The sequence below is a fragment of the Marmota flaviventris genome, chromosome 3 (assembly GCF_047511675.1).
Source record: "Marmota flaviventris isolate mMarFla1 chromosome 3, mMarFla1.hap1, whole genome shotgun sequence".
NCBI classification, from domain to species: Eukaryota; Metazoa; Chordata; class Mammalia; order Rodentia; family Sciuridae; genus Marmota; species Marmota flaviventris.
Window position 1 is genome coordinate 63,433,689 of NC_092500.1, and position 60,948 is coordinate 63,494,636.

Sequence of the window (60,948 nt, forward strand, 5' to 3'; positions counted from 1 at the left end):
ATTTGAATATAAACTGTAGAACACACACACACACACACACACACACACACCATGCAAATGTGTTGAAATATTAACAATTGCCCCATCCTGATGAAAGAGAAATGGGTTGTAGTTGTGGATACTATTCTTGCAACTTTTCTGTAGCCTTGATATTTCTCATACTAAAAGGCTGAGAGGAAAACAAGAATGTCCTAATAGTAAAGGTTATGGAGTTTTCTTCCCTGGATGATCATTATAAACAAACCTGCCACATCATTTTTTGGTTGAAATGAAATCCCACCCAGAATGATCTAGCTCCAAATTAGGAACTTTAGATCAGAGGGGTGGGTGGGACGAAAAGAATTCCTTTGTCTTTGATTTACAACCAAAATTGTCAGCAAGTAAAAATGCCTGGAAAGAAACCACAACCTTGGCTCATGTTAGTATGGTTATAAAAAGTACATATTGTTATTGTCATTTTGTGGGACTAACACAAATTAATAAATCAGGGCCCTAGGCCTGAACACTAACAAGCACTGGGGAAGACATGCAGAGGCCGGAGGCAGAGAAAACTGACGTCTGGCAAACAGAGGTACCAAGTATATGTGCGGGAGTTACAGATACAGAGGGGTGAAAAGGCAACCAGAATTTATTGAGCTGCAAGCCGTGTGCATATGTTATCTCATCTAACCCCTATAACAACTGTTGGTCCACTCATCACTGGTAAGGAGATACCTAAGGCAGGCTAGCCTTATAAACAAAAAAGGTTCATCTAACTCATAGTTTGGTGGATAAAAGTCCAAATAACAGAGCTAGCTCTGGTGAAAGCCTTCTTTTTGGCAGAGCTCCAAGGCCATGCAGGGAATCACATGGGCAAGAGATAGGGAGCATGTGTCTGTCCCTTCTGGTCCTTCTCCCTCTTAGAAAGCTACCAGTGTTCAACCATGGGAGCTATACCCTGATGAGATTATCTAATCTTAATCACCTCCCAAAGCCTCCACCTCTGAACACTGTAGTCAGATTACCTTTCCACTCTTTTAGGACCTCACAATGGAGATAAAATTTCAGTACAGGAACTCTTTGGGGACATACACAAATCCTATCTAAGCCATAGCAACAACCCAATCAGAAAAGTATTTGTTATCATTATTATTACTGTTATTATTATTATTATAAGCATCATTATTCCCTTGTATAGATTAAGAGATTCAATAATTTTCTCAGTAAAAAATAAGAGTCAGAATGTGAACTTGGATCTTTGAGACTTCAAGGTCCATTCTACTGCAGTGCCTGCCTCCACAAAGGATAAGGAGGTCTAAGGGAGAGGCTGTTAAAGAAGTATTTGAACCAGTTCTTACCTTGTGCCCAGGTCACTCCCTTACCTGGGAGCGTCTTCCCTTTCCTCCCAAATAAATATCATTAGTCCAAAGCTAGAAGTAGGGAGATCATTACATCTGAAAGTTCTATTGAAAACTATTTCCTACTAAAATCCTAATCCAACCTAATACCAAAGTCTCCAATCATTTTAGAGGCCAAGAAAGGAGATTCCAAAGCATCCATATAGCCATTCCTACTGTTCCCAGACATGATTTTAAGTCTCACTATAATCTGTTTTCTCAGAACTTCATCCCATCTCCTTTTGCTTGATTTTTAGTGGAAATAAAGGGTAACTGATCTGTAGAAGCCAAATGTAAGTAACCCTCCCAAGACTTCATCCATCCATTCCAAATCTTTTCTACTCACTATCTCATTATTGAGAAGAAAAACAAAATCTTCAGTGCAGGTTAGGAAGTGCTAGAGGAGAAAATGAAACCTTGATTTTCATTGGCTAAACAAAGATGGAGGGATGGGAACAGACATTTTAAAAATTGGTAGCCCCATGGCAGAAAAAAATGGTTGCAATTTCCCTGACAACCTAAATACCTCCAGATTTGGCCTTCCCAAACCTCAGCAGTCACCCAAGAATTCCAGATGCTGTCGGCACACACCGTTAGGAAACATCTGTCACAAAGAACAACCCCAACTGGGACGAAGGAGAGTAGGAAGGCAGACAGTGCCAGTTTAATGAGGATGGTTTAACAAAACATCTTTTAAGCTTCGTAATTCACTTGGCCATTTGCTCCTCAGACTCGGCTGCCAATCAGAATCAGACTAGGGGAATGTTTACCAGAGAATGACAAGCTCCTCCTTATCCTTAACCCAGAAGAACACAGAACCAGAAAAATGCCCACTGGCAATCACACTAAAATATGATTGACCCCATTTCAAAACTAAACATTCAGTGATGCTGGGAAGAGGACTTGAGCTACAAGAGGTTGATCATTCTGGTTTGGTTGTTCTTGACAATCAGAGCTCTGATTTAGTAAAATGTCAAAAATGAGTATTAGTGTTCGCCAGTGTGGCCCATGTCTGTCCAGCTCTGAGCTCCAATACCTAAAGCATTACTGGCATTTGTTAATCACTCATGAAAGTAAACACAAAGACCAATGGACATCAGGTATCAACACCGACCTCGCAGCCTTTCCATATTGGGTTTTCCTCATTAAAAAAAAAAAAAGTTACTAATGAATATGAGATAATGAATAATAGGTACTCTCTGTACATGCCATCAATACAGAAAGGTCCACAGAAAAAATACAGAATCACTTTTCCATTTAAATTTCAAAAAGAAAAAAAAATCCCAGATATGTCTGAGGACAAGGAAATGGACCCAGTAGACTCTAAGGATACTGATTTTATTCAAAGACATTGCTTGAAATTTTGAATTAAAATTAAGGAATCCCAACTACAATTATTGGTCTCAGATATTTGGGGATCACTGTCTCAGCCCTGAATCCAGCCAGTCCAGCAACATGAAGTCACCCAGACCCTTAGCACCTGGTTTTCGCTGGGAATCAATTCAGTAGGTCCCTGCAGTTTGTAGATACTGTATATCCAGGGTCAACATTCTACTGTGGTCCTTTATCTACCCTCCTGATCTGTAAAATTGATAACTCTAAACAATGAGATTCTCTCAGATCTCACTCAAATTCTCCCTAGCAGCCTTCGGAGTACTGCCCTTCCTGGAAGCAGCCTTCAGCCCTAAATCACACTCACCCTGATTGCTGCATTGCAGCAGATAACTGAAGTGTGAGTGCCCTCTACCCTCCTTCTGGAAAATGACACTTTCCTCAAGGCTTAAGAAGCAACACACATACACACACACACAGACACACACACACACACACACACACACACACACAACCTTCTCCCAACCAGATCTGCAAATTTCTATCTGTTAAATCCAAACTTCAAAAATTGTATTTCCAGTGTCATCCCCCATTGGTGTCCAACAACTGAATTGACAAAACAACACACACAGAGTTTTAGTTCTTTCATTGCTTTATTTAATTTGAAAAAAAAAAAAAAGTCACTTAATGCTTTGGCATTAGGCCACACAATATAATACTCAAACTGCAACAACTAAATTTAGGTCTATACTTTAAAAAAAGAGAAGTGGTGTTGATACTTGTAATCCCAGCAGCTCAGGAGACTGAGTTAGGAGGTTCTCAAGTTCAGCCAGCCTCAGCTATTTAGTGAGGCCCTAAGGAACCTAGTGAGTGAGACCCTATTTAAAAATTTACTTTTTTTAAAAGGCTGGGGATGTGGCTCAGTGGTAAAGCACCCCTGGGTTAAATCTCCAACATCAAAAAAAAAGAAAGAGAGACAGAGAGAAAGAGAGCGAGAGGTAGGAAGAGAGAGAGGGAGGAAGGGAGAGAGGGAGGGAGGGAGAGAGAGAGGAAGGAAGGAAGGAAGGAAGGAAAAGAAAAAAAGGAGTGGTCCATAATCAGCTGTATATTGTTTAAAAAAGGATTTTACTTATTTTGGAAGGATGGAGAAGTATTCAAGAACTGCCTTTCTTTTGTTAGCTCACAGAGAAGAGAATTTTCTATATTTGCTACTATTTGTCCCATCTACAAATAATTTCACCAAAGAATTTTGTTTCGTTTGAGTCAAAAAAGAACTTGAATGATCCCTGATGGTTTAGCGTTTCCCTCAAATGGATAGTTTCTAAGTGATAAAGGCTGGATTCACACTATTACAAATCGGATTTCACATGCCTGAGGTACTAGGTTTGATCCCTAGTACCACCAAAAATAATAATTTCAACTAAGTATAAGTAAATACAAAGGCAAATTCCAAATTATAAAATTCAGACATTAAATATGATTCTTTTTGCAAAGGAATTAATCAAATCAACATCTTTTTCCCTCCTAAATCATTAACACCACCAAATTATCATACACTTATTTACATAAGGTACAAGATAAATGGTGGCAAATAGAGAATTCCCCTCACTGGGACCTCACAATTAAGGGCATTTCATGAATACTTCCCACCTTCCAAAAATAAGTTATATATTACATATATATATATATATATATATATATATATATATACACACACACACATACACACATATAACTTATGTGTATATATATATATATATATATAATATACATATACATACACACACACACACACATACATACATACCATGACTGGAAAGGGTAATCCTAAATTAGAAATGAACAGTAAGGTAATAATTACATGAGCAATAAGACATTTCAAGATTCCAGAAGACATCACAGTTGATAGAAGATAAAGCGGTAATGGCTTCATTTTCCAATGTTGGCCAGATTAGGGAGAATCTTTCATGCACCTCAGGTCAGTCTGAGAAAGCTGCATGGAAGAGATAGAAATTATCCCATACGGGCATTTTATCTGTTTCCCTGGAAAGTCCAGAGATATGAAGCTTGGGCTATGATCCAATCTACTGAACCTCACTTAGGCCTCCCTTCTCTCCATACCTCCCACCAAATCCAAAGAAAACATACTCCATACTCACTTTAAACCAGTAAAGCCAGTTTGCCCAACATAGAGATCCAGTTAAATACATGCTATAGATACTAATGCTGTTTCTAAAATATAATAATTCTCAGTCTTGCTCTGTGCAGAATAGGAAAAGATTCTGAAAGAGATCATTTCAGTAGTAATAAATGCATTACCTCTCCCTGGGGGAAAGAGAAGTAAAGCTCACATAGCCTCCCTGAAAGGATGGAAAGAAAGCTGAAGTAACCAAATCAGCTCATGCTAAAGAAAATAAATATCCAAGCTTATCTCCCAGGAGTCTTCTGAGAATGACCCCCAAACTGACTGCTCACCAGGCATGTTTCCCCACCTATGAACTCTCCCTGCACTTCATTCTGTTCAAATGTTCCTTGGGAGAATACTTTATCTCCCTATCTAAGATAAAAACTCCTCATGGCAAAAACTGTTTCTCGTTCTCTCACTGAGGCTAGAAATCGTAATCCTACAAATAAATATTACTAGCTGTAATCAAGCCTCCAACTCGGAAGTTATGGCAGCCCCCAAACTGTCTGCTCATTTAAAATGCCAAGAAGAAACACAGCCATCTCTTCTAACTCACGTACGCACCTACAACCCCCTGCACCACACCTCTCAAATCCCACTCTAGTCTGCAGAGGTTGAATTTCAAGGTGGTGAAAATCAAGTCCAATGTAGGCCACAAACCTCAGACCAAATGTACATTAAAATGATGGAAACAAAATCTATCCAGATGTGTATCAAAATCCATCCTGCTAAAACAGAACATTTTTGCTTCCTTCCCTCCATGTTTATGGAATCCCTGATCCATACAGACACTACACTGGTATCATTGCACCATTATTTGAGTAAACAATGGGAAAGCCAAAAGCTATGTATATTCTATCTCATCTAGTGTCATTCTGGAATGACTGTAAATAATCTGGCTTTTTTTTTTTTTTTTTTTTTTTTGGCCAGGGCGGGGGCGGTGGGGGAGGCATACCAGGGATTGAACCCAGAGGTACTTAACCACTGAGCCAAGTCCCCATCTTTTTTTTTTTCTTGTTTGAGACAGGGTCTTGCTAAGTTACCCAGGCCTCACTAAATTGCTGAGGCTGGCTTTGAACTTGGGACCCTGCCCCAGCCTCCCAAGCCACTGGGATTACGAACATGTGCCACTATACCCAGATAACCTAGTTTTTCTGAGTCCCTCTGAGATCATTTCAGAGAAATGACAGTCAAATCTAAGTATCCTCATTCATGATTTGACACATTCACAGGTTTCATTTCAGTCAGAATCCAATTTTGGAACTCCTTAGTATTACAATCACATCCAAACAAGATGATCAACTTGATTAATCAGAAAAGCCTGGGCTTCTGCTTCTGGAGCTCTTCAAAAACTGTCAGGAAGAATCAGAATTGTAGTTCCAAACAAGATTCAGAAAGAGGAAAAGAAAAGGTGTAAAAGATGAAAGGATTAGATGAAAGATGTCAACAATGGAAATTGGTTTCTTCTCTCCTTTTTCCTCCATGATGCTCTACTCCTCCTTTCTCAACTCAGTATTTTATCTATCCAGAACTCCTCATAAAATTCCTCGGGAGAAAACAGTAGTAGGAAACCCAATGTGCCTGTCCATCTTACTTTCCAAACTAAAACTGTAACATAGGAGGGCCTTTGTCTACAACAAACTCTGATCCACACTCATTTTGTTTGAAGAAGCCATATTAAAAAGCCTGGGTTCTATTTCTTCCCCTAAATCTTTTGTTTCCTTATAAGTACGGATTATGAAAATCCATCTAGCAGCTGTCTGTTCTGTGGTGAGAGCCCATGGTCCCTTCTTCCACATATCTCCTCTCAACATCCATGGTAATGCACTACACACAGGTAGTTTAAGAAATGCCATCTCTCTTTCTATCTTCCTTCATGTCCTTAGTCTGTCATTCTGTACCCCCATGTAAGTGGTTGGCTGTCTCTTTCCTTACCCCCACTCACCAGCCTTCGATTTGTTCCTCTCATAGCCCTACTTCACTGTTCCACACCTCTACCATCTCCCTTGGAAAGTGAATATATCTTGTTTTGTTATAGGAAAAACACTGAATCATTATGGATCAAATGAAGGTTGTATCATGCCTCAAAACCCTGAGTTCTCACCCAAATATAGATCAGAATGACTTCTCCAACCAAGACCCAACTGCTTCCTCACTAGCATATGCACCAGAATCTACAACAAAGGGCCTCTAGCACCATGCTTTTTAGTGGATTCTCCCTAGTCTCATTCCCTGATTCGTTCTAATCTTCATCCAGTCTCCCTTGTGATTTCTTTAATAATAAAAAAAAAGTCACAAGGATAAACAAAAAGAATAGAATCAAAAAAATCCTTTATATTAACTTGAAATATACATTTTAAAAGGAAATTGTGATTTCAACATAGTTTTGCTTAAATTAAGGTTAAAAGAATCTGTCTTCACATCCCATGTTAACCAATGGGAGAGAAGTGTCCCAAGGGCTGCTGGAGAGGGAGAGAAAGTCAACTAGAATTAAACATTTACCACATACAGTCAATACAGCAGGTATCATTCAGGGATAGGTGTTGTCTGAGATTATGGGGTTGGGGTGTGCTCCAAAGAATACGTGTGTGGGCTGGAGAATGATTTATGACTATGAAGTCCTTAGAAATTGAAGAGTTTCAAGCATGTCTTGTAGTAGCAGCTAACAGCCTCTTGGAGACCCAGGATTTCAGTTCGATTTCAGACTTCTCCTCCAAGCCTTTACCAATCAATAAATATGCCAATCATGTACATAAAATTGATAGATTCCAAATACAGAGAATAGGGTCATCAAGTTTCAAGGTTTTCTTAGCACTGGTTCATTTGCAAGATTCTTGGGACTCGAGACAAGCCATTATACAAAGTATTAAAGACCACCGGGTAGCCACACCCAGTGGAACTTGGCAATCTTTTCTCCTATCACCCTACTTGACCTAGAATCCCTAGCACTGCTCTTTAAAATTACATAAGAAAGGCAAGAAGACTATCTTCAGCAGCTGTGAAAATATATATCCACTTGAGCCCTGAGAAAAAAGACCCTAAATGTCCTCTCTCATTATTGTGGACCACCTTATAAAACTGGAGCTAATATTCTACAAAGAATACATCAGCGTTCTTGCTAAGATTATGAGACACAAATAGTTTCAGAATCTGAAGTGAGAAAGAATGGCAAAGGGCTGGAATTGTGGCTCAGCCGTAGAGCACTCGCCTAGCACGGGTGGGACCCAGGTTCGATCCTCAGCACCACATAAATAAAAAGGCATTATGTTGTGTCCATCTACACCTAAAAAATAAATATTAAAAAAAAAGAATGGCAAAACATGAAGGAGGCGGCAGACCCAGGTGGGAAAATCATTCATTCAAAGGTCATGTCTTGGGCCCTGCAGAAAAGACAAAATGATTAAAGCAAGCTCTGTACCAGGCTGAAAAGGAAAGTCCAGGAATGAGGGCATGACAAAGAGGGAAGAAGGATGCAGGAGGCGAAGGGCTAAGGAATAACCTCCCATAACTCACATTTTCTAGGAAAAGTTCTTCTAAGGAAGAAGACAAAAACCAAGGATGTTCAGCAAGACTTCTTGGGGAAAAAAAGAGCATGGATCAGCATTTTTCCAGTTGGGAGTGAAATGGAGCATAGGCCTCCAACTCACACTGACCCCAGCAAGCCCACCCACCCACCCCAAGCCCACAAGACCTTCACACCCCCACTGCAAAGTCCTGCCCAGGCACCATGGAATACTCTGCCCAAACCCCACAGGGGTTCCATTATCAGCACCACCCCAGTCTTCTTTATCTCTGGATATCTCAGTTATCTTACCAACTCCATAACCACAAGAAACCATTCACTTGCCTCTGGTCTTTTTCTGTGTCAGAGGAGAAAGAGCCAAAGAGAAAAATGCAAGGGTGGGGATTGCTTGGGAAGAGAGAGTGCCTCTGAGAGAGAAGGGAATGTGTGAAGGATATAGAACAGCCCAGAATCCAGGAGGAAAAATGGAAAGGAGCAGTGGGAGAGAGATTTGGGCCTAGTTTGGGTAAGGAGTGGACTGGGGGTTTACATGGATTTTGATTGGAGTCTGAGCAGCAGGAAGTGGATTTAGACATAAGCAGGTGTTCCAATGGAGTCTCTGATTGGCTAGAGGAAAGAGAGGAGGGCATGGAGTCTTGCCTGTGGCAATTTGCCAGCCAGTACCAAATGCAAATTTAAAAACTCTACTTGGGGGCCCTTTATAAACAAGGATAGAAGTACCCAATCTCCTAACTCCTCCTAAAATGCTCCTTACTGGGTTCCTTTGCCGCCACCATCCATTCCTGCTCCCTCACCCATGTTTCCCATCACTCCAGAGATAAAGTCAAAAGGGAACTGATTTAGAACTTCACCATAAGGGATTTCCAAAATAGTCAATCAGCATTCACAGCATATATTTACAAAATATTTATTGAGCATTGTGGTGGAGGAAGTACAGATTCAAAAAAAAAAAAAAAAAAGATACAAACCCTGCTTACAGGGCATCCTGCTTTCTAGAATGGAAATTTTTCACAAAGGCTTCCTAGACCCTGAGACACATGGCCATAGGAAGGCATTTCCTCCTTCCATGAATGTTGATCTTCAAACAAAGGTGGACAAGGTGGGGCCTACTTAGAGATTGACTGCTGAACAGACAAGAGATCAGCTCAAGGGAAAGAGGCACCATTGCCTTTACTTGCTGATGCTACTAGTCCTTTAATCCCTAAATTCAGGGGAGGGAAGACCGGAGTGGAAATGGGACAGAAAGGAGAAAGAGTTGGGGCAAGATGCTGGAAATGTAGTCTATACTAATTATACTAAGACAGAGTATTAAAATTAGAGCAGAAAGAATGGCTCCCGGTCTCAGAAAGACTCAACCAAGAAAATCCTAAAAATTCCACTGTCCCTATCCTAACACTCTTCTGCTAGACATGAACTTTAAGGGCATTAATTGAGCACCTCCATGGTGCAGTGCACTGTGCTAGGCATTGGACAAGTGGCCCCGGTTTAGACTACAGAGCCAGAACTCCCAGAGGCAAAGGAGACAGGCAGGCATTGGAAGGATGGCTGTAAGGACAGAACGGTAGGGGAGGGCATCAGGGTGTTTGATTTATGTCTGTTCCAACAGTCCTGGGCTGTCTTCCCCTGCCTCAAGCTGGGATTTTCCCAGATGTGCACTGCTTGAGGGGAAGGAGGGCGGGCACAGGGGGAGGGTCTCCATGTCCTTGCATCTGGGCCTAAGAGCAATCCCTTCCCCTTTCTCCCTGTGCTGTTCACTGCCTGCTGGGTAGAGGGTGGGAGGCTGGGGGAAATGCCAGGGCCCCCAGATAATCACCAGGTAATGAAAAGAACTGGCCCAGGGCTGGGGGGGAATGCAGAAGAGACAGAGTTTGTGCCATAAATCTCTTGGGGAGAAAGGGGTATGAAATGGGGGGACCTGACAGTTGGAGCCCGTCCAGGTGATTTCACATGAAGTATCTGATCCTTGAGGGGTAGGAGGGGGACAATGAGAGGCAGGCAAAGGTGGTGTAAGCCAGAACCAGGAGGAGAGACTAAAAGAGAGAGAGATAAGAAAAGCAGAAAAGAGAGATGGAAGGGAGGGTAAGAAACGGGGGAGGCAGCAAAAGCAGATAGATGGGAGGAGGTGCGGATGGGGAGACTAAAAGGCACACACAGTAAAACTCGTAAAGATGTGATGGTAGGAGAGACCCTAAGAGACTGAAGGAGGAAGGAGGGGGGAGGGAGAAGGGCTGATGGCAGGAAAAACTAAAACCAAAAAAAAAATATATATATATATATATATATATATATATATATATATATATATTTGGCATTAAAGAGACAGACAGACAGACCTGCCCGCCAGAGATGAAGGTGACAGAGGCAAAGAAGGAACAAAGAAAACAGGGATGCAGTGAAGAGGGGGAGGGAGCGAGACAAAGAGAGAGAAGGAGGCAAGTGTAAAGCGGGAGGAGGGAGCGAGGCCAGGGAGGGGGATATATATTTTCTTTATGATCCTCTTCAATCTCACTGGCTCGCTGCTGAGCCGGTTCCCCTCTCAGGTGCAGCTCGGTGGTGGATGTGCCCAGAAAGCTGATGGAGCGAAGCTGCTGCCATAGCTGCCCCCAGGCTCACTCCCAGCACCAACCTGGGGGGATCTCAGAGACCTCTGCATGGATATGACAACCCGACCTGCCTCCCTCTCCCCAAATGCTGCAATCAAGAAAGACCTGAAGCCCAGCCCTAAATTTTTTAGAGCAGATGCAGCTTGGCACAAGCAGGGCAAGGGCCATGGGGAAAAAGGGAAAGAGAAACAGGCAGGCAAGCAAGGAGGCAAGTTTGGGGAAATAGGTTAGTGACAGACTTTGGTTAGAGATCTCTGGGAGGAAACTTTGGAGAGACGACTGGGAAAGGAGTTACATTTAAGAGCCAAATAAACAGCATGCAAAGTATAAGCAAAATGATATACTAGTGACTGTCAATTACTTTGGGGTCAACAATTTACACACCTTCTGGGAAGTCATGATCAATGTCTTCAAGCAACTCTCCACTAAAAGGCCCCCACAAATATACATGCAAAGCCCACAAAAAGAGAAAGTCATGCACAGAATAGAGAGCCTGAGGCCAGCGTATGTGCATGAATCTAAATCTTAAGGGATCAGTGGTTTCTGAAGACCTAAGATTTATCACAGCAATGCGGACCTTGCCTTTTTCCCTAGGTTTTCTTGAGGTTGAAGAGGTATCTGAGCTCTGCAAAGACCAGCTCCCAGTTCCTCTCAGTATCAGGGAAGACCCTAAGAACATTTACTCAGGCAATCTAAAGAGGTACTGCCACCCCTCTTCCTTGCTAGCCATATTTGAGATTCAAGAGACCAGATATTGAGTTACAGCCAGAGCCCACTGAATCTCCTTTGCAGCAGGAAGAACTTTATCACATTTGCTTTGGAGCCCCAGAGCTAATCAGAGGCTGCAGGACAACAACTAAGGTCGCCTGCCTCTTCCTACAACCATCCCAAAGGGGTATGCATGGAAGGCCAGAATTAGAGGGACTTCACAAACCAGGGAAAACGAGGACCCAATCCCCAGAGTCCCTGGCAACAGCTGTAAGCCAACATGTTGGAATAAAATCATAGTTGAGCAGCCCAGGCTCCAGACAGGCTGAAGAACTGCCCTCCATGCACCCACCCAGACAGTTCTAGGTCTGTTCCTTAGCTGAGTCTCTAAAGCTGGCAGCCAGGAAGCTCTGCAATACCAGAGGGGACCGCTAGGGAGTGCCCACCATCAGCCAAGCTCCGAAGAGGCAGGAGCCGGCTACGCCAAGGAGACCGGAAGGCAATCGATCAGAGTCGCCCTGGCAACCGGGCTGAGCCTGAGACAGACAGCACGTCGATAATGAAATCATCGTTAAATGACTTCAAGCCCTAATTAATAATCCAGGCCAACCGAGGCCATGCCTGACTGGGGTCGGGGGAGGGGATGTCATTGTTGGGGGAGCATTGGAAGCTTCTGGACAATTAATCAATTAATCCACTCACTCAATAATTGGCTCCTTTGTCCTCTGCCATGCCCCCTCCCCCACCTCATCCACCTCTGACTGTGGAGGGGCTAAGAAGAAATGTGGGGCTAGCAGTGTCCAAGAGCCACACTGCCTCCCTCCCCGCTTCTTTTTATCCTGAACTAACTGCAAAAAACCCTCCCTACTGAGGACTTGCCTGTGGTTCCATAAGGCCCACCAAAGGGTGAAGATTCCAGAAGCTGGAGTCCTAACTGTTCTGACACTACACCATCCCCTTCTACTTCTTATCCCACCTCCTCCCACCTCATTCTCCCCACCCCCAACACACACACACACACACACACACACACACACACACACACATGAAACGCATTGCTTATCCACAGCCCACCCTGATTGAGGAAAGAGCACTGAAAAATGAGTCATGTGAGGCAGGTAAATCTCAGCCACCACTAGATCTATGAACTCGGGCAGGTTATGTGCCCTCTTCAAGGTCTTAGTTCCCTCTTCTGAAACCAGAAGTGTCCAACTGATTTTCAAGTTTCCTTCCTATTCCATCCACCTATTATTCTAATAATGGTACCTGGATCATCTCCCACTCTTCTACTGCTTCCTGACCTCTGGAAGGTAAGAGGGAGAGAGGAAGGAGTACCCCATCTTGTGTATCAAGTGTCCCATTACCAAAGAACTCACCTTGAGACCTGGAGAAGGGGAGATGGCAGAAGAGAGGATGGAGAGAAGCCTCCCTAGCCCATCCCCCCCCTGCCCAGTCCTGGCCCCTGCCACCCACCTTGCTTATTGCTCTCCACAACCCCCAGCAGGAAATGAAAAAGGTACAGGAAATTGCACTTTAAATCCCCCAGCTCCTGGCTCCCTCCACCAAGCCAAGGAGCAGGGGGCAGGCTAACTTCACAGACAGGCTTTCTCTGTTTGCAATTAGTAAAACGCTTAGGAAAAGGGGGTCCGCCCTCCAAAACAGCTAAGCATGTTATAAAGAAGAAGAGGAGGAGGAAGAAGGGGAGGGGGGGCATGTTGGGTTTGTATAGTAGGAATCAGGATCTTGGGAAGATAAAGAAAGCCAATGAGGCACCTGAACTGGATAGTTAGGTGACCACCTCCTTTCTGGGCGAGCTGGCGAGCTGATTTATAGCGCCACCTGTAGATGAGAGAAATGGTGTGCAGCCAAAGCCTGGGATGGGGAGGGAGGGTGGGGAATGAACTCCCCACAGAGAGAAGGAGAGAAGAAAAACCCACCAGTCCATCCCACCCCCATGGACACTTAGGAGGTTAATAAAGTTCAGAATGTTCAGGGCTTACTTATAATTAAAGCCAGGAGCTGGGTCATTACATTTCTTCTCTAACTTCAACCCTTTACCTTCCCCCTCTTCCACATACACACATCTTTTACAAAAGACACTGACCAGATCCTGGTCTTTTAGATAATGCCTCCACTTAAGAGATGGGCTTAATTTCAGCAAAAGAAATTTAGAGTCGACTTTAGAAAGGATTTCCTTAGAGTTAGGACTGGCAAATACAAATGAAAAGAGAAATGTGAGAGAGTCTCCATCAACACACACACACACACACACACACACACCAAACAGGAAAAGGAAAGTCCTCTCTCCTGATTGCTATTCTTTTCTTAGGGGACTGACTCACCCATGATGGAATAAAACACAGTCTCTCTAAATGCAACAAAAGTTACTCCCCTTAACCCTTAGCTCCAGGAGGTAAATGATCTTTTCCCTCCCAAGATTATAGCAAACCCTGCAGAAGGATTACAGAGCATGTTGGTAAGAGCCCCACATGCAGACACCCAGCTTGCTGTCTTCTCCCCCATCCTCTGCCTCTCATGTTTTATCCCAAGCTCTCTGTATTTCTCGGAGTCCATTCTACAGTCTCACCCTGTGAATCCAGTCCTGCAGAGAGGGAAAGAGTCCAAAAGTGGGATGAGAGAAGGGAGACATACAAGATAAGAACCCAAAGAAAGGGGCAGGGAAACACATAAGTTAATTGAATGTAAATAGATCCTTCAGGTGCTGAAGGGACATATAGAAAGGGTCATGGAAACAGAGAGGGAAAGTAACAAGCAAGATTATAGAGGAGTAACTGATAGACTTAGAGGCTGGAGAGGGTATGAGGGGCTTGGAAGGGTGGCTGGGGTTCCCAGCAGGTATGAAGAGAATAATCTAGGAAGATATCAAAGATGAGGATGATTTTAAATGCCTAGTACATTTAAATTTCTAAATCTTTACAGCTGTACACAAGTTTTAAAATATTTTTATTTTATTTATTTATTTTTATGTGGCACTGAGGATCGAACCCAGTGTCTCACACGTGCTAGGCTAGAGCTCTACTGCTGAGCCACAACCCCAGCCTCCCCCCTACACAATTATTTTGAGTAAATCTCACTTTGTTCTCAATAGCTAGCCACAGAAGCAGGTACTAGTATTGTCATTTTATAGATAATGATACTAAGACAAGAAGTCAAGTAATTTGCCTCAGGTCACAAAGCTGGTAAGTAGGAATCAAGTTGCTGCATTCTGGTTCCATCTGCTGAGAATTCTGCTCTGAGAAGCAGCCAGGTTTTGGAACCTAGCTGCAGAAAGAGAGGGATTAACCCCCTCCCCAGGAAGGTAACCTGCCTCCTGGTACACTTTTCAGCATGTTCTGCCCAGGAGACCTCTGTCAGGCTGGTTAACTTATCTAGGCATGTGTGAAATGGAGAAGCAGTATCTTGCCTTTTGAAAGTGGAAAGCTAAACCAGATCATTTATTAAAGGTTTTTAGCTTTAAAATGCATAACTTATTCCATGAAAGAAATAAAGCCAGGCTAGAGTCTCAAAGCCCTCAGTCTATCCCCATCTCTACATTTCATAGCCTGAGCAGCTGTCTCCACCCAGCCATGGTTCACTAGCCCATGAAATCCAGGCTCATTCATCCTCACAATGCGAGGACACATCAGGGCCAGGGAAGTCAGCCTGGCTTCCCAGCACCTTGCCCATTCAGCCCGGGGTCACTGTAGAGTTTCAACAGTGGGATGTTTTATGCTGCTGCCCCAGACCTTCACCACTATTTCCACCCCATCACAGGAGTTCTCCAGAGCATCCCAACCAAAGCTCTCTCCTGTAGTCCAACAAACCTCCCAAATCCTGCCTCCTCTACCCCTCTGCCTTCCCAGCACACACACATCGACAAGCCTGCACCAAGGTTTACACTGGCATTTCCCTACCCCCATGTTAATGCACTTTTTCTGAGAGCTCTAACTCATCTGTCCTCTCTAGATTTTGCTTCTCTTTGCTCACTAAATGACTACCATTCTCCCTACCTTCTAGGAAGCCTCCTGGACTTCCTCCATCTTCCCTCTTTTGGTCCTCCCAGTCTCCCTGATAAGAGTCACAGAGCTTGGTCCAGTTGCTTCTGACCAACACAACTCATAAACCTTTGCTGAGGGAGTGCCAGAGCTCTGGGCCTCTCTCAGTCCATCTTGGGTACTAGCCTCACCATGCCTTCTGCCCAGAATTTGAAGGACAGGGCTCATCTCCTCCCTCTGCTTCTCCCCTCAGTGCCAGCACAATGGGAAGCACACAGACCTCTCTGTGTAAAGTGTGTGACTGATTCTGCTATTTAGGAGTGAGAAGGGAACCAAGGAAAGATACTCAAGCAAGGATAGACTTCAAGACACTTGGCCCTGTGTGGTTTAAGTGTCAGGGAGATAGGCAGCCTAACTGATCTCCTGTGCTGCACTGCTTTCCTTAAGAAATGTCAAAGCACTTGTGTATGTGCACATGCATGTGCATTCATGCTCGGGCGCTCCTATCATGGAGGGGACTCTGAGGGTCTGAGAGTTTAGGAGTATTGGGAAGCTGGACTCCCAGACCTCCTGCAGCCTCCAAGAGGATACAATTCCATGACTGCATCACTAAGGTGGGGACAGGTGATACTGTAACATGCAGATTGGATTCCAAGCATGCCACAGTCCCTGGGTTTGCTTTGCTTTGTGCAGTTCAGCATACCAATCCACACGGTTTCTTTTGTTCTGTGGTTCAATCCAATCCCATCCTTCGGTGTTGCACTCACCAGCATTTCTTATGATCAGAACTTAGACCATTGATTAGAACCGTGTGATATTCTATCTTTTGAGGCCTATAAAGTCTATGGCATTGGTTCCCCTCTCCTTGGGGGGGCGGGTTGCAGGCTAGGTAGAGGGTGGAGCAGACCAAGGAAGGTACAAGGGGCAGAGACTAATAAGAGCACATGATAAGTGCCAAGCACATTACATTCATCATTGCAGCGCTTATTCTCACAACAGTCCCATGAAGCACCTAAAATTATGTCCCACATTTTACAAGTGGGCAAGCCCAGGTTAAGAGGCCACATAGTGAGGAACAGGGCTAGGATTCTAGTTCAACCCAAGCCCAAGATCCACTGCTACTTAGAGCCAGAAAAGAAAAAAAAATGTCTGCATCTTTTCAACAAGAAGGGAAAGAAACAAGCCTAACAAATTCGCGGGTTTGATGGGTCCAGAAGACACCCCAACTGGTAGGAGGCGAGGGCAAAGCCCAGGGACCGCACCTGAAACCTAGGGCTATAGGGCCAAAGAAAGAATCCGGGCAGAAAGAGAGAGCAGGAGGGAGACTAAGGCAGGGCACATCCTGACATAGAAAGCAGGCCACGCGGGCTTGAAAGGAGCCGGCGGGGCAGCGACGCCAAAGACCCGAGCTAGAGTGTGCAAATAGTGAGGCAATGGCTGGTGGCACCGAGCGAAAAGTCTGAAAACGGAGGGAAGGGAGAAAGAGACCCGGTGGAAGAGACATGGAGACTGCGGCAAAAAGAAAACGAGGGTGAAAGGCGGAAAGGAAAGAGCGGGAGCAGGAATCTGCCGCAATGGGAGGGAGGGTGCAGAGAAGGGAGAGGAAAAGAGGGAGAGGGAGTGAGACCCTAAAAAGAAAGGTAGCTCATTCTGGCCGCTCCGGTGTGGGCAGGGACCTTCATCTCAAGGACACTGAGAAAGGCAGATGGATGGTGGCGAAGTCGGGGAGCAGCGGCCCCCCGCGGGGCGGGCACTAGCCCCTTCTCGCCATCAGGGTGGCGCTGCGCTCGCCCCGGACGCCCCCGCTCCGCGCCCCGTGGACCCCGATCGCGCCCCCGCCCCCACTTCGGCCCGCACGGCCGGTGCTCGGCTCTGGCATGAAATTGGCTGCAGCCGTAATGAGTCCGCGCCGCGCGGAGGAGGCTGAGGGCCCGCCAGGGAGCCCTGCGCGCCTCGTTTAGCTTGTTTATTGTTCAGGCCTAATTAAAACGTTCCACCGCGCTGCGTTTACATCCGCCCCCCGCTAATGAATTCTGGGCCGCCGGGCGATTTCGGAAACTGCCGCGGGCTGGAAGGGGGGTGAGAGGTGGCGGGGCTGGGGAAGGAGTGAAGGAGGGACACCCGGCGCACACACACCCTTCCACGGCCAAAGGAGCCACTAGACATCGGCGACTGGCTCCGAGGTCCAGTGAGAGTCCTCGGCCCCAGCGCCCCAAAGTCCCGCAGGCGCTTGGAGGTGAAGGAAGGAAGGACCGCAGGGCTGGGAGAGGAGCAGGGGAGGGAGGACAGGAACTGTGCGCGCCCGGTGCTTTCGGAGGCCTGTGTGCCAGGGACGGTATCTGCGCGGTAGCGCACCTGCTCTATGGAACGCGTACGCAGAGCAGCCTGTGTGCGCAGTACTCTCTCTCCCTCCCTCTGGCTGTTTATGACTGTTTCTCCCCCGCAGGGGAGTCTGCGCGGGGCTTAACAATGTTTCTGGTCTCTCTGGCTGTAACTGTTTGCCATTTTGCTGTTTGCCTCCTTGTCAAGACCGCTCCGAGGGCAGATGGAGCCAGTGGAGGGAGAGAGACAGACGGCGATGGTTGGGCAGCCAGGGCTCCCCGCCGGCCCCACTCCTACAGACTTGAGCACGCGAGCGCGCACGCTTGCACATACGCACACACGCATGCAACACACACGCTGCCCTTCATCTGATTTAGACAGATAAAACGCCCCAAAATCAAAGGAGATACCATTCACATCTTACCACATGGAAACATACAAATGAACACTCAGACATAGCCACATGCCAATAACACACAGATGGAAAGACAAGAGCCTGGGGCACAAAGCCACATGGCACAAAGCCACTTGGACGTACATGCTCCTATGCGCGCGCGCGCGCACACACACACACACACACAACACAAACACACACAAACTTGAGTGCACGCCTATCCAGACAGTTGTGTACACACGCTGTCTTGACACAGGGTCAGTGTACCCTCCAGTAGGCCCTGATTTCTTTCATAGCTTACCCACATCACCCAACCTGCCTTCCAAACCTGCCCCCCTACTCATTCCCGTTTATACTGGCTGCTGAATCCAACTCTTTATTCAAGGACAGAAAAACTGTCCCAGCCTCGCTTATGGTCTGTTCGTCCTGCCTCAGAACCATCAGAGAGAGGCATCCTCTTCTTCACTCCATTCCATGGCCTGATGGGTTTCTCCTTCCACATCCCCACACAACTTCCCTCCTCCAGGCACCTGCCCTGAGAACTAACAGCCTCTGGTTCTGAATTTGCCAAGAATCATTTGCATTTTCTGTCTGTGCTGTGGTGTGTCACCAGGTTACTTTGCACTCCTTTGCACTATGTTGTAGGGGAGGGGGGCAGGGTAATGAGCTCCCCAAGGGCAGGACCATTTGTGACCAAGTACTCAAATACCAGGTCTCACCTCTCAGAATGCCAGGCTGTGAATGCTCCTGGGGGCATAAGTGCCCTATTTTAACAAACAAATGTAACTGGGCCTCTAGCAGTGTCTGGAAGGTCTCCTTTTGTCACATCCTGCAAGGGTCTCCTTCAGTGTGGCCTTTCAGACACACTTTGGAGGAAGGCACACCTTCCACCTTGTCTTCCCACATTCACCTTGTTCTTAACTGGAAATATTGTTCCCCAGCTGGATCCTCACCTTATTCTCCAGCCTTGATTCCTAACAACACTTGGCTGTTTTCAAAAATTAGATCCACCCTTAAGGATAAAAATTTGCCTCTGGTGAGAATGCTCAATGCTGTATCACAGGCTTTAAAAGTGATCCCCAAAGAGGAATTGCCACGAATGACCCAGGCAGCAGCAGCAGCAGCAGCTAAAAGTGCTACTTTCAAGGAGATGGCATGCTTTGGAACAGATTCTTTGTACAAAAAAAAAAAAAAAAAAAAAAAAAAAGACAAGGTCACCCTAAAAAAAAAAAAAAAACACTCATTGACTGCCTCCCGGATTCACTGCAGGGCTCTTTAATCCTGACCCAGCCCATTCTCTTTGGGGAGTTAGGTTCCTGCCTGCTCTCCCTCCCCATTCCCCATTACCTTGGTGTATCCTCCTTCAGTGGCCACCTCTCCAGGCCCTTCACACCCTCTCCCTCCCTGCCTTTCACCCACACACTCCTTGCCTCCATCATATTTATTTCTCCACTGTCAGTTTCTCTACTCCCTTTTCTTTCCGTGTGTGTGTGTGTGTGTGTGTGTGTGTGTGTGTGTTGGGACTGAACCCACGGCTTCCTCCCTGCTAGGCAAGTGCTCTACCACTGAGCGACATTCCCAGCCCTAGTCTGCTAGGGGGGGGCGGGCGGGGCTCTGCCTTCCCCTTTCTTTTCTCATCCTTTCTCTAACTTCCACCTTTTCTTCTGTTCTGTCCTCCATGCCCCACTATAATTGTTCTCTCACTGCAGAGGGAGGGGGTGTGGAAGCCTATTTCAGCACCCGATGATTCTGGCATTTTGAACAGAGCTCTGAATTGCTGCGTTCTTGCAGCCACACTCCCACCCACCCACAGGCGCATCTCCTCCCACAGGAGTCCCAGGTCGTGGGAAGCCAGCAGAGCCCTCTCTGCAGTCTGCCTACTCCTCCTTACTGCCTCCCTCTTCTTATTTCCTCTCTCCCCTGGTCCCATCTTCTCCCAGTCTCCATCTGTCTGTGTGTACACTGATCAACCCAGGCCCTGGATTGGTGTGTCTGCTTCTGGGTCCATGGCTCTCAACTCCCCCCCACACACCGGGGTCCTTCTCAGGTCACCAAGTCCATGTCTGTTTCTGCGGTGTGGGGTCTCTGGCCCCCGTCTTTGTGTCTGTTTTCAATCTTCCCGCCTTTGCTCTCTTGTCTGGGTTCTACCTCTCCTTTTCCACTCTACCAGAGCCTGTCTCTGTACACTCTGTGTCCATCCCTCTACCCTACAGGTGCTGGGTCCCATTTGGCCTTTTGGTCCCACTCTGTCGGTCCTGGCTTGACTATATTGGGGGTGTCCATGTGTCCCTGTCCGCGTGTCCGTCTCACCCCTTTTTTGCCACTCTGCACTGCCCCTCCGATCTGGGGATGGAGTGGGGAGGCTGGCGCAGAGGGCTGCGACGGGGAAGGGGCGGGCGGCCCTTTGTGTGGAAGATTGACGGCGGCGCAGCGCAGCCTCCGCAGCGCTGATTAGGATGCAGCGCGGGCTCCGACTGCAGCATTCTCTCGTCTCCCAGCATCTCCGCCGCACCCCTCCCTGCGCGCCACCCTGGCCGCTCAGGGTAGCATGACTTACCCCCATCACCCTAGTTCTTCCAGTGGAAGTCACTTAATTCTGGGACACCCGAGGGTCCCCTTCCTCCCCCCAGGTCTCTACATTCTAAAAGAAACGAGGAGAGATGGCCATGGACTGGAGGTGCTTTGCCAAAGGGGGTTGTGTGAAGAATTGAAAAGGATCTGAGGGCTGGGGATGTGGCTCAGCGGAAGAGCAGGTACCCAGCGTGCACGACGCCGGGGGTTCCATACTGGCACGGTGGGGAGCAGGGAGCATCTGAGGATAGAGTATGCTCCTTTCACCCCTCAGACACTCCCTGGAGTAACAAGTCCTGGGCCTTAAAATACCGGAGGGTGAACAGGAAAGGTAGTGCTTGCCTCTCTTCTATCCCCTCAGAGCACACAGAAACTTTCCCTGTCCATAGGAAGCCCTCATTAAAGTTGCTGGCTCCTATTTCACCAGTTCTCTCAGAATCAGTGAAACTCAATCCCTTTAAATATGTCTCCCTGTCCCACACCCACTCCCCACCAGCACCTGAGGATCCGCCCCCTTGGACAATTTCCCCCTCCAAGCCTTCCAGCCACCCCAGTGATCACTGGACCCAGCTTCAGATCCCAGTCATGCCAACCACTTCTCCTCCATCATCTGCCTGGTGTTGCTGCTTCTTTCTCTCCCTCCTCTTGCCCACCCTCAGAGCAGCCTGGCCACTGGTTTCTCCCCCAAAGACAGACAGTCATTAATGAGCATTGAGTGCTAGGAGGGGAGGGCCAAGGGCAGCCTGGTGGGTGGGAGGAGATTCCAGAGCTAGCAAATAACGAGCCCTGTCAGCATCTGTCAAATATGCCATCTCCCTCCATCATCCCTGTCTCTTGCCTCCTGGCTCCTGCCAATTCATCTCCCTGTTGGACTGAGCTGATGGACTGAGCTCAGGTGTGACTTCGAGGAAGCCCAGACACATAATGCCTGGTCTGCACCAGACCCATTTTCTCCAGGAATGTCACTGGAACCCGACTTCTATCTTTGAAAATTCCCAGAAAGCCTAAGAAGCTGAGGTTATGGATGAACTCAAGGAGGAAGAAGAGAATGCCCAGACTCATTCAGCCCCTTGTCTCCGCAGAGCACTCTCCAAACCCAGAACTTAAAACTTTAGGGGAAAGTACAGACAGTTACATCTCAGGAAGACCTTCACAGCTGTAAGAAGTCATGGATGCTTCCAGAAAATAGGGACACGGTTGGAAAAAGATGTGTTTGGAAACCTAAGATCGCTTCTTGTAATACACGAAATTTTCCACCAGGGGGCGAGGGACGCAGCTCTGTAGATAAGCAGAGTCTTCTCCACAGGACCTGCGAAGGGCTGGGCGGCCACAGGAGGGCGGCAGAGAACAGAGCTCCCTGCCCAACCAGGCACAGGCCCTGGATGCTCCTTGGGATGGGGCAAAGCCACACTAGGCTGCCCAGGCAAGAACCCACGAATTCGGGAAATCCTTCTTACACTGCTCTCCACCCTTCTCAGACTCCTTTGCCCCCAAGATCTTATCACCTGCCTCTGTCCTCTCCCACTTCCATTTCCTGTTCCCCCAGCCATGGAACCCCTGACGCAGAAGTTGTAGCTTATCCCTCCCAGTGCAGAAAATGACACCCAGACTCAAAGAGGTGACGTTCCCTAGGGTCCCAGCTGATAAATGGAACCAGAACCAGAACCCAGATTTTCTTGATTCTCAGAGCAAGGGTCTAACTGCTCCCTAAATAAACCCACCCTCCACAGGCCCCAACCATTCAGAAATCCTGATGTCAAGCCACACCGGTCCCCATGCTTACATATGTAACCGGTGCACACAGGACTGTTCACCCAGAGCACGAAGATGCACACCAGAGACACCTCGTGGTGTGCCCCCCACACACACCCGCATCCCTCTCTGGCTGTTTCCTGAACTGCAAGAGGAACATGTCTTCATTTATAATTTGTGCTTTTCACTGTATTTCCAGAGGCTCCTTGAAGCTGGAGACAGAGAAGTCCCTTCCTAGTTCTAAGCTTGGTCCCTCTTGCCACAGCCCTTCACAGAGGGAGTAGGGGGCCCAGCAGGGTCCCAACTCTCTCTTCCCAGAGGCGCTCTCTCCCATTTCCTTCACGGCTTCTGTTCCTCCAGTCCCTCCACTTCTACCTGCTCTGCCTCCAGGTCCTTCTTGCCCTGGCCCTCCCCTAACCTCAAAAGCCAACCTGGCCAGGGGAAGGGAACAAAGAGAGGAGGAGGAGGAGGGGTCTGGGTGGGGGCTCTAGCCCTGCTTCCTGCACCCTGCACCCCCCACTGGGAAGTTCTACTTTGGGTGTGACCTCAGTCCTCTGGCTGGTCCTCACCTGGAGCCAGAGAGCTGGAGATGAGGTGAGAGAAACTGAGGGAAAAAAATGGAGCCCAGTGTGGCTGTGGGCATGTGTGTGAATTTCGGGCTGATGGACTGAACATGTGCACACAGGTGGGTCACACACTGCCCCTTCCCCACAGCAGCACCCACATGTGCCTCCTCCCTACCACCCCTCCCAACCTCTCAAATACCTTTTAACTTCCACCCTGCCCTTCCCCTCCTCCTCCCCATGCATCTCTGGGTCCACTCTGGGCTTTGAGGTTTTCCCCTACCCCCCCCAGGAGGCCCCCCACCTGTCCCACACACCTTGCCCAGAATCCAGGAGGCACCAGAGAGCCTCCTCCCTGCAAAGGGCTCAGACAAACGCCCATCACGCTGGGGCTTCTCACAGTGCCCATTCTGCTATGAATTCCCAAGGTCAAAACCATTCTGGTGTTATTAAAAACATAAATGTTGCATACCAGGCAGCGGGGGAAAAAATTATAAGGCAGCCAGACGAGAGGGAGATGGAGGGGCCGGTAATTGTCTTCGTCTTCCCAGAGTCAAGCTCCACGGGGCTGGAGCCGCACACAGAACATTGCTTTTTAATTTAACTCAATAAGGTCAGCGGCAGCAAATGAGGCAGGGGAGGAACAACACCTCCGAGGGGGGTGCAGGGCCTGAGAGCCAGGGCTTCTGGCCAGAATCTCCAAGAAGTACCAGGGGGAGCTGCGAGAATGGCAGGAAGGACTGGGGTGGGCGTGGGCAGAGTGGAGGCGCAGGGAAATCAGAAACTTCAAGAATTCCTGAGAACCTCAGGGGCCCTGGGATTTAGGTAGAGAAAAGGAACTCTAAAGATCAGAGGGACTCAGGCTGCAAGGGACAAAGACCTCTCTCTTTCCTCCCCGCAGTACCCACTCCACAGAAGGCAATAACAAGGCCCATGATTGGAACTCAAGAGGAACCCAGCACCTGTCAATCCTGAAGCCCAAGTAGAACAACTGTCCAGTGGATCACTTTGTCCCATCCTCCTCTCATATCCAAGGATCCAAGGAGGTGGGGGAAGAGCAGCTGAGACCAAGCTGCCCTCCCTCAGAATCTTCCCCACTTTTTGAGGTGCCAACAGTTCTGCTAAATATATGGCAGTTCTCTCTGTTTTTAGTGCAGCAGGAAGCACTGAAGTTGGACCAGAGAAGCGAATTCCCAGATCAACATTTTGGTCATAGGTACAACCCAAATTGGAGTAGGAAGGCTAAGGAACCTGGAGTTTTCTGAATAGGCCCAATGAACTAAGCGTGGTGAGATTAAGGAGGCTAGAGGGAGTGGGGACTCACTGACGGGATGGGGGTCAGCTTTGAAAAAACTGCAGCTGTCAGAAGCAATAAACTCCAAATGCACTTGAGGACTTCCTTGGGAAGTTCTTCTGCAGGTCAGACCTCAACTCCTCCTACTTCAGCCTCAGACTCTCTCCTTCTTAGGGTTTCTTTTTCGGGAGGGAGGATTACAACAATCTGTTTGAGACTCTGAGGACAGAGTTTCAATTATCTTGCTCCATCTAGAGGTGTCCTTGCTACTTGGCTTTCCTCCCAGGCTTCTACTCCCCTGCCAATTAGGAATTCAGAGGTTCACTGAGGAGATCTCCAGTGTTGGTTAGGAAGTCTGAGGCCCGCTACCCTCACAATACACACCTCTGTCACCATCCCTTTTGCCCTTTCTCCCTTTCTAGAAGGTTCCCCTCTAGGCACCAGGACCCCAGGCTTGCAGTTCTCAGGAACCACCACAAGGTGGCAGTCAACACATCGATAGGTTCTGAGCTGGGCCTGGTGCTTCCCCAGAGCCAGGACCCTGGCCTTCACCGGATCTCCACTTCACCCAGGCAGGGCCCAACCTTGATGGGGTGTATTCTGGAAGCACTCAGGCCTGGGGGCTGGCTGGGCTGGCTGGAGACTGAGCGGGAGAAGGAAAAGGCGGGCGGAGGGAAGCCTGAGAAAGAACCTGAGGGAGGCGCAGGGCTCTAGCAGGTGGGCAGGGGCAGCGAGAAGCCCAAGCTGCCGCTGCAGACCCCAGCCCACGGCCAGGGACCCCGGGCGCCAGTGCAGAACATAGGCCAGCAGAGGCAGCCAGACAGAGGGAGCGCCAGGAACCAGGGGTAAAGGCTTAAACCCGAAGCAAACGTGAGGACGAGATCTCTGTCACCTCCTCCCTCTGTAGGAGGACAGCCAGTTACCACCGCCATTCCCAGCAAAGAGGAAAAGGGGACACGTTCCTCAGTTCTCCTCTGCAGTCCTGGGCTGCCTGGGGCGACGGAGGGGGCCTGCAGAGGCCCAAGAGGCAAGGAGGCCGAGCCTCGCGGGAATCAACACTGTCCTGCTCCTGGGGTGGGACCAGACCAGCATGAAGGGGGCAGGGACAAGGCCCAGAGCCAGCAAGGAAAAACAAGAAGAGGCCTCGGGCACCTTGGCACTGGTTTAAAAAAGAAAAGTTTGAGATGGGCGCTGCTCATGCCTATGTCCCCATCCCAGCCACTCTGGGGTCACAAGTTCAAGGCCAGCCTCAGCAACTTGACAAGATCCTGGCTTGATGGTAGAGTGCACCTGGGTTCAATCCCAAGAAGAAGAAGAGGAGCAGGTGGAGGAGGGGAGAGAAGAAGGAAAGGGAGCGTTGGGGATCCTGAATAGGAGGGTTAATCAAGGAGGGCACCCCGGAGGAGGAGAGCACAGGACAATATTGTATAGGGCTGAAGGGTGGGTCTGAAGGAAAGGGAGAGAGACGGTGCAAGCTGCAGAGGACCGTCTGAGGCTAGGGGGACAGAGAGGACTGAACACAGGGGCGGATGCCCGGAGAGAGCTAAGGGGCCAATCTGAGGGAGATTGCAGAGGAAGGTGGGGGTGGAAGGGAGCAGGAGTGGGGGGGAGACCTACAGGCCCTCCAGGGAGGGGTCACTGCAGGCCTCTCCACGAGGAAGGGGCCGCCCGGCTGTCCAGTGTGTCCCACGCATTCCTCCTCCTCCCCGCCACCCCCAGAAAGCCAGGAGAACCAAATCTAGGGTCCTCCAAATGGGTCACAAGAGGACCCCGAGGCCTGCCAATGGCAGCCACGGAGCAGATACAGGGTAAGTCTTCCCACCCCTGAGGACTGGCTCCTGTCTGTAAAGAGGGCTGGGCTCTGACTCCACTCCCTGAGACTGAGCTGCTCATGACTGCCCTCCTCCCAAAGAACAGTTTGAGCCATCTGTGACCCACCAGCGTTCACTGCTGTGCTCTCTCTCAGTGTCACTATACTCCAGATCCACTCCTCAGTCAGAAACTACTCCACTGCTGGAGACAGGAGGAGGGGTGAGCGTAAGTTTCCAATTTCACCAACTTAGGCTGGGCCTGTTTGGCATCAATTATAAAAGAGGATTTGAAGTTAGACTCATGGAAGAACTTCCCAGCACAAGTGGCCTGAAAACCTCAACTTGTGTGTAAGTCCACGAGAAGACAGACATGACCCTATTAGAGGCTCCAAGAGAGAAATTGTAGAGGCCTCTTGGTAGTTAGTGATGATAGACGTTTTCTCTGTGGCAAGGGTTCCCAGAGTCAGAAGGTTACATGCAAAGACTTCTGAGTACTCCCCACATAAGACAGAGTGCTGTGGGCCTAGAGTTAAGAATTACAGGTTAGGCAGGTGCCACGGCCCATGCCTGTAATTCTAGCAACTCAGGAGACTGAGGAAGGAGGTTGGCAAGTTCAGGGCCAGCCTCAACAATTTAGTGAGTCCATTTCAAACTAAAAATAAAAAAGGACTGGGGTATATATAGCTCAGTGGTTCTGTACCCCTGGTTTCAATCCCTAGTACCACACACACACACTGCAGGCTAAATAGAAGGTAATCCCTAAAACCTATGGAGTGGGGGCAGAGGAGAGTAGACCTAACCTAAACTGGCCATGTGCAATCTCCCTCCCCTCTGCACACCCTCCCTGGTCAGAGCAGGGCCTCTGAGCACTTCCAATCCAAGTCCCCACTCAGCCTCAGACCTGGGACCTTAATGCCATCCCCTTGGACTTGGCAGGGCAAAGGCACCCACTGCTCAGGTTTCCCAAATCTCCTCCACCCCAAGCAGAAATAGCCTTTCCCTCCTGACCTTCCACCACGACCCCACCCCCGGGCCCTAACGCCACATCCTGGAACGTGCTAGCCGTTTGAACAAATCGCAGAGAACTTCTGTTGAATCTTCAGGGTCCTCCAAGACACGTATGCACACATGCACCTGCACACATATGGATACACACAGACACATATGCTCCAAATACACACCCAGGCACACATACATCACATACATCCTCACAGACATACAGCCCAAGCATATACTCATAAATTCATCCATTTATAAGTATACACACAAATTTACACTCATCATTTGTCCACACCCTCCTCTATCCCTTTCTGCTAACTACGGACAGACTCCAGTCCTCTAGATTCTAGAGGCTTAGAATGTCCAGGCAGAGGTAAACCCATAGGGAACTTATTTCCAGTTTCCTGGTCCAAATGGGAGCCTCTCTGCTGTATCTCCTTTCCTGCCACCAGAGTCTCTGGACCAGACCATGGTAGTGGAACCTGCAAAGAGAACTCTATTCATTCATAAAGTGAACATTTGCGCATGCTCATCCACCCTCCCCTGTGCAGGAAGGTGAGGATGACACCTAAAAGAGTCTAACCATCTGCCCCATGGTGTGATGGAAAAAGCAAGAGCTTAGGAATCAAGGATCTGAGTTCAAATCCTGCCTTTGTCTCTTAACAAGCTGTGCTAACTTGGGCCCATTGCATACCTCGCTGAACCTGTTACGTAACTGTAAGGTGGGGTGAATGAAACTTACCCAACAACGTTGTGAGGATTAAAAGACAAGGAAAGCCTCCATCAGCAATGTGCCCACCCATGAAAAAGGACCCCACTCCCTTCCCTAGCCTCTGCGGTGGAGGTCTGGGCACAGCAGCTCCCCAACAACCTCCCAGCCCTGCAGTTGCTCACACAAAAACCCATCTCCTGCGCCTCGGACCCCCCAGGTGCGCACACCTCGGGGAAACTTGATCTCGGACTTGGCCTGCTCCATCTGACTCCCCCGCCCTCGGCCCCCGCCCCTCCTGGTCCATCATGCCTCTCGCCCGTTTGCAGGTCGCGTTTTCCGTAATAACCTTTAATGCGGCTGGCCACGGCCCAAATGTTCGCGATGGAGCGCTGGGCCCCGCGCATCAGATGGACGATGAAGTGTTAATCATCCCCCAGGGAGCCGTCCCGCGGAAAGTCGTCATTAATTTCTCTGAATTACACCAATTCCGAGACATTCTTTATGGACAGACAGTGAGGGAGACAGTTATATGACAGGACTTGCTGTGCTAAGCAGATGTGGGAGAGATTGCGTCGCCCCATGAATACTAAACAATCGCTCCGAAGAAACCCCACTAGCTCCTGCGCTCAGAGCTGGGAATGGCACAGCCCGCCCCGCCCGATGGGCACACCCCTGCAGGTGCCTGGAGCTGGGAGGGCTGGGGCCCGACTCCTGCCGCCCAGGCGGCCCCTCCGCTCCCTGCAAGAGTCAACTTCGGTCTCAAAGCCGGAAGTGGTGATGGACCACCTTCCTGGGACCCTCCAAAGACCCACAAACGCCCTTGCTCTCCCTGCCAGGGCCTTTGCTCCCTGGGTTCCTCCCAGGGCCTGAGTGGCTGCAGAGCATCTTGTCGTCTCATCCCACCCCTCGGGCCCTCCTCCAGTTCCATCCAGATACCCAACCACCTGCATCTCTGAGTCTCCATCTAGCATTGCCCACATCCTGGCTCTCCACCTCTCCGCGCTGCCCGTGGCTGCTCAGACAACTTTCCACCCCTCTCGCCTATTTTTCTTTTCTTTCTTTCTTTTTTTTTTTTTTTTTTTGAAACAGGGCCTTGCTGAGGCTGGCTTTGAACTTGCGACCTTCCTGCCTCAGCCTCCCAAGCGACAGGGGAAGGACTGCAGACCTGCGCCCCCGCCCCACTCCCCGCCAGCTTCTGCCCCACGTGTCCTGACACCTCATCTCCCAGGGGTCCACCTCCCGTTACCTCCGCCTTCCAGCCCGCGGCACCCTGCCATTCCTGCCCCTTTTCAAGTCATTTCTCCCACACCCGCCTTCGCACCTCTCCCGCCCTCCAAAACCTAGATCCCGGGGGGGGGGGGGGGGGGGGGGGGAGGGAGGCTTGGAGCAAAATGATAGGAAGGAGACCAGCCCCTCTCCTGCGCGCCCTCCGCCTGCCCACCACCCTTCTTCCTTCTGGGATGGGGGATGGCGACAGGAGATCTGGGGACACCACACCACAAGCCAAGTGGTGGGCAGCCGGGAGAGGGAAGGAAGGGGGTGAAGGGGCAAAAACCTGGCTCGGCAACTGGGTCCCACCTGGGAAGCCCCGCCCACCACGGCGAGCCCCGCCTCCCTCCGAGTGGCCTCGGGACGCCGGGCCCAGCGCACAGCTCGCCCCCGCCCCGGTTCCCAGGGGTCCGCCTGGGCAGCCCGGGGACCTCCGGAGGCCGGACATCCCGGCCTCCCCTAAGCCACTGCCCTTTAGGGGAGGACACAGGCAACTATTGTGCCCCCGAGGTTGTGTCCCCCCACCACGACACACCTCCCAGGCTGGAAGGCTGACTCCCCCGCAGCTTCTAGCGCGGGTTTGGGCGAGAGGAAGAAAAGTGCGCCGCCTCTGCGTCTTTTCTCCTCGCGGATAATTTATGTCGGAGAGCGGAGCAGATGGCGGGTAATTTAGCAATTACCGTGTGCGGGAACAGGACTGAGCCTCCACATGGAAGCCAAAGAGTCCCCGCCGCCGCAGTCTCATCTTATTTTCTGCGCGTTTTCTCGGTGTTTTGCCTCCCGCCCCCCGCCCACCCCCAACACCTTGCTAAATCCCAATACTCAAGGATAGGGCATCTCCTTCTGGGGGTCCTTTTCATTCTCATCCCTTCTAGTGTCAGGCATAGATTTCTACCTCTGCAAACAAGAAGTAGAGCCTGACTGCTCGCTGGAAGTTCTTCCTCTCCTTGCACCTTAATCTCTCTTGCTGCTATGAGGGGTCATGGTGATAGTGGGAAATCCGGGAGGTCTCTAGCCATCTTCTCCCCTCCCCCCTATTTCTTCAGGTTTTTCATAGTATTTCTCCCAAATGTCTGGGTTCCAGATTTCCGGTTTCAGAAGAGGCTTCCGAACCTCAAGGTCAACCCAAGGCTAAGGAGTCTATAGCGGTGTGGGCAGCAAAGGGGAGACAGTGATTACTAAGTGGCAAGGGTGCAAAGGCACTTTGGAGCTCTGTGCACACGGTGAGTGTGAAGCCCCTGAGTGAGAAGTGGGCATAGTGTGGTGAGGGACCAGGTGGGAAGAGTCTGAGGGGTCTCCTGCCCATCCCACTCCCTCCCTCAAAGCCACCTGGAGAAGGGATGCTGCAAGATGGGGCCTGAGACCTCCCTTAGCTGGGAGCCCACCCTCTCTTCAGCCAGAATCTGTGATTTCCACTCTCTGGCCCCTAGTCCTGCACTCCAGCCTGCATGCCCTATTCCAACAGGACCTCAGGTCACCCTCCAGCTTTAAGACACCCCCACCATGACCTCCCCCAGCTCCTCCTCATTCCTCGACACCAGAGAAGCGCTAATTAATTAGTGTGTGCAACCAGCCATGGGCACGATCTCGTTACTCACCACAGGGACCCGCTGTTAACACACCAGACCCCTGGGACGCGGGCACACGCCAATTACACAGCCAGCAGCTTGGCTAATCACGGCTCCTGGTGACACTGTGGCTCACAGAGGAATCCCCAGCTTCCCTCCCCCCAAACTCTTTCTATGCTACTGCCTTTGGGAACAGGAGGCTGGAGAGAAGGATATAAAGACAGGTTGGGGAAAGCTGAAACTTGCTGGGAGACAGGCCAGCCACAGAGAGTCATGTGAGAATGAAAAGTTAGAAAGAAAAAAGAATTTTTTATACCACTTTGTGGTACAAGTAGTCACTATAAAATTATTAACTGCAGCAAGAGGGAGTGCTGGTTAGACTATCAGAAGGACTTCCTGGAAAAGAGGTGCTAGAGTAGACTTGAACTTGAGAAAGGGCAGCCTTTCTTTCTACAAGCAGCAAGCAAGAGAAGATGACCACTGACATGGAAGACAAAGACAGAGGAGGGCAGTTCCAGGAACTCAAGTATCTGGTACCATCCTGTCCCCCAGCTTCAGTTCAAGGGTACAGAGAGGAGGCGGTCCCACTGCAGACACAGATAGACGGCTTCCCTCCCACACACGTCCCATTGACTTTGCCATTCTGCTGTCACTCCACAGCTTCTCCGAGATTTAACATATTGACTCTCCCAGCTGCAGAAAATTGAATTTTCTTCATTACGACTGTCTCCTGACAAAAGCAGCTCATAAATTCTCCATCTTTTTCAGGCTTCCCACCCCCTCGCCACCCAACATCTCTTCAGGGGATTCACATATTTGAACATACAGTTCACATGGGTATAAGGACAGGCATGACCGGCATCCCCCGACATACCATCCTCACACACTGGGCATCCGCGCCCACCCCTCACTGCCAGGGCTGAGATCCAGTCCACACCCAGAGCCGGGGCACCGCCACCCAGGATGATGGCTTGTAGCTCCCCCAGCCAGGGTGGGACCGTGCCCCTTACAGCAGATGCCCGGGTCCAGGCCAGGGGACTGAAGGGCCCAGTGCTGCAGCCCACGCCTGCACCCTAACCTCAGGCTCACGCGTGTCACCCACACCCGCAGACACGGGTGGCCTGAAAGGCAATATTCACTGCAGGTCCACCTCAGTGCTACTGTGCAAACCCAGGCCCATGTCACAGTGCGGGAGTCCCTGCCTGCACCCACCCTGGGGACAGCCCACAGGCATGAAGTGTAGCCACTCCCAGGCTTTACTGGCACCCAGAGGAAGGAGACATCACCTGCGACCCAGTGGGGAATCTTCACACCAGAGTAGCCACTCCTGGCCCCCCTGCCCCCCACCCCTGTCCACAGACGCGCTAAGCACCTGGTCGTCCTCCACGGACTGCAGCTTATGCCGCGTGGCCAGGAGCAGCACTGGGGGAGGGCAGGGGCAAGCTCTGTTGGTCCCTGTGCCAGCCTGGCAGCTGAGGCTGTAAGAGATGGGCAAGAGGCCAGGCGGATGGCCAGCACCATGTGGCTTGTGCCCAGGGCCAGATTGGGGTGGGAAGTGGTAGGCTAGGTGCCCAGGCACTCCACCCTCCAAAATGCCACACAATCTGTGAATGTAAAGAGACAGAAAGAGGGACCCAGATAGACAGAGACAAGGACATCCTCTGAAACCACACAAGTCAACCTGTGGCCCCTCCTCAGCCATTCCCCCTGCACAACACCGACCCAGGCACCATAGGAAGTTAACATGAGCTGAGAAAGGGGGGCCACCCAGTGATTCTCTTTTCGATTATGACCATCTCAACCAGGTAATAGGGGTGCAACCAGAAAAGAAGATAAAGATGATTCCTCTACGGAGAGAGGGGCTAAGACCCGGGGAGGGGGTTCCCCGTGGATTTTGATGGATTTCTAGTGATCTAATCACTGAGCAAATGTTTGATGTACAATGCGGGTGAACACCTGTGGTCTGCCATTCCAACCCTGCTCCTCTGGGCACTAATGTGCACACACGCATGTGCAGAATCTTTATCTATGATTAGCTCCTCTGTTTCTCCCCAGAGCTTTGGTTTCTAAATCTTCTTTTTGTTTTGATTTGTCTTCAGAATTCAAAATCTCTGTATTAACAGTAAGATCCAGGGTTGGTTTTTGTAGCCAGGGCTGGCCCTCCGGTCGCTGGCATGCTTAAATTTCCAGCCCTTGGAAGGGACATAGGGCTTGGTGTGGCTGTATGGGGTCCTGGGAGCCTCACCAAATGCCCGTACACCTCTCAGGACTGTGCCACGGCCCTTGGGGGAATCCAGGGCCAGCTGGTCGAAGGTGAGGATCTTGCCCACGGCCTTGAAGATGAGGCTGTGCGCTTGGCTGCTTATGCCCAGTGCCCACACCTTCAGTTTGGGCACCGCCTGAACACAGTCCTCATCTGTTATGGTCCCCACAACCACAGCCGTTTTGGTTTCTCCACCAAGATGCTTCATCTTCCCGATCATCCAGGAGAAGGAGAAAGGTCGCCTTTTGATGAGACTCAAGAACAACCTCTTCAGTACAACTCGGTAGAAAGTGGAATTGGCTGGTGTAGCCAGAAACCTGTACAACTTGACTAACAGCCTTAGGTAATGTGCTGGCTCTTGGGTTCCTTGGGTCAAACCTTTCGGTCCTTGTGGCGGATGTCCACTCCCATGATGGCGCTGCAGTTAGGCCTGGTCCAGAAAGCCCTAAATCATTCTTCATCTTCTCCTTTAAGAGCAAATTAATGACAGAAAGGAAGATTGGGCCCACAGCCCAAGGAACGGCTTGCTGAAGACTTAGAGGTACCCAAGCCCCCTTTGTGCAGAGGTAGAAGTTCCAATTTCGTCATGTCAGCCCTCCCCAGGCACAGTCCAAACGGCTCCTTCTCCCAGGTCCCCAAGGCAGGAAGGATTGCCACCCATTCAGATGACCAACCCAGGAACCTGGTATCAGCCATGATTTTTTCCTTCTCTCTAGGTTGTCAGAATGGGACAAGGAGCCCGTCACATGTATTCGGCAATTTAAGTGACAAATTTTTTAAAAAGTGAAAGTTACTGTTCTTTGGAGTTTTTTGTTTTTTGTTTTTTTCCTCTTAGTTGCATGTCTACAGGCATCAAAATGGCCTACACTTCAGAAATCAAAATGTCCTGCTTCTCCCTCCTTGGACCCCACATCCTGCCTGTGCTAGCTCCTAAATCCCTTTTAAGCCTGTCTACTCTGATCCTTTCTCTTCAGCAGATGAGTCCTTTCTCCTCAAGGTGACTGGCTCCAAGGTCAACCCCCTCCAAGGCCAAGCACTGGGGAGACCAGGGAAGCAGAGGGCACATGCCCAGCCACACAGTCTCCTAGAAAGCAGTATTTTGAAATTGCCAGAAATGCCTAATTCAGGAAACCAGCCACTTACATTGTGACCACAAGACAGGGTAAAAAAAAAAATCGCTTTTCATTGATCAAATATGAAAATAAGGAATGCTATAACTATACGAATAACACTATCCCATAGGGGAGAAGACCACTCCAGCGACCAGTCACCTTGGGGCCCAATGCCTCACCCGCACTGTGGTTGGCTGGGCTCCAGTTTGTTCTTCAGCAGGGACTCTCTGCGTGGTTCACAGAGTTGGTGCTCTGTAAATTCCAAGGGAAAGCATGAGGGACAAATAGAGATCCAAGTATGTGGCCAGATTAGAATCACTGAAAAGCCTTCTCTCCAGAGGCATCTTTTTTCTCAAAACAACTCTAATTCTAAAATGTTGGCTCAACCCACTGGATAGAGAGTGGGGTTGGCCTTTGGAACAAGAGACCACAGAGCTGTTTCTTACCAATAGATTCTAAATAGAAGTGATGTGTTACTTTCAAGACACAGAAGGGTGGCTGGGCCCTCTCCACAGGCCAACTCTTCCTTGGATGCTGGTGGGAAGACACCCAGGCAACCTGAAGCCACATCATTAAGATAGCAGATCCACAGCATGAACAGATCTAGATTCTTGAGTCCACTGATCACAAATATCCACACAGGCTTACATGAAATAGAATTCGTTATGGCGTGAAGACATTGCGATCTTGGGGTTGTCCGTTATAGCAGGTACATCTGCCTCGATGCATGAATCGAGACACTGAGGCCAAAATGACAATAAACAAAAAAACAGGCCTGAGGCACTGTTGAATTCAGACTGTGATGGATGTAGAAGATATAGAAAAGCACTTGGGAGTCAGAAATTCTTGATTTGAATCTCATATTAGCTATATGGCTGCAGCCAAGTTATTTAATATTTGTGAGCTTTTGTTTCTTCATCAATAAAAATTACATAACAATAATAATATGATCCACTTCATAGTATTGGTTATAAATACTATGAACATATTCAAGAATGTAGAAAGTTACAAATGTCACTGGCTATGATTCCAACAGTTGACCCATAATGCTTTTTGCAAATTTATTTAATAAAGATGAATGAATGAATGGGTGGATGAACTATCTAAGGGTCACATGTTGCTCCCAAGTAATAAAGAAAGAACTAAAGACATTGCTATGGCTTGGACGTGGTTTGTCCCCAAGGGATCACATCTTGGAAGCTGAGTCCCTGAGTAGCCATGCTGAGAGTGTGAAACCTTGAAGAGGTAGGCCTAGTGTGAAGTCCTATGTCATTGGGGCTGTTGCCTTTGGCACTTGCCTAGCATGTGAGAGATCCCAGCTTTGGTCCCCAGCACCTCAAAAAAATTTTTTTTTCAGGAAAATAGGATTCATTTTTCAGCAACTCCTTTTACAGTTCCTGAGAGCCCTTCAAATATTATTCCAGGCTGGGAGGCCGAGGCAGAAAGATCATAAGATCAGGGACAGCCTAGGCAACTTGATAAAACTGTCTCAAAATGAACATTTTTTTAAAACAAGGGGGCTGGGGATACAGCTCAGTGGTAAAGGGCCCCTGGGTTCAATCCCTAATACTGAAAAAATAAATGTCAGTTTTCCTCAACTCTAAAAAAAAAAGACAGCCCCCAAATCTTTCAAACTCACTCAGAAATATTTGATCCCTATAACTTCCATCTTTCACAGGATTATTTTTTTTAATTTTTCTTTTTAGTTATAGATGGACAGAATGCCTTTATTTCATTTGTTTATTTTTATGTGGTGCTAAGGATAGAACCCAATGCCTCACACCTGCTAGGCGAGCACTCTGCCACTGAGCTATAGCCCCAGCCCTCACAGGATTATTCTTCTGCTCAAAAATCATTAGTGACTAACTTCCCATTCTGATGAGAATTAAGTTCAAACCTCAAAAAAAAAAAAAAAAAAAGAAAGAAAGAAAAAAGAAAAACATCGAATTGTGTATTTATTTATTTTTATGTGGTGCTGAGGATTGAACCCAGTGCCTCACACATGCTAGGCAAGCACTCAACCACTGAACCACAACCCCATCCCCAAGTTCAAACCTTTGAACTTGATAAATTTATTAAGAAAACACCACCTGCTGTAAAAATAAGCCCCAAATTTAGAAATTGATATATTGGTCAAGTGAAGTACAAAATAATGACCCTGAGGAGTGGGCAGTTCTGTGCCTGGTGAGGATTCAAGAAACCATGTCTCTTTTACCCACAGCACCACACCAAGGCCTTGTCCTGGCACATTCTAGGCAAGTGTTCTACCCCCTCAGCTGCATCCTCAGCCCTTTTAATTTTATTTTGGAACAGAGTCTTGCTAAGTTGCCCAGTCTAGCCTCGAACTTACAATCCTCCTGTTACAATCCCTCCTGGTTAACGGGCATGCACCATGCCCCCAGCTCAGCAGCTCTAACATCCTTAACATGTAGCTTTCAAGGTCACTGCACTTAAGATCATATGCATCAACCGCCCAAGGAAAGAACATGAGGGATTTCCCTCGAGAAGTTTCAGAGGCCAGATCTGGGAAGAGAAACACGTCAATGAAATGAGAAATTAGAAAATGTGGTGCACCTCTGTGTTAAAGAGAGAAACGGTTCTGAGAAACACCATAGCAGGCTCCACCTCACTTAGCATTTAAGATGCTCTTTAAGACTATTTAAGACTCTGGTTTAAACCTACCTTTCAAATTTTATCTGCCACTATCTAGCCAAGGCTATTAGTCAGCTTTGCTGCAATAAAATCCAACTCCAAATCTCGGTGACTTACAACAAAGATTTATCTCCGATTTAGGTATATGTGGGCTGTGCGTAGGCTGCAGCTCTGCTCCATAGGTCTCATCCCAGGACCCAGGCAGAAATAGAAAACTTCATGTGCAATATGCCCATTCTCGTGGCAGAGAAAAAAAGAGGAAACTCAGGTGCTTGACTGTAACATGAGTCACATCTGCTCCATTCCATTTGCCAAGACACGAAACATGACCAAGCCCAAAGTCAACGAAATGAGGCATATTACTCCTTCACAAGAGATACTGTAAGTCACACGGCAGTGGGCAGAGGAGAGAGGACATAACTCCAAACAATATCAATCTACTACAACTGACATCTTCCATATAGAGTACATGGCAGACATTACTAATTAGTCCCAGCACTCTTTCTTTTTCTTTTCTTTTTTTTAAATTGTATTTGGACACAATACTTTATTTCATTTATTTTTATGTGGTACTGAGGATTGAACCCAGTGCCTCACCCATGCTAGGCAAGCGCTCTACCACTGAGCCACTACCCCAGCCCCAGCACTCTTTCTTCAGAGTTCTCCTCAATACAGCCATTACCAATAATTTGAGTTTTTTTAAAGAACTAAAATTAGAGCTGTGGCTGTGGCTCAGCAGTAAAGTGCTCATCTAGCATATGCAAGGCCCTGGGTTCAATCCTCAGCACCACATAAAAATAAATAAATAAAATAAAGGTATTATGTCCAACCACAATTTTAATATTTAAAAAATAAATATTATAATAAAAGAATTAAAATTAATTTTCTATGGGCTGGGGTTGTAGCTCAGTGTAGAGTGCTCGCCTCGCATGTGGAAGGCAGTAGGTTCAATCCTCAGCACCACATAAAACTAAAATAAAGGTATTGTGTCCATCTACAACAAAAAAATTATTTTTAAAAAATATGCTAATTTTTGCACCTCTCTAGACTACGATAAACACTATCCATTTCCATTTCTGAATCTTTGCTTCAACTTAGAATAAGGTTGCCCTTTTTTTATGTTTATTTAGTTGGACACAACACCTTTATTTCACTTATTTATTTTTATGTGGTGCTGAGGCTCGAACCCTGGGTCTCCCATGTGCGAGGCGAGCGCTCTACCGCTGAGCCACAACCCTAGCCCAAGTTTGCCCTTTCCAGTCCTTATCTTGCCAAACTATCCAAATCCAATCTGTCCTTCATATATCTATATTTTATATTCATTCTTTCAATAAGATTTATTGACTACCTAGCAAGGTACTTGACACATATTTGTTAGATAAATCTGTTTCACATTACCTGTGCCTTGCACTCAGCACATAAATGCTCAGTGAATACTTGTTGCCTGATTAACAGCACTGTTCTTAGAGCAATGGGAATTAACAACACATACCAACCAGGTGTGGTGGCATGTGCCTGTAATCACAGCTACTTAGGAGGGCGAGGCAACAGGATCACAAATTCAAGGTCAGCCTCAGGAACTTTGGCAGACCCTATATCAAAATAAAAGTAAAAGAGCTGGGGAAGTAGCTCAATGGTAGAGCTTGCCTAGCACATGAGAGGCCCTGGGTTCAATCCCAGCACCACAAATCAATCAATAAATAATAACACATACCGGAATTTCTTGGGTGTGAACATGGTACACTGACTACTTGTGCTTAAGTCCTGATTCTACCACTCAAGGCAAGTCACTTAACTGTCTGCACCTCAATTTCATCCTATGTAAAATGAGGATAACAATAGGGCCTACTATAAAATGAGGCTGATTAAACACATTGCAGGCATCCAAAAAATAGGTTACTATCATTTTAGCTTTGAGACTGAGGATTTCTGCATTTGTTTTTGGTTTTTGTCATTGTTGTTTGTTTTTTATAAGCCTTTACTTTGAGTGGAAAATGAAAACCATGAATCCATTTGAGATGTGGGTCCTTGAACAGGCCCTACTCTTAGCCCACCACAGGACTTCAAGCCATCTCCTCATCCAGCAGCTTGCTCCCTAACTCGTAAATCTTGACTAATGACACAGACACGTCACCTTAATGCTTGTACAGCCCAGTAACCTATTAAGTGCTTGGAGATCTTCAGATGAAAGGCACCAAAGGGCAGGCACCAGATACCCTATTCAGTCATAAAAGGAAAAAAAAAAAAAAAAAAAAACTCGGGAAAGGCAGAAGTCCCATAAGTTAGTGCAGCAGAAAATTAAAGCAGGCAGCTAAGAAGAGAAAAATCAATCCTTAGACTGTAATCCCTTAACACAGAGACAGGGAGATAACTCTGAATGCCTCTGAATAAAGACTTGTAGGAAGCGGACAGGGGGAAAGGATGCTCAAGTCTTTAATGCAACTTGAGGTGTGGGAGGAGTGTAAATCTTTCACTTCTTCCACAGAAAAGCAGAACAACGAACTGTATTGTTATCCTAATTAATTTAAGCCAGTTAAAATGCTTGGGCAAACAGGCCCCTATAAGTGGCTTGTTTGTGAGTGGTGACAGATCCTGAATTATACCAAGTTCCCTATTCAACATCATGTTTCTCATTCCACGGCTTCCACCACCACCTCAGGCAATACATCCTCTTCCTAGACCCAGGGGCCACTCTAGGGGAGCCCTGTCTGGGTGTGGGAGTTCTGTCAGCAACCCCTTAGCACAGCAACCCTCAAGTTACAAGAAAATGGTCAACAGTGTAGAACAAGATGTGTCCCTGAGGTTTGAGCAAAGAGAAAACTACTGCCACAATTTTGAATTTCTCGTGCCCTAAATGGTGACCAGCAGTGGTACAATGACAACACCGAATAAGGATCAGGACAGTTTCAACCGTCACGAGCTTTATTTTCTTCTCCTGTAAAGTGTGCATAACACTAGACCTATCTCACAGGTGGTTGTGAATACAGAAAGAGGAAGAAATCCCAGAGAGCATTCTTTCCACAGTACAGCAACAGGCAGAACGCATTAGAGCCGTAAATCCTTTCCCCAACACCTCCCTCCAGTTCTTGCTACAAACCAGAAGCCACCACTAGCGCAGCCTGTCCCTCCTGAGGAATTATGGGCCATGAAGTCTTTTGGTGGCCACACCCTCGTGGACCATCACGGAAACGAGGACTACGCCTCCCAGAAGGCCGCGCGGAGGCCGCTGAGCCACCGCCCTCGGCTCCGCCCCCTTGAGCGCAGCATCCTGGGATGTGTAGTCCTAAAAGCAGCAAGCTTAGTTGCGAACCAGACGCGGAAGAACCACATACTCCAGAAGTCCTCGCGTCCCCTCTCCCCCGCCCCTCCTGGAGTCGGAGTGCTGTTTTTGTTGTTGGTGAAAGGTGAGGGAACAGCTGATCGCCTGTGGGGTAAGAAACTTGGCCTAATTCGGGGGGTGGTCTTACGGTGGGGGGGCGTCACCCCACTTTCCAGCCTGTGAAAGGATAATCCAAGGGAACTGTAGAGGCGGATGCGGGAGCGTTTGGATTTTAATACTTTACGTACTGGAGAAGCCACCCCCACGTTTTGGGTGTTCTTGGTTTCAAGGGGCCCCTGAGCAAGGGGTCCCCCTCATTGTCCTCAGTCTCTTCTTGGGCCTTCTTTATAAAGCTTGATACATTTACGGAGGGTTTGAGGGGGCCGAAATTTTTACTTATTCTCTTCCAAACAAGGTTTGACCCTCACAAACCCCACTCTCACCCCAATCCAAAGGCCTTCACTACGCAGAATCTCCGAGGGGAAAAACTTCCAAGTTGTGAAACGTCAAGGCATTCTAGAGCCCTAGAGAGTGGAGGGATCGCGCGCGCGCACACACACACACACACTGACACCCATACCCATGTGAACATCAGAATCTAACCACATATACTTTGGGTGCCCAGAACTTTTCAGACAGGAAGAATGTTTGCAGCTGTTATGAATCTTCTTTGTGGGGAGTATTTAGGGGTTCCTCAGGCGTAGATCTTTCGAAACAATTTACACTCCCCCTCCCCCCAGAAGTAATATATTTGGAGAAAATATGGATTAGTTTTAACCAGGGATTTTTTGAAAAATCCAAGCTGTATTCAATCTCTATTTTAGAGGAAGAATGTACACCTTTTTGTATTGCTGACCCACCTTTTCTTCTCCACTGAGTTTCTGTTTTCAGTCTGATGTGGGTTTGTGGTGTTTGGGACATGCACGTGACCAGTAATGATGGCTAATTGAACACATCAGCTGCAACTGACCCGAGGCAGATTAGTGGGCTGGAGAGAAGAGGCATGGCTCACAGCCTTTGGTTGAGGAGTTCCCTGGATTGTTATTATTGTCAGCTTTCCTCACCCCACCCCCATATTTTCTAATTAACTCTCCCCAGCTACTTGGAACATCCCTTCTTCCAAACCCCATCCCATAGCATGTCTTCAACTACCAAGGTAGATAGATGACAGGTTCGAGCACTTAGCACTGCATCTAAGAGGAGCAGAGATAAAATGGAGAAGGAAATGTTATAACTGGGTTAACATCCAGTCAGACCAGTAGGTATCCAGTCCTGTTTCAGGCAAGGTCTTCTTGCAGACAAGAAGAATGATAGGTTCTTTTTAACTATCTCTTCCTTTTCTTAACACTAAATATACATTTCCCTTTCTCAAGGCCCCTTGCTTCCCACTCTCCAGCCTGTCCCCTGTCCAGGGGTGAGGCTTTCCTGGCTCCAGGCCCCCACATTCCATCTCCCCACACTACCACGTTCCTGCTGAGTGTTTCACTCCACCCTTGAAGCTGCCGCCTCCAGAATTCTTGACTTCCTGGAATAATGAAGTTAAGGGACAGAACCTGTCTTTCCTTATATCCTCCCCTTGCCAGTGTTTCTTGGATGAGAAGAAGCCTTCTGCTTCCCTAGAATTTACTGGGGTAGAAATCTCAGGAAGGGGAATGGACTGAGAGCTCGGGGGCCAGGCCCAAACTGTTGGTTCCTTATAACCTCCAGCCATATTCCAGTTCTAAAGACTCAATTATTTCTTTCAGAGATTAATTGCTGCTTTCAGGTGTCATAATTCATTCCTGGGTAAAGTTGGGTCAACAAGCTCAGAAGTAATTAAAGAGACCAGAATGAGAAGGCCCCATACCTCAGTTGGATTTTGAGTTCAAGAGCCAGAGTTGTGGGAATGGGATGGGGAAATGGAGACTGAATAATCTGGAATTCTGAAGGAAGTTAATTAAGAGTCAAAAAGAAGGGACTGATAGGGAGCAAAGCCTAGGATACTGAGACTTGGTCAATGAGGCAGTGAAAAGGGAGTAAAAATTATAGACAACTGAATACTAGGAAGTGCCTATGAGAACAGAGGGTACATCATGACTCCAGGGTGGGGACTGACTTGCAAGGCCAGACCTATGTTCTAGAGATTAAGAGTTATACCTTTAGGGCTGGGGTTGTGGCTCAGCAGTAGAGCGCTTGCCTAGCAAGTGCGGGACCCTGAGTTCGATCCTCAGCACTACATCAAAATAAAATAAAGATATTGTGCCCATCTACAACTAAAAAATAAAATATTTTTTAAAAAAGAGTTATACCTTTAAAAAGTCCCATAACCCTCAGGGGCTGGAAACCAGGTATACCCTCATCTCCAGGTATAGTGACAGGGTTGTGGCTGGGTATGGATAGAGCTGGGGTGATGGGAGTAGAGTGGAGAGACTTTTTCAACTCTTTATTTCATAGGAGAGCAGATATCTTGAGGGCAGAATGGAAGAATCATCACTAAGCCGGACACTGTCCCGGGGAGGAGTCAACTTTCTGAATGTTGCCCGGACCTACATCCCCAACACCAAGGTGGAATGTCACTATACCCTCCCACCAGGCACCATGCCCAGTGCCAGTGACTGGATTGGCATTTTCAAGGTAACTCTGAAACCCCTCTTGTCTCAGGTTTATGGGACATGGGTTGATTAGAATAAGGGGAATGACTAGGTTCTTGGATTCCTTATGTTGATAGGGAAGAAGAGAGAAAGATGTCACCAATGATAGAGGTCATCTTCTCAGCAAACTCACCTTCTCTCCATCTTAGCCTTGTTCTCTCCTTACACAGTAGTGTCCCCCCACTTTCCCTATCTCTTATTATCTTTGACATTGTAACACCACCTACACCCTGTTCCATCCCTCAGCCCCTCCACCATCCTTAGATGGTAGTTCCATTGCTACACCCCTTTCCCATCTTGGACTTTCACAGGTCGAGGCTGCCTGTGTTCGGGATTACCACACGTTTGTGTGGTCTTCAGTGCCTGATAGTACCACTGATGGTTCTCCTATCCATGCCAGTGTTCAATTCCAAGGTATAAGGGAAGATGGAAAACTGGGAGGGTAGAGCCAAAAAGAAGTTGGGATAAGGGTTCCGGGCTCAGAAATGTAAAAGGCACAGAGGATAAGGAAAAGTGAATGCTATAATACGAATACGAGCTATACGCAGTGGCCCATGCCTGTAGTCCCAGCTACTCAAGAGTCAAGGCGGGAGAACCACTTGAGCCCAAGAGTTCGAGGCCAGCCCAGGCAACATAGTAAGACCCCCAACTCAAAAAGAAAAGAAAAAAGATACTCTAATGAGAATATATGTTACAGAGCTCTCAGAATAGACTTAGAGACAGGGACTTAGAGACAGAAGGATCTTTAGAGGGCATCTGATGCCACCACCTACCCAAAGAAGGAACTCCCCTTATGGAACTAGCGGGTGAAAAGAAGGTGAAGTAGCATCATGTATTGAGCGGAGGGTAGTCATAAGATTCTGAAAGTCCTAGGTTCAAATCTTAGCTCTGTAAGGCTGTTGGGCCTTGGACAAATTACTTACCTCTTTGTTTCTGTTATATTAACAGTAAATGGGGATGCCAGGCTTGTAGGCACAATATGAAGATTTAAGGTAAAACTGTTAGTGCAGTGTTTAGTACAAGGTGGGCACTCAATACATGGCAGCTAGCATTATGATGATGATTACAGGGGGCAGTGGGCTTGGGAAAGAGGAAGGAGAGTGTCCAAGGAACAGAAATAATCTGTGGGAGGAGAGAGATGGTATATGGGCTAGGGAGCAAGGGTCTGGAGCCAAGAACAATAGAAAATGTGGTACATTAAATGAGGAAAGGACCTGCAGAGCACTTGACATCCTGGATCATACTGGGGTTCTGGGTCCACTCTTTTTCCCACAGCCAGCTACCTGCCCAAACCAGGAGCACAGCTCTACCAGTTCCGATATGTGAACCGCCAGGGCCGGGTATGTGGTCAGAGCCCTCCCTTCCAGTTCCGAGAGCCAAGGCCCATGGATGAGCTGGTGACCCTGGAGGAGGCTGATGGAGGCTCTGACATCCTGCTGGTTGTCCCCAAGGCCACCGTGCTTCAAGTGAGAAAAGAGCAATAGACTTGCTTGTGGGCAAGGGAGGGGAAGAGAACATTGTAAGGGGCCCTTCCCACTTCCCTCTCCCCTCATTTATGGCCTCAACTAAAGATCTCACCGAGTTTTACTGTCAAGAAAGTTTCAACCTTGCTAGGTACATATGTAGCTCAGTGGACAGTTTCAACCTTGTCATAGACATGGACTTGTGAATCAGGAAAGCAAGCCACTCACAGGCCATGTGACTCACAATTTCGTAAGAATTTTTTGAGACTTCCTTCTGTGAGCACTACATCCTGCCCTAGGCCCTAGAGGAAAATCCAAAGGGTAGATGAGGCCACTGAGAAGCAGTAAGGATGAGGCCTGTCTCCTGGGCAGGTGAGCAGGCAGAGCATATAGGAGTGCCCAGACCTCTCCCATCCAGTACCACAGGCGCTGACCATGTTCTTGGTACTTTGAATGTGATGACTCCAAGTTGAGATATAATCTATTTTTTAGTATTTAAAAAAAAGGACTGTGAAATATCCCAATAATTTTTATACTGATTACATGTCAAAATGATAATATTTTAGACCGGATTAGATAACATTATAAAATTAATTTTACATTTACTTTTACATTTACACTTACTTACTTTTTTAAGTGACTAGTGGAAAATTTAAACATACATGTGGCTTATATCATATTCCCAGTGGGCCAAATAGAGAAGAATTAGGGAGCAGAGGCAGATATTATCCAGAAAGCATTCCTGAAGGAAAGCAAAGGCCAGGGCAAGGTGGGAGCACATTTGTTCCCCAGATGAGAGGAAAGGGCCGAGGAGGCTCAGAAGGTGAGAGTGGATAGCTTTTCTGTGATTTAGACAAATTCCTGCCCTCTAGAATCCCAAGTCTAATAAATAAATAGAATCAAACCAAGAATAGAAAGATGGTCACACCTCACCTAGGTCAGAGATGTGTGAGCTCCTACTTGGTGTTCTGTTTTCACAATCATTACTCTTATTTTAAGCCTCACAACAACCCAGATTAAGGGGTCACATCACAGATGAAGATGCAGAGGCTCAGAGGAGTTCAATAATTTGTTTTAATATACCTATTAAAAATTGTATTGGAGAGGGGCTGGAGTTGTAGTTCAGTGGCAGAGGCTTTCCTGGCACATGTGAGGCACTGGGTTCAATTCTCAGCACTGCATATAAATTAAAAAAAATAATAAAGTCCATCAACAACTGAAAAAATATTTTTAAAAACATTGTACTGGAGATTTGACCCAAGTGTTTCCAAGTCTAGAACAGATTGGGTAAACTTAGGAGACCTCCCTGCTCTTGTCTGTGCCTCAGGCCAGACATGGGATTTTTGCGGCTGCTGGGTGAAGAAGGTACCAGACCTGGGGTGGGAAGGTAAGAGGGGTGGCAGAAGAGTGCCGACTGGTGTGTCTGAGTAGGTGGTGGACAGGGACTCTGCAGCCTCACCTGATCACCCCTTCATGGCTCATATTGCCATGGCTTCCCAACCCTGAAGTGCATCTGGGGAGTGATGGGGCCTTATAATGGGTGCTTTGCAGACACACCCTCTTCTCATTCTGCCCCCGTAGAACCAACTGGATGAGAGCCAGCAAGAACGGAATGACCTGATGCAGCTGAAGTTGCAGCTGGAGGGGCAGGTGGCAGAGCTGAGGAGCAGAGTGCAAGAGCTTGACACGGCTTTGGTGACTGCCAGGCAGGAGCATGCAGAGCTGACAGAGCAGTACAAGGTGGGAGTTGGGCCTGGTCAAGGGCTGGGCTTGGCTGCTCACCCAGCATCTGAAATTGGAACCCAGTAACACGAGGGAAGGAGATGTTGGTGGGCTTTAAAAATGGTTCTGACATCAAGAAAATAGACTTAAGGCTAACAAGTGGGTTTAAACTGAAATACAAAAGATATGTCCCAAATTTGTAGTAAGACTTGGTTCTCTGACCATGGGGATGTAAGATGGGCCAGCTGTCTTCCCAGGTGAGGGAATGTCCTGGGCAGGCTTTTCAGGGAAGGCAGTGGATGGGTGGGAGTTTAACATATGTGTGCTCCTCCTAATTCTTTGTCTTTTTCTTTGAGAGATGAGTCTCAACCTCCCTCTTCTTCTGTGGGACCTTTAATTCCAGGGGCTTTCCCGGTCCCATGGGGAGCTCACAGAAGAGAGGGACATCCTGAGCCGCCAACAGGGAGACCATGTGGCACGCATCCTAGAGCTGGAAGATGACATTCAGACCATCAGTGAGAAAGTGCTGACAAAGGAGGTGGAGCTGGACAGGTTAGGGGACTTTCTGCCCCTTTTTATGCCCTTTATTTCCTGGGACCCCCACCCTCTAGCCTCCTATTGCAGGCAGACAAATCTCTGTCTCACCTTATTTCTCTGTCTCTTCTCAACATCACTCAGAGTATTTCAACTACCATCAGTGTTTCTACCTAGCTCTTTTTCATCTTTCCAAATGCTATTCAGTATTCATTATTTTCAGAAATAATTATGATTACCATTTATTGTGCAGCCAAAGCTCAGCAAGACCTAGGAGTGGAGGATTTGGAAGAAGAGAATGGGTAGAATAGTCAATGCAAGATAAGAAAGGATGGATTTCAAATTTTACCACAGGAAAGATAGGATTAGACTCTGTTTTCACTTAAGAAATTCTAGAGCTAGTGATCCAGGAATCTGGGTCTCTCCCTTGAAAAAAAGTATAAATCTTAGGGGCTTGGGGATTTAGCTCAGTAGCAGAGCATTTGCCTAGCATGAGCAAGGCCCTGAGTTTGTTTCTCAGCCCTGAAGAAAGAAAAAATCATAGAATATTAGCATTGAGAGTAATGTAAGGTATATTAGAGGAGGTCGTTCTGAAGAGACAGCCTCTTTCAATTTTGGACAGCTGACACTTTAGTCTTATGTATAGGACCAAACTCTACCTTGATGTACCTTACCAATGGGTCCTGGGTTAGATCTTTGGAGCTATAAAGAATAAATGTTTCTTCTCTCAGAAAACTGTTATTTCTACCAAATAGCATAAATATTGACTATTTTCCATGTTTGTCCTTTAAATTTTTACCAGGTTAAATTCTCCAATTCTTTCATTGATCAAATATACTAATTTTCTTTCAGTACTGGTAGATTTGATATTTTTAAAAACTCTTTAAAGGAAAAAGTTCTTCTGCCCAAGGCCCAGAATAAAAAGTGAGTTGATATAAGAGGCTTCTTTAGGATACACTAGTGTTGCCTTTAGGAGACACTCGATGTGTATGTTCTCAGGGACTATCTGGACCAGGGGTCAGCAGACTATGACCCACATGCCAAATCTAGTTTATCACCTGGTTTTGTACAGCCCATAAGTAAGAATGGGTTTTTAGATGTTTTATTGGTTGAAGAATAGATTAAAATAATAATAATATTTTGTGATATGAAAATTACATGAAATTCAAATCCCAGTGTTCATAAGTGAAGCTTTATTATAATACCTGCTTATTTACTTACTGTATACGATGGCTGCTTTCACAGACAGTGGCAGAGTTGAGTAATTATTACAGGGACCACATGGCCTGCAAAGCTTCAAATAGTTACTCTCAGGCCCTTTATCAAAAAAGTCTGCCAACTTCTAATCTAGAACAAAAGTTTATAAACAATAGTGACTGCTCTTGATCTAGAAAAAAAACTGGATTCTAGTCTTTCAATTGAGTAAAAATAGGGAGCCTTCAGCAGAACATTCCTTAAAAGTGATAACTTAAAAAGAAAATGGTTACATTTCTCAGTTTTGCTCAAGAACCAGATATCTTGAGTTCTTGGGACTTGGAATTGGGTCCTTTTGTTGGGGGACTTGAGCATCTGGAGCCAAATGGAGCAGGAACACTAGAAGAAGAGCACAGGACAGAAGTCTGGGTCCTTCTCTGGATGACCTTTTGATCTGACATGTCATTCCCCACTCACAGGGTCAGAGACGCAGTTAAGGCCCTGACTCGGGAACAAGAGAAGCTCCTGGGGCAGCTGAAGGAAGTCCAAGCAGACAAGGAGCAAAACGAGGTAAGCACGGGCTCAGAGCTGGTGTGCTTTCTCAGCTGTTCATGGAGCCCTTTCTGAGTGCTGGGACAAAAATGTGAAGAAGACCCTGTGGGCACTCTATTTCAGAACATAGTACCACACCCAGATTGAAATCAGTGAAAGTGGAATATAAGGAATGTCACAAGGGAAATCTAATACAGTATTATGGGACTCCAAAGAGTTGGATGAGAGCATATCTTAGAAACATTAGAAAAGGCTGTTAAAAGGAAGTCATGAACTAGACTCCTGCTTCAAATATTATTGGCTGTAGAGCCCCATCTTCCCCATCCCCAATGAAGTTTTACATCTTATATAGAACCTCACTAAATAAATAAAAGCAATATTTTATTACTATAAATTTATTTCTTATGAATTTAAACATAAACATTAATTTATAAGGTAATGAAAGCAATTAAGTAAGTTTGATGGATACCAAACTTTGAAATTAAGGATTATGGATGACTGTTCTGTCAGCCTTAGCAGCCAATGCATTCCTATATTCTGTTTGGATTGTACAACATTGAGAACACCTTGAGTCACCACACAAGTAGGTGCAAGCGGTAACAGTTTTTGAACTGTTCATCTTACAGTCTCAGTTTACTCTTCACTTCAATAGAAAATACAATAGAAATTTTATTCTGAGGTTTGCACAAAAATGAATTAACCTAGAAACACAAATTGATGGATTGGTGATCTTCTTCAGTATGTCAACTTGTGAGTCTATGTGCTATTTTTAAACATAATTTTCAAAAAAGTTAGAACAATTTGGGGCTGGAATCTAATTTGGGTAGAATGCTTATATAGCATGTACCAGGCCTTGCATTTCATCCCAGCACTGAAAATAATAACAATAATAATAACAAGTTCAGGACTAGGGTTATGGCTCAACGGTAGAGTGCTCGCCTAACACATGCAAGGCCCTGGATTTGATCCTCAGCACCACATATAAATAAATAAAGGTATTGTGTCCAACTACAACTAAAAAAATAAATAAATATTTAAAAAATAATAATAACAAGTTCAAATCAAATATTTGCAGAACCCCTCAATTGCTTCCTCAGAATTTTGGACTTCTGTAGAGTATGGTTTGAAAACTCTTTGCTCAGAAGTGAGGAATGGGTAGAATTTGAGTAGAGAGAAAGGGAGGCTGCTTTAAGAATAGGGAGAGATAGGAGCAAAGGCTTAGAGACCAGAATACATATTCAGAGCAGGTGAATGTGTGAGTGAAGAGTCTGAGACAAGGCTTAGGTCAGATTGTAGAGGATCTTGACTTAATTCTTTAAGCAGTGAGAAGCATTGGTAGTTTTCAAGCAGGGATGATATGTACTTAAAGAATTATATTTAAAGAAGTTTAATCTGAAAATGGGCACGGTGGCGCACACCTGTATTCCCAGCAACTCGGGAGGCTGAGACAGGAGGATTGCAAATTCAAAGCCCACCTCAGCAATGGTGAGGTGCTAAGCAACTCAGTGAGGCCCTGACTCTAAATAAAACACAAAATAGGGCTGGCGATGTGGCTCAGTGGTCAAGTACCCCTGAGTTCAATCCCTGGTACCCCCCAAGAAAAGTTTAATTTGGTTGCCTTGTGAAAAATAAACTAGTTATTGAGGTTATTCAGTCAACCAAGCAAAAAATGACTAGAGCCTAAGCTAATATGGTTGCAACAGTAATAAAAAAAGAAAGCAAGGCTGGTGGCACATGCCTATAATCCCAATGATTCAGGAGGCTGAGGCAGGAGGATCACAAGTTTAAGGCCAGCCTCAGCAATTGAGCAAGGCTTTGAGCAATTTAGTGAGACCCTGACTCAAAATAAAAAATTAAAAGGGCTGGGGATGTGGCTCAGTGTAAAGCATCCCAGGGTTTAAAAAAGTAATTAATGAATTAAATTTTTTAAAAAGAATAGGGCACAGTGTCACTTGCCTGTAATCTCAGACTCAAGAGGATCACAAATTCAAGGCCAACCTTAGCAACTTAGCAAGACAGCCTCAAAATTAAAAATAAAAATGGCTGGGGAAATATCTCAGTGGTAAAATAGAAGATGGAGAAGCAATAGGTTTTTTGGTGGGCAACTAGAGAGAACAGAACCATGCGTGGCACCAAGGTATCTAGCCTGGGTGGCTTGGGAGCTAGTTTGTTACTGAGAGTAAGAGTAGAAAAGACTAGGGTGAGTGATAGAATATGTTGAGTTTGAGGGGCTGGCAGGACATTCAGACTGGGTTTTGATTTAAGTCGAAAATCAGGGCTGGGTGCATTGGCACACACCTGTGATCCCAATGACTTAGGAGGCCGAGGCAGGAGGAACAAGGCCAGCCTCAGGAATCTAGTGAGACCCTGTCTCAAAATAAAAAGTTTTGGGAACGTAGCTCATGATAGAGCACTTGCCTAGCATGTTTGGGCCCTGGGTTTAGTCACCAGTAACACACGTGCATATGCACATGTGCATACACACACACAACGTAAAATGGGAAAGCAGAAGTGAGATGTGAGACATCCACATTGAAGACCCCAGGTTGTGATGTTGGAAATCCTTGTTTGGGAGTTGGATGTTCAAGTTCAAGTTCTTACAAGTTGAGAATCAAGTAGGGCTAGGAAGAGGTGAGCATTTGAGTTTGTATTAAGTCTAAGAAATGGAACCTTCTCCTCTATTACAGTGACAGAGATCACCCTCTCCATGTTCACTCCAACACTTAGACCCCTTTTCTTACCTCTTTCCACTTCCATCAGGCTGAGCTCCAAATGGCACAACAGGAGAACCACCGCTTAAATGTGGAGCTGCAGGAGGCCAAGGGCTGGCAAGAAGAGCAGAGTGCTCAGGCCCAGAGACTGAAGGACAAGTTGGCCCAAATGAAGGACACCTTAGGCCAGGCCCAGCAGCGAGTGGTAAATGAAGACCCCCAGGCAATAGGAAGCAGTTTATGTTTAAAAAGCTAGTTGTAGAAAAGTCTGGTGGCCAGAGACAAGGGGAAGAGATACAGCTAAAGACTAAACAACACAGTCCTAGGCCCTAATGCCAGGAGTGGGGAGTGGGGACCTGGTTCATAAATGTTTCCAAGGGAACTCTGACCTCCATCTCTTCCTTTCTCCTGAGGCTGAGCTGGAACCCCTGAAGGAGCAGCTTCGAGGAGCCCAGGAGCTTGCAGCCTCAAGCCAGCAGAAGGCTGCCCTTCTTGGGGAGGAGTTGGCCAGTGCAGCAGGAGCCAGGGACCGCACCATAGCGGAATTACACCGCAGCCGCCTGGAAGTGGCTGAAGTCACCGGCAGGCTGGCTGAGCTCAGTCTGCACCTGAAGGAGGAAAAATGCCAGTGGAGCAAGGAGCGGGCAGGGTTGCTGCAAAGTGTGGAGGTAGAAGGGCAGGGGGACCTGGAAGTCTCATGGCTACTGCCCCCACCTCTATGGGGACTCCTACATATGGGCAGGCCCTCTGGGAGAATCTAAGAATACCTAGGGACGAGGAGGGGCTTGGAGGAAGGTGGAGATACACTGCTTTCTAGGCATGATCCACACCAGGGTATCCCAATCCCCATCACCATAGCACCTTCCTTAGTTATCTTCCTTGATTATCTTCCTTGGTACAGAAACATTACTGTCGTAGGTACCAGGCCCTGACATAATGTCCATTCCCAGTCAGCACAGCACCTTGCTGTCATGTCCTTATCCTTCATCAGGGGGTATAGGAAATGAGGAAGGTAAGAAGGGAAAGTGGCTCAACCATTCCATTCAACAAAAGAAGGGACATGGTGAGAGATGATGCTGTTGCCAGTGGTGTCCCTTTTCCTTCATGACTTCACCTCCCATTCCTTTGACCATCTCCCAGGCAGAGAAGGACAAGATCCTGAAGCTTAGCGCAGAGATCCTTCGGCTGGAAAAGGCAGTTCAGGAGGAGAGGACCCAGAACCAAGTGTTCAAGACTGAACTGGCCCGGGAAAAGGATTCTAGCCTGGTGAGGCACCTGACCTCCATGAGCCCCATCTGTGTCCTCCTGAGGCATTTGTGCTCCTTCACTGTCCTGAGTGTGGGCTCAGACATGCCAGGTGCATGCTTCTTTGTTAGGTGGCACCTCAATTGCACACCTCCCAGCCCTTCTTGGTTTGAATATGCAATATCTGCTCTTGGCCCACATCTGGGCCTATAAAGGGTGACTTAGGAGAATTATAGAGTGCTCCCCTGGTATGACCAAGGCCTCTATACCCCAGACTAGGACAATCTTCTATGTCCACACTCAAGAAGCAGAGACTGAGACTCTGTGGCCAGAACAAAGATCTCATAGAGGAAGAGCACTGTGTGTGTCAGAGCAGAGGTGGGGGAGACCTGGTTCTAGATTGTTGAGCCAGATCCCAGAGCCCAAGTTCTTGGATTCACATTCTAGGTCCAGGTTCCATCTGGCCCTTTACCCTCAGGTGCAGTTGTCAGAGAGTAAGCGCGAGTTGACAGAGCTGCGGTCCGCCCTGCGTGTGCTCCAGAAAGAAAAAGAGCAGTTGCAGGTAGAAAAGCAGGTGAGAACCAGAACTCAGCCTCCTGGGTGCCAGATCTGAAGATGTGGGGGCTTGAAATTCTGAATTTTCTTGTCAATTCTTGGCTTAGAAACTGGAATCTCTAAGAGGGCCCAGAGGCTAGAAAGGAGACCCAGGCTCCTCTTATTAAATGACTTGGCAGGGCAGGGGAGAATCACCGGGAGAAGAGAGGGATGTCAGGGTAAAGGAAATGTCCTGGGAAAGGAAATCTAACCTATGTTCCCCTACCTATGGTGAAGGCGCCTCATCCTGAGGAGGGAGGAGTTCATCTTGGAGCCAGCAGAGGCCATTTAGGCCATTAAGATCAGCATCTTCCCAGCCTCAAGCACCTGTCTCTTTCCTCCCCAACTCCAGGAACTGCTAGAGTACATGAGAAAGCTGGAGGCCCGCCTGGAGAAGGTGGCAGATGAGAAGTGGAATGAGGATGCTGCCACAGAGGATGAGGAGACCACTGCGGGGCTGAGTCTGTATACTCCCAATCTTGTGACACCTCTTCCCACTCCTCCTCCCCTTGTTGAGGAAGGAAGTGCCTTCTTCCTTCCCAGGCCCTGGCCCCTATTTAGTGTAACTATCTCCCTCATCCAGAGGAGATCAAGCTGATCTAGTCCTTTAGCAATGCATCCTTCTTTTTCTCTGCCTGTCTCTTTTCCTATAGGCTGCCCAGCGCCTCTCACAGACTCAGAGGATGAGTCCCCAGAAGACATGAGGCTCCCGCCCTATGGCCTGTGTGAGCGTGGAGACCCAAGCTCTTCTCCTGCTGGGCCCCGAGAGGCTTCTCCCCTGGTTGTCATCAGCCAGCCGGCTCCCATTGCTCCCCACCTCTCAGGGCCAGCTGAGGACAGTAGCTCTGACTCGGTGAGCAGTAAGGGGAGCCTGAGCTGAAGCAGTAAGAAGTGGGTAGGGCCACATACACCCAGGAGTCCCAGCCTCCACAGCAGGAAGTCTGTGCCATAGGGCACTCTCTTTTATGTTTTTGTTTTTGCAGAGCCGAGGAGGAACCCAGGGCCTGTTGCTTGCTAGACAAGCACTCTACCACTGAGCTCCATCCCCAGCCTCCAGGGCTCTCTTTTGTTCTCAGGGGAGAAGAGGCAGACACAGCCTCTTTTCAAGGCCACCAACGGATACCACCCCAAAACCCAGTCCAGCCCAGTCCTCACTTCCAGCCCCTGCTGCTCTTAACCACCTGCTCCCATCAAAATGCCTCTCCTGCCTTTCTCTTCCTACAGCCCTCTGCCCACTGTCCCATCCTTCTCTTCCCTGATCTGTCCCCATGTGCTGCTCCCCCACCTTGGACACCACCCCAAACCCTATCCTATCTCTTTGGTCCCCAGGAGGCTGAGGACGAAAAATCAGTCCTGATGGCCGCTGTGCAGAGTGGGGGTGAGGAGGCCAACCTGCTGCTTCCTGAACTGGGCAGTGCCTTCTATGACATGGCCAGGTGAGTGCAGAAGAGGAAGACATAGGGGAGAGGGGACAAAGTTGGTGGGAAAGAGCGTCCATGTGAATAGTCACCATGCCCTGCTTCAACCTTCCCTTCTTGGCCTCAGCCAAAAGGAGGAGATGCAGGTGTGGTTGACATAGAAAATCACCCAGTACTTCCAGGTAATCTCTCCCCTGCCTTAGCAATGCAGCCAGGGGCCTGCCTTTAACTGGCTTCTGTGTTGTTCTAGCACCATCTTCCGTGGAGCCCAAATTGCCCTGCATCCCCTCTCTCCTGCCCCTACCCCTTCCCCAACCACCAGGTAGGTACCTAGGCTCCTTGGGAGAGAAAGGGAGGTGATCAAGTTCCCCAGGGATAGAAGCAGTAAGGAAAGTGGGACCCAGCAGCTATTTGACTGAACCTGAGATGTTTTCCCTCTTCCCTGACTTCCCTGGGGAACTCTTTGGGAGGGGGACTCCCCAGGGATGTGAGGGGGGTTCAGGTGCCAAATTGCCCCCTTCTGCCTTCCCTTTTCTTCCCTGGGTCAGGAGGGCAGAGTGTGGGGAAGAGAGATTTTATCATCAAGCCCCCAGCTCTGCCTGGATATGAGATGGGCTCGGGGCAGGGAGGGGGTGACGCTGTCATCCTTCTCTGCTGGAGCAAGAAGATGAAGGACGATGTCAGCCTCATTTTCAGCCTCATTAGGCAGCAGACGGAGATGGAGGGAGGAGAGCAGGAGGTTGGGGGATGGGTCCTGCACTAGAGAGATCAGCGGGACCTCAAGAAAAGAGGCCATGGGGATCTGGAAAACTAAGGCTCCACTGTTGTGGGGAGGAAGCTGCCCTAGGAGAGGCTGGGACGGAAACAACCAGGATGCTGCGTGAGGAGCAGGATGATCTGGGCCAAGGCTTGGGGGTCCTGCTCCCTGAGGTCTGCAGGTCAAGGCGGCAGCAGAGTACACTAACCCTCTCCTTTTCCCTCTGTCCCTCTTTAGTGGCTTTACTGTGGGTCCCCTGTCAGAGGCCAGCACCGGGGGCCCTGCCACCCCCCCATGGAAGGAGTGCCCTATCTGTAAGGAGCGCTTCCCTGCTGAGAGTGACAAGGATGCCCTGGAGGACCACATGGATGGACACTTCTTTTTCAGCACCCAGGACCCTTTCACCTTTGAGTGATTCCCCCACTCTCTAGTATATGCACAGATATACACTTACACACACATGCACACACTCATGCACAGACACACACTTGGGTCTCATACCTGTTTTCCATCACACCAGTTTCCATAATATTCTGTTCCCTAAGAACTGCTCCTCTGTGCCCTGTTTTCATCCCAAGCTTTCTAACTTCATCCTCTCCCGCCTGGCCCTTTTGTCCCAGGCAGGGGTCCTTCTTGGAAGCAGTGGCTGCATTTATCCCCTGAAAGCGGTTTTAGAGGAACCAGGATGGAGAAGACCTTCCCCTCTGGGAATGGAATTGTCCACTGCTAGCCCCAGAGGCTCCTGGTATCTAGAGCCACCACACACAGGCTCCTACACACTCCCCTCTCTGTTGCCCCAAAGCCAATTCCTGTGGCGCCATACTTTCTCTTATTTGGGATTTATGTTTGCTTACCTGAGTTTTCTCTGGGGCCTGTATAGAGGCAGCAGTGTGGACATCATGACCTCTTTGGGTCTCAGCTTCAGTGGTTCCTCTTTCTGTTCCCCACTTGACTTCCACACCCCATCCCAGCCTTTCCCATAGCCTTAGATATTAAGTTTGGAGGTTCGTTTTGTATTTTTAAGGATTCCTGTCTGTCTCCTGCCACCCCCAACCCCCCACATACACCCATATCCTTACATGGAAAGAAATAATGTATTTGTGCCTTCTGTGAGGGATGGGGGAACAAGTGATTCCAGGTGTCCTCATTTCCTGGCCTCTCCTCCTTCTCAAGGTCCCCCACAGCAATAAAAACTTCCTCCTCCCGCCATATCCCTCCCCTCTTATATGTAGTTTGGACAAATATATTTATATGATATGTGTAACCGTTGTCATAAAATGTGTGTTTAATAGGAGGTGTGACTAGAGCAAAGAGGGTCCAGGCCTGACTCCTAGACCCCGGGGGTGTGGGGGAGAGGGGCAGAGATAACTGCTGAGCAGTCATCTTCTCACTGTTCCTCCTAACAGGCTGGGGGCCGGGGGCTGGCACAGGAGGGAATAGCAGGTAGAAGAACTCTTGTCCCAAAAGGGGAGGTCTGTTTTGGATCACAGTGCAGCGGGGAGGAGGCAAACTGATGGGCCCTGCTCAGGGTGGAGCGTCAGGTGGGGCGCGCCTGGGGAGTGGGGCCAAGGTTTCCACTGCTCACACCATAGCAGCCATCTCTGTGCCTTGTGCCAGAGGACATGCATTACTCCCATCAAGAGTGAACATCATTCAGCACTCACTTAGTAAAAAACACCCTGAACCCCATACCTCTGAAGAAAATTTTCTATTCCTCCCAACCCTGCCTCTCCTCTCCCTCCGCTGCCGTCTTCACACACCCGCAGTGCACTCTGTGACTCCACAGTCACAAAAACACATCCATCCACTCTAACCAGCTTCACGAGCTAGACACATCCACAGCATCATAAAGCATTTATTAAGGACCTGTGTGCTCACCAAGGCTCTCAGCAGTGCCCTGCGTGAGCACATGCCTGTGGCCCCCCTGTTCTCCATCCCAAGAGAGCTCTCTTATCTACAGCCTTCCGTTCCCTTTAGGGCTCCTGAGTGGACCATCCCCACCATTCCCTCTTTCTATCTACCTGAAACCCTCCTGTCCGCCCCCCTTCCAGCCCCACCTGGATGACATCTTACATCCTTCCTTCTTCCCTCACGTCTCTGTCTCCTAGCAACACCATCTCATTCCCTGAATCCCTTCCAAGGAAATTAGAGATAATGGATCTCTCCTCTCTCCATCTCAACCCCTCTTTATTGATCCTCCTTTAATGAAAGTTAATTATAACAATGATTTAATTAATAGAATCCCTCTCTTCCTTTATTGCTTCCCGTATTAAAACTATTAATAAATACGAGCTGGGCTGACAGAGGCATCCATCACCCGCCTGGGATTCCCCCCATCCCTCCTTTTACCCTTCCCCTCTCCCCCTCCCTCTCTTGGCCTATAAACTTGCCGGGGTAGTGGGGGTTAATCAGAGAGGAATTATGAGCCAACATACCCAGCAGGAGGTGCATTTAATGAAATCACTTGTGATTTATGTCTGGGGGAGGTTGGGGAGGGAAGAATCTGGGACCCACACATCCCTGGATTCCAGTAGGGCAGGCCCCTAGAGCAAAAGAAGAGAAAGAGACAGAAATAGGAGCCCAAGCCCTCTGCTCCTACCCCACAACCCCTGCCATGCCACACATCTGCCCCTGTTGGGAACCACATGGCTAGCTGCTCAAGGCCATCAACACAGAAGCTGTCAGACCAGAAGCACAAGAATCGCAGTGTAGGTTTTATTCTCACCTCCGAAAGTTTTTTCATGGATCCCTCCCCCTCCTTCCTTTCGCCCCAGCTCTGTCCACTATTACCTTCCCAAAGCTGCACCGCACTCCCTCCATAAAGCCCCCACAGTCCCTCACAGGCTCCTCAACATGGACATCTAGAGTTTCCAGCTGCTCCTCTCTCTGCCCTCTGTGTGTCTTTCTGGTGTGTGATCTGCACTTTCACACTGAAGTTCCACAGGAGTTGGAGTCATTTCTCTTCCTTCTTCAAGGTACACCTCACCCAATGTGCAAGGCACAGCCCAGACACAGAGGGAGCTCGGGATGGTAATGGACTGCCTGGGCAGGGAAGAAAGACAGCTGGGTTACAATTCTAGTTCTGCCTCCCACACACTGTGTGGTATTTGGCAACTCAGCCTTTCTACTTATATCCCTCTGTAATAGATCATCTCGTTCTCTCCCTGCTCCCAGCATCCATGCAGAAACTGATAGACCCGACTGGGCTTGAGACCCTGGAGAGAGAAGTCAGACCAAGAAGCAGCAAGTAGGAACTCATGTGTCAGTATTTGGTGGTGGAAGGATGACTCTAAATACATCAGTCTCCACTTATAGAACCTCAATATCTGCCTGTTACCTACAGGAACATGAAGTATATATAGCTTAGGGTGCCAGTCAGTTTTTTTACCATCTGGATCCAGAATGCCTTTCCATCTCCCATCCTACCCAGAGGAACCCTGTACTCCAGGTTAACACAACCATTCCACAGAAACAGGCACTGCTCTCACACCTACTTTCCTCTCAGTTCAAGGACACCTCCTCCATGAAGCCTTTCTTGACTTCCCTCAGCTAACTTCTCAGATACCACAAATAGTATATGTGTGAAAACACATTTGTAAAAACATGCTACATCATGTATACAAGTTTTTGTTTACACTATAAGCAACTTGAGGATAAGTTCTGAGTTTATACATCTCTGTGGTCCTAAAATCTAATAGAGGGACCAATATAGATCTAGTCCCCCAAAATAATCTTTAAATTAATTTTCACACATACTTAATATAAAAAGAATAGTAAAATGAGCATCCTGGACTCACTAAACAGCTTTAAATGATTGAACATTATTACTATCATTGAAATACAATTAACAAAATGTGGTGTCAGTTGGGATAGAAATGTTTCTATTGGGGCTGGGGTTGTGGCTCAGCTGTAGAGTGCTCGCTATGCACGTGCAAGGCCCTGGGTTCAATCCTCAGCACCACATAAAAATAAATAAATAAGCAAATAAATAAATAAATAAATAAATGTATTGTGTCCAACTACAACTACAAAAAAATAAATATTTTAAAAAAGAGAAATGTTTCTATTAACACAAGAAATGTTACAGACTGCTCTTTATGGGTCAGATGCTGGGGAATAAAGAGAAAATAGTTTCAAACCCCACCCTCAGAAAGCCTGTGGTTTATGTAAATCACCAAACACAAGGAAACAAGATAAAGGCTACTACAGAGGTAAAACTTGGGGCAGGGGTACTTCACCAAGACTGGGGAAGATAAAATTTCCCATGGGTAACAACATGGGGCTGAGTCTTAAAGGATGAATCAATGGAACAAAATATGCAAAGATCTAACTTGTTCAGAAATGTAAACACTCAGGTAAGACTTCTGAGTTAGGATCAGACACAAGTGTGTAATGAGGCTGGAAATGTAGCCTATTGACATTTGCTCATACACTCACCCAACAAATATTAGTTGGGTGCCCACTATGTGCCAAGTACCACTCTAGGCACCAAGGAAACAGCATAAAAAAATATAGACAGGAATGCCTGCCCTCAGGCAGCTTACACTCTATTGCCAAATCATGGAAGTCCAGAGAAACAAGTTAGGAACTTACTGTAATAACCAAAGCAAAAGTGGTGAGCAATGTCAAGGGGAAACTTAGGCAATGTCAAGGGGAAAAGAGGAAGAATAATTTAGGATGCAGAATTAATGGGACCTGGTAATAATTAAATATGGAAAATGAATAGGAGTAAAGTTGATTCCAGGTTTTTGGTTTCAAAGGTCATATAACTAATAATGCCATTAACTAAATAAATAATGCTAATGGAGAAATACACATGAGGAAAAGGTGACTGGTGCAAATTTGCCTTTTGGAAGCAATGGGGAATCTTCCAAAAGAGAAAGTGGTTCAATAGTAGTAGTAATTGTTAGATAGATACTTAAAGCCAGGGATCAAGAGAGTGTGCAGCAAAATAGATATATAAGATCCCTGAAAGTAAAGATGATAAAATAAAGCAAAGTCTGAGGGTGTGGTGTGGTAGCAGAGTGCTTACATGGCATGCATGAAGCCTGGGTTTGATCCCCAGCACCACCAAAAAAAAAAAATTTAAAGTTAAAAAGGATTATCCAGGTCTCATAGGTTGAGTGAGGGTAAGAGGGCCAAGGGCAGCACTCAGTAGAACATCAATAAAGAAGGGAAGTATGAAGAATGCAGAGTTATGGAGAAAACTGAGAAGGATCAGTCAGGGAGGTAGGAAACAACTCAGAAGAGTTGGGTCAAAGAGAGAGCTAGAAGCAGCCAATTCAGCAGAGCAGCCAGGAAAATGACTCCTGGAAACCACAGGATTAGCAATCAGGGACACAATTCTGATCTGCAGGATTAGGGAATATGTCTTCAGACTCACATAAACTCCAGGGCCCCTGAACCAAGGTCTAAGAAAAATCATGTGTAGGACCTCAGATGTCTGTGACTCCAATATAAAAAATCCTGCTGCTTCTAGCTATCCTGGCATGAGGCACACTCTAATTCTTTTTTTTTTTTTTTTTTTTTTTTTTTGAGACAAGGTCTTGCTCTGTTGCTCAGGCCGGTCTCAAACTCTGGGCTCAAGTGATCCTCATGCCTTAGCCTCCAGAATAACTGGGACACCAGGCATATGCCACCACACCCAGCATCTAAAGTAACATAAAACCTAAGACTGCACTGTTTGCTAGGGCAACCATCAGCACAACATCTACCATACTGAATGCTTGAGATGTGGCTAGTCCAAATTGAGATACTACAAAAAGTAAACTAGATAACAATTTCAAAGAATCAGAACTTAGAAAA

General features: G+C 47.6%; 1 protein-coding gene and 1 pseudogene across 4 annotated transcripts; one reads left to right on the forward strand and one right to left on the reverse strand.

Annotated features, from left to right (window-relative positions):
- Positions 1-33,079: 33,079 nt before the first annotated feature.
- On the reverse strand, positions 33,080-33,651 carry LOC114103853 (large ribosomal subunit protein eL18-like; annotated as a pseudogene).
- A 6,684-nt stretch (positions 33,652-40,335) lies between these two features.
- On the forward strand, positions 40,336-56,407 carry Calcoco1 (calcium binding and coiled-coil domain 1). Of its 4 annotated transcripts, XM_027949751.2 has the most exons (16): positions 40,336-40,435; positions 42,757-42,936; positions 43,265-43,367; positions 44,229-44,419; positions 45,998-46,156; positions 46,542-46,690; positions 48,346-48,436; positions 51,179-51,334; positions 51,543-51,797; positions 52,270-52,395; positions 52,853-52,948; positions 53,321-53,429; positions 53,622-53,821; positions 54,298-54,404; positions 54,637-54,708; positions 55,381-56,407. In XM_027949751.2, exons 2-16 carry the CDS (start codon positions 42,781-42,783, stop codon positions 55,556-55,558), a joined length of 2,148 nt encoding a protein of 715 aa, XP_027805552.2. In that variant the 5' UTR covers positions 40,336-40,435; positions 42,757-42,780; the 3' UTR covers positions 55,559-56,407. The 4 variants fall into 4 exon arrangements, with proteins under 4 accessions (XP_027805552.2, XP_027805553.2, XP_027805554.2 ...); XM_027949752.2 differs by lacking the exon at positions 54,637-54,708; XM_027949753.2 differs by having other exon boundaries at positions 54,637-55,389.
- The last annotated feature ends 4,541 nt before the right edge of the window (positions 56,408-60,948 follow it).

Bases quoted from the DNA above. Each gene is read 5' to 3' on its own strand.
- Calcoco1 (XM_027949751.2), top strand. From the start codon at position 42,781: ATGGAAGAATCATCACTAAGCCGGACACTGTCCCGGGGAGGAGTCAAC. The intron at 42,937-43,264 runs GTAACTCTGAAA...GGACTTTCACAG, and splicing joins ACTGGATTGGCATTTTCAAG to GTCGAGGCTGCCTGTGTTCG. The intron at 52,949-53,320 runs GTGAGAACCAGA...CCCCAACTCCAG, and splicing joins AGTTGCAGGTAGAAAAGCAG to GAACTGCTAGAGTACATGAG.